Consider the following 72,089-nt stretch of genomic DNA (forward strand, 5'->3'; position numbering starts at 1 on the left):
TACTCCTTTAAAATCGGTAGCGTTCGGAAGGTTATCGAGCGATTTGTCAAGTTTTTATAAAAAGTCCAAGTTTCTGAAATAGTCTAGAAATATTCCTTCATCTGTATTAAAGTTGCCACATAATATTTGACACAAAACACATCTTGAGAGAATGCACACATAATTATATAAACGTTAAATCTATTGAAGAATATTTTCCTTATCCGTTAAGTCCTTTCACGAGATGTTGAACTCCGTGTGCTTCATAAAGCGTCCTCTGCAAAAACTTTCTTGTTAAAGTTAAAAATTACAAACAAAGAACCAGTGAGTCACGTGTCATAATTGACACACAATTTACCAATGAAATCAAACAAAATCGATAGATAATATCATTCCATGGACGAGATGTAGCCCTTTCTCCGATCAACGGGGTTTATCAGGAGTTAAGTGTGACAATTATCACCTTTTACAGAAAGGTCTGGTCCGAAAAGATCAATAGAAGACAACCGCTGGTATCAATATAATAAGGCACAAATAATTATCATTTCTTTATGATTTATAAATTGTCTTAAAACAATGCTCCCGTTGTCATTTGATTGTGTTGTTTTAAATACGCAAAACTTAAAACAAGTTATCGAACTATCAGTCATTCGATATCTCATTTACCGCCTATTTTATACTAAAATTTTACAGCGTTCAATTGTACTTTGACAGGAATCTTTTATTATACGCCCGTTTATGGGACGTATTATGGTATACCGTTGTCCGTATGTCCGTCCGTCCGTCGTCAGCATGTCGGACAATAACTCAAAAACGCTTGACCCAATTCGCATGAAACTTTGGTGAATTGTTAATATCTATTGACGTTAGCTCCTTTCGTTTTTTATAAATTTTAGATTTTAAGTTTCTAAAGTTTAGATATATTTAATTGTTATACTTGAACATTTATGTAAAATTTGTATTAAAAAGGAAACTTATTTTAATTATTGTTCTGTTAATGTAAAGTTTACCGAGAGCTGTCTCATTGACACTCATACCAAATCTTCTTGCATTTATAACGTACATGTATTTGCAGAATTTTTATTTTTTTATTTATCGACTGAATGAGATAATTTGAATCGTTAAAATTTAGAATTATACATGAAAACAGATGCCTGCGACCCCTGTTGTTTCGATTAGCATGTTTTCTAAAGATATCCGCGTGAAGTTCACAAATTTCATCGTGTATTTGATCACCCGTTGTGAATTTCAGATAACACTAGTACTGTCAAGTTCAGTCAAACTCGTGCTTAAAACTTTCCTTTACATATCAGTAATATTATTTTCCGGGCAGGGCACTCCCCCCTTTTTAGCTCACCTGGCCCGAAGGGCCAAGTGAGCTTTTCTCATCACTTGGCGTCCGTCGTCCGTCGTCGTCCGTCGTCCGTCGTCGTCGTCGTCCGTCGTCGTTAACTTTTACAAAAATCTTCTCCTCTGAAACTACTGGGCCAAATCAAACCAAACTTGGCCACAATCATCATTGGGGTATCTAGTTTAAAAAATGTGTGGCGTGACCCGGTCAACCAACCAAGATGGCCGCCACCGCTAAAAATAGAACATAGGGGTAAAATGCAGTTTTTGGCTTATAACTCAAAAACCAAAGCATTTAGAGCAAATCTGACATGGGGTAAAAATGTTTCTCAGGTCAAGATCTATCTGCCCTGAAATTTTCAGATGAATCGGTCAATCGGTTGTTGGGTTGCTGCCCCTGAATTGGTAATTTTGAGGAAATTTTGCTGTTTTTGGTTATTATCTTGAATATTATTATAGATAGAGATGAATTGTAAACAGCAATAATGTTCAGCAAAGTAAGATCTACAAATAAGTCAACATGACCAAAATGGTCAGTTGACCCGTTTAGGAGTTATTGCCCTTTATAGTCAATCTTTAACCATTTTTCATAAATCTAAGTAATCTTTTACAAAATCTCCACTGAAACTACTAGGTCACAATCATCTTTGGGGTCTCTAGTTTTAAAAATGTGTCCGATGACCTGGCCATTCAACCAAGATGGCCGCCACGGCTAAAAATAGAACATAGGGGTAAAATGCAGTTTTTGGCTTATAACTATGAATTCAAAGCATCTAGAGCAAATCTGACAAGAAGTTAAATTGTTAATCAAGTCAATATCTATCTGCCCTGAATTTTTCAGATGAATTGGGCAACTGGTTGTTGGGTTGCTGCCCTCCAATTGGTAATTTTTACAGAAATTTTGCCGTTTTTGGTTATCTTGAATACTATTATAGATAGCGATAAACTGTAAACAGCAATAATGTTCAGCAAAGTAAGATCTACAAATAAGTCAACATGACCTAAATGGTCAATTGACCCCTTAAGGAGTTATTGCCCTTTATAGTCAATTTTTAACAATTTTCATTAATTTGGTAAATATATGTAAATTTTTACCAAATATAGTTCTCTGTTACTAATGGGCAAAGTTCATTATAGATATAATTGTAAGAAGCAAAATCGTTCAGTAAAGTAAGAACTTCAAACACATCACCATCACCAAAATACAATTTTGTCATGAATCCATTTGTGTCCTTTGTTTAATATGCACATAGACCAAGGTGAGCGACACAGGCTCTTTAGAGCCTCTAGTTTATATCATACTCGGAACATTATTGTATACACTTTTTCTGTGGTACTTTCTTTATATTTTTAGGCGGCATGCAATGAAATTTTGGAAAATTTGCTGATTAGTTTGAAAATATCAGGGACATAAATTCATTAGTATGTGCTTCGATTGGCTTATATCTATAACAAAAACAAGTACTCTAAGACTATATCATTATTGTTAGTGAGAGACCTATCCTTCCATCAACGAACATGTAAAGCGTGTATAAAAATTGTTGAAACTGAGGAACATGTATTGATAGAGTGTCCATTGTAAGATGACTTGCAAACTGATCTTCTTTTAGAAAAACTTTGTCAGAACATCCTAACTTTAAAAAAACAATCTAATTTGAAAAATGGTCTATTGTTCTATAGGTAGCCAGTGAATGTGATAGAAGTGCCAAAATCTGCAAATTTATTTTACATATAGAAAACGCTGCTTTTCACGCCGTTAAACTGTTTGTCTTAACTGAAGACATTTTTTAATAAATTTGAAAATTTAGCTGTACATTCATACTTATTCATTATTAATACGACATTTCTGTTTTTTTTCACATAGCAAAATTAAACCTATTTTATAAAGGACAATATGTTTATGTACTGTAGCGTGTTTTCCATTGTAATTTATAAACAAACTGCATCGTCGTGGGCAAACGTACTATAGAAGCATTTAGCGTTGAAGGCCAATTTTGAAATGTCTCTCAGACATCATGGCTGAAAAGTTAGAGAAAATATAAATAAACATACAATTCTGGGAGGTAAAACAAGAGTAAAAGCAAAGACGTAATTTATTCTTTTAATAAAAAATCAAAGTGTTGCAATGCGTTTGTGTTTGTGTATGTGTATTCAAATTCTACGTTGTCTCATATTCGGGTTTACGTCGAAAGATATATATATATATAAAGTGCCTAGAAAATCAACCTACCGATGTTAGAGTAGATTTGATTCGTATCTTCCTCCCCGGCGCCGGGGCTTGAACCTGTACTTTTTTTCTAACTTCTACGACAACACCGCCTAGCATTGTATATATATTGTATATATTATATATGCTTGTTAACAGTCATAGGATAAAAGAGGGTCTGGAAAAGGAGAGAGGTGGGTGTTCTTCAATTCTTAATATTATTTACGCCATTTTTTTCTCTCTATTCTATATAAATTTTGCCCATTATTCTCTTTTTTTATATTCAAGAAGCCCATTATTCTCTATTCTTAAATTTTTGGCCTATCCTTTTTTTTTCTATTCTTCATTTTTTTTATCCCATTATTCTCTATTCTGTAAAACTCCATCCACACCCTCAAAGAAGATGCCATTCTAGTTATCTACGTCTTTTTTTATTTCACTTAATTATTATGATTGTATCTCTTAATGTTATTTTTTTTTCTTTTTTAAAAGTAGTGTCTTTTTCTAATACCCCAGTCTCACTAGGCCACGGTCGCACTACGATCTGTGAAAAAAAATGCAAATTTTGATGATCGTAGTACGATCGTGTAGATCGCAGTAAGGTCGTATCACGGTCATGGTGAGGTCTTCAAGATCGTGATGAGCATGGCCAACTTTGAACATGTTCAAAACAATCGTGGTGCGGTCGTGGCGAAATCAGATCGTAGAAGTAGCGTAGTGAGAGCGCACTAAGATCGTAGTAAGATCGCAAAGGTCGCTGTACCATCGTAGCGAGAGCGTGGTTCTATTCGGAGAAACTGCGCTACGATCTCATTGCAACGTTATTACGACCTCACTACGACCATCCCGTTCTCATCGCGACAAAATTACTCTCCACTACGACTATACCATTCTATTCACGACCATAGTACGATTCTAGCACGCCCTTGCCGTCGTCATCACGCTCTTCTTACGACCTGACTACGTTCATAAAGACGTTACGCACGGTATTGGTGCCACTCAGCGTTACACGACGTTCCTAATAAAACGACGATTTTGACGTTGTTCCACGGAAAGTTTCAAACGTTGACCTTATATTCTACTCATTTGAAAATGCCGCTTAAAGTAAAGAGATGTCCGAAGTTGCTTCTTTGTATGGTTCATTTTTTCAAGCCGGTGCAAATGCAAAATTCCATTGAATTAAAACAAAATTTGAGATACATGAACATTTTTTTATTTTTGCGAAGAATTGTCTGCAGCAATAGCACAAAATGACAATTTGATGTCTTGTAAAATGATTTAAATATATAAAAAGAAGATGTGATATGATTGCCAATGAGACAACTCTCCCCAAGAGATCAAAATGACACAGAAATTAACAACGACCTTCAACAATCAGTTTCTTCTATTTCTTAAAATTAAGCAATGCTCTCTCTGCCAGAAGACGTCTCCTATCTTTGCTAGTGAAATTGTAAATATTTCGTTTCTTGTTTCTGTCTCTTTTCCCAAATTACACGTTTGCATATGTTAGTTTTAATTTGGTAATTTCGCTCCCTCAATAAATTATATTCAAATGATCCTTGATTTGCCTTTGATTATGTGAAAGATGTAGGTAGTATATCGCAAGCTATTTTTCTTTTCATAATCTTATTTTATCAACCCTTTAATCCTGAGACTATCATACTAACGTATAAATAAAATTCCAAGAATTTGGTTTTATTTAATTTTTCTTAAACAGTGACTTATAATTACATTACAATTCATATTATTTATTTTTACGTATAAGTAAGTCCACAATCTTAACATCAATCCCGATTTTATGGAAAATGTTTACCATATCATTATTTCAAAAATCTCTAACAAAAAAACTTTACAAAATGTGCATCATGTTTGAAAAAGAAATACGTGCTCTTATGTTGCCGTTGCCAACTTTCAATGATTTAAAGTTGGTCGGGATCTAGTCTAGATTATTTTTTTTTTTAAAAGAAAACGTTTTCATTGATTAATTTTTTTAAATCAGGATTGTTTTTTGGTCTTACACGGCCGCATCTTCTACCTAATTGTGAAAATGAGAACCGTGATTCTGTATTGTTTTTTTTTGCTTTCGGAAACATATTTAGCAAGCTATCCTTTCATCTGATATTTTTTCACAAACTCAAGCTTCAAAAAAGTACGATCATCATTCTTATTGTCATTTTCACATTAAATATATTAAATATCTTAAGGTTTTGTTTTTCTGTATGTAATTGGGACTTCTTGTTCATTTTGTCCTACGGCTCAGCCATGCTTCTCGTTTTCATATAGATTAAACCGTTGATTTTTCCGTTTTTATGGTTTTACACTAGTAATTTTGGAGACCCTTTATAGGCTGCTGTTCGGTGTGAGCCAAGGCTCCGTTTTGAAGGCCGTTCCTTGGCCTATAATGGTTTACTTTTAAAAATAGTTACTTGGCGATGGAGAGTTGTCTCATTGACTCATACCACATCTTCCTATATCTATTGACACATCTGTGTCATCTCTGCTATCGTTCACTAAAATATCGTAAATTCAGCTTTATAGACCAGCAATAGGTTTTAATTTACGTCGGATTGGTCGGTCCGACATAACTACTTGATCAAGATTCGTTACTATCAGAGCTCCCTCTGCCTCTACATCAAACCCTACCACCACTTCCACGTGTTCTAGTAGATTTTGGTGGCATGACTATTGTTTTCGAGAAAACGTATTAATCAGAAATAGAAGGAATGGAACTGTATTCATATGGAACACGATGTTGACGTTATTGCTGAGAGCGTAGAATAGATCGCGGTAAAATAGTGGTAAGAACATGCTATAATCGCAGAAGAAGCGTGGTAAGATCGTGTTGCAATCGGATGACTCGTGCATGGTACGGTCGTAGTGAGAACGTGGTGAGCGTAGACAGATCTTGATAAGCGTAGTGAGGTCGCAGAATAAGCGCTGTGAGAACGTGATATAATCGTAGCGGGATCGTTATAGAAGCGTAATGAGGACGTAGTAGCATCGTGAAAGCAACGAAAATTTACATTTTCATGCCGCTCATACCGCGACCTCACCACGATCTTCATTTATTTCAGATCGTGGTGAGCGTGGTGCGATCATGGTCTAGTGGGACTGGGCATAGATTTAAATGTTTAATTTTGCTCCAGATTTTTTTTTCATTTTCAATGCAGTTTCGTGTTCCCCTCTAAGTGGGCAATTTTTCTTCATAATCCAAAACTGTGTACTTATATTTCAAGATAACACGACACCGAATGGCATATCTCACGATTTCTAAAATTTTTGGCACACTTGTACTTTGAATCGAGTTACATCGGAATATGTAATAAAAAAAAAAGCGGTCACCATTTTTGTTTTTTCGTAAACTTTGATTAGAAAACGTCAATTTTGACGACAAATTAACACAGGGAAAATGCCTTGTTTTAACTTTTCTTTTTTTAAAGATTTTTCAATAGATGGCTTTGTTCTTATATACGGAGAAAACTAAAAACTAACATAATATCCCGGACTGATGCATGCTTTTTGTAATAGTTGTTATTAGCTTTCAACTAGCTGTCAGTAACTGCGAGTACTCTGTACTTAAAGTCTTTTGGTTGTTGGGATGTATAAGTACCCTTCTACGTCCACTCTGTTTTTGTTAGATGTATTATACTTGTATCCATCTGATGAGTTAAGCCTTTTTTTTACTGATTTCTACAATTTATTCTCATGTTGTACTGTTACACCACTGTCCCAAGTTAAACTGGTCCGTCATTCCATCTTAAGCTTCGCACTGTTAGTGTAGCGATAAGGGAACACAACAGGGGTCCAGTTTATGTCCCATGTTAGGGGAAGGGAGGGTTGACGCCTTTAAACGAATTTAACCTGACCACATTCTGTATGTTCCTGTCCCGAGTCAAGTAGTCTGTAATTTAGTTTGTTGCTATGTAACATATTTGTTTTTCGTTCATTATTTTGTACATAAATTAGGTCGTTTGTTTTCTCGTTTGAATTGTTTTACATATGTCATTTTGGGGCCTTTTATAGCTGACTATGCGGTATGGCTTTGCTCATTGTTGAAGGCAGTACAGTGACCTATAGATGTACATTTCAGTGTCATTTGGTCTCTTGTGGAGAGTTGTAACATTGACAATCATACCACATCCTCTATATTTTATATATATAGAAACACATATGTAATCATCCTTGTGTTTTATATACATTGCTTCAAAGTTGACCGATACGCTAAGAATTTGACAGAAAACGTGTGACGTTCACAATGACCAATTGTTATACATTCTACCAAAGATAAAAAAAAAAAAATAAAGCAGTTTGTTTACTTTAATGTGTAAACAAGTTTTCGGACACATAACATGCAGAAAATAACCCGCCCTGTCATTCTACTAAATTCCAACAAAGTTAATTCAGGATTGAAAAATTTAAACAAGCATTTTCGAGTTGACTAGTTTAAAGCTAACCCCTTAACCTGCGAATAAAGTAATTTGGTAAACAGTGATATTGAGGTACAATTTGAATTGATTGATTGATGGTTGCTCAACGTCCGGTGGCAAATATTTCATGCATTTACAGGACGATACAGTGCAATTCGAATTGTTGTGTTTGAAAAACACATTTGGTGCAGCAGTCAAGAAAGGTTAAACATTCTGTTATTTGTGAAAATTGAAAAGAAAATCAACATCCTGATACAATACACAATCTTAATATAGCATACTTTGTATGATGTAAACGTGTGGGTTGTGTGCGTAGTTAGTCGGACCATGGAAGTGGAAGCATTATATACTTCCATGGTCGGACAAACCTTGCAAACTGTATGCAAAATTTCACTAAAATACACCAAGTTCAACATTCTGTCGTTCGTGAAAAATTATTAAAGAAAAAATGATCCTGAGAATATATATGCACCCTCAAAATAGGTAAAAAAAAATATATCGGCGCAATATATTTAAAAATGCCAAATTTTGCAACCTGTCACAAAAAAAAAAAGAAAAAATTGACAAGATGCGAATCGTTAGTGTATGTACTAACACCAGGTGCATCATTTAAAAGTTTAAGCTTAAAAACTGTACATAATCCTACGAAATCAGCCGTATAGTCCTATACTAGCTAGTATACCAAGTGCGGGACTGTCGAAAGGACACTGGTAAAACAATATGATCCCAGTATTTAGCCAAGGGCACACAATTTATATTAGCATATATAATGATGTTCTATTTTATAAATTATTATAAATCATTTGGTGAAAAATATCTTTTTGTATAAGCAGTTCATAGTGGGATGGTACTTGGGAGATATCAAATATAGCAAGCTAACATGTACGTCATTTTGACTTTGATGGAAAGTTGTTTAATTGGCAATCATATCACATCTCCTTATGTCATAATGGTTTGAGTTTTTTCAAGACTAACAAATACGTACTAGGAGAATAAACTATGTTGCTGTTATAGCTGAAATCTTACTATTGTTGTGAACATGTGATTTTATAATTTGATAGATTTAATACTTACTATACTAAATATACTTATTTCGGGGCATTTTATAGATGACTATGCGGTATGGGCTTTGCTCATTGTTGAAGGCCGTACGGTGACCTATAGTTGTTAATTTCTGTGTCATTTTGGTCTCTTGTGGAGAGTTGTCTCATTGGCAATCATACCACATCTTCTTTTTTTATAATTATTAACTTTCATTTCAAGAAACCAAAAAATCTTTACTAAAACTACCGTAACAGATTAGCAGTAAAAAAAAATACTTTTCCATTCTGCATTAGTCACGTGTTATCTATATGTCTTTGTTTTGATTGTCGTTAATTGGCCGGTTGCTGTGCATATCCCACATTTCCATTTTTGCAAATAAAGAAATAGAAACCCTTTTAATTTACATAACACTTGTATACTTGTTAGAAAAACTCCTTATAAGACTGTGAATGCTCTCGGTATTTTCCCGACACCCATGTGACCTATATGCCCCCCCACAAAAAGGCACCTTTGCTAATCGCATGTGAGTCGTTTTGTCTCCCCACTTTGTGAAAAGGTGCGTTTTTTACCAGCTGTACCAGGCCTGTGTATCATATCTAACTCAAAACACAAAAAACACACCCATCTCCGAAGACCAAAGTGCAAATTAATATGAATCTATATTCAAAATGATTTTAAGATTTGTCCCCCGCTCGACGCGTTGAATGGAACATTGAAATATCGGGCGTCCGTCCTTCCGTCCGATCTTGTTAGGTCTCTAACGGGTAAAATTCTTGCCAGATTTAAAAAAAATTTATATATCAGGTATATATCAGCATTGTTGCTGACAAGTTTCAAAAATCAGTGCCGACAAACTGCTTATTGCATTGAGTAAAAACAAAAAGCGACTCAAAGACAAACACCAGTTTACAAGTATACGACATAAACATGAGGATGTCAGAATGTGACAGTAAACCGGATTTATTTTACATTTATTAATGACTAAAAAAAGACTTGCTATTTTTATTACCGGATTTCCAGTCCCGTTATTGATTTATTGTTGTACTGCGGACGAGCAGGCGGACTGCTCCAGTCGTTTCCGTGCGCTGACTTATGAACCTTTCATCTCAAGGTTTTCAAATTTTAATATGTTGTAACTGGTGGGAAAATGGAGGTAGAGTTCGATATTGACGATTAACTTTACATCATTTTGATTTGAAATGAAATGCTATTGCTAAGAAATGTTTAAAAATTTTGAGCCTTCGATTATAACAAATACATGTACTGGGATTTTTCCATATCATTATACCTTTAAATAGGTTAAAGTCAAGATCGGGAAACCAAAGGGCACCAAGATATTTTATTAAAATTTTGAATTGATTGAATGCTACCATATATATCTTTAGAATAAAACTGATACAGGAGCAGGAAGGTTATTGAAATTGATGTAGTTTTTTTTCCATTAGTGTTGGTCATTTTTATTCTTGTTAAAACACGAAATACAGAGATTATACCTGATTCAAAAATTAAATTACTTGCTTTGCATCGAATCTATTATATCTGCTACATGTATGAGAAGCGGGGAAACTAGAATGTTTTTTTTTTATATACAAAAGATAATTGTTTAAAAACAGTTTTACTGTATATAATTTCAACATATTTTTAGATACAATGTTACAGTAACTGTCCTTATTTCTCTTTTAATTTTCTAGCATATAAACTTTTAAATTATCTGCGTTTTTCAAAGTATTAACACGTTTTCACGAATACAAACTGCTTGTTTAATGATGTCTTTATCTGGCAACTCTTGGCCTGCGTAATTGGTATAATCTGTTTACAACATCTGGATGTTATTATACACAATTAGTGTTACATTGTATTTGATCAATTTTGGTAATTAACACATACGGTTTTCCTTTTAAAGTACCCTGTAGTGTTAAAAGATGAACCATTTCACAGTCAGAAAAATCCCTTCATTTACATACAAGTGACACATTTACCACCTATTAAGGGATCGTTAATTCATGCTCTTTCTTCGCAGTATAGCCAGTCGAGGTTGTTAAAAACTCCCATCATCATCATCTCTTTCTTCATTGTATTATTAGACATTTTCAATTGTAAACATAAACATTCTGACAACATTCTGATAAAATACATGTATGTGCATACTCGTGTATTTTCAAATCATAGGATCATGCAAAACCCACGCCTTGGCTGAAGTTATATTGAAATGATTATTTTGTATTCTCTTGTTTAAAATGAAAAAAGATCACACATAAGCAGAAACGAAACTAACTGTTTTCCAAGTCCACATCAAGGTTGGTAGACTTACGCTTGATGTGGACAAAACATACCGTGTTTATCGATTTGATCTTATTTATTCTAGTTTAGAGTTCATTCTTAATGACATCGTTGTTTTCATATTTTGAAGTACAAAAGGAAAAGCTGCTTACAATTTAGTACAGTGTTATTATAATAGTGCATTTCTCCCTACACCTGAGATTCATGTAGTATTTGCAACTGGACGTTTACACAAATCAATCCATCTACCCATTTATTATGTGGCTATAAGATGTAAAAAAAATATCAGCTTACTGTTACAATTCTTAGTTAAAGTTTCCGTTATGATTCAAGCATATCGAATTGTAAAATCTGCTGTAAGGAAAGTTATGAACATTTTAAAGCCGTGTTTTGTTATGCAAGCAAGATCTTAAAAAAAAATTCCATGGTTCTGGAGTAAAGCTGTGGATATTTCCTTATTTATTCAAATAGAAAAAAAATATCATCGGTCCGACATATAAAAAGCACCTTGCCATTTTTTAATATCATTAATTATATCTTCAAGCAGTTCTGTTTTGAATTGGGAAGAACAATATCTACTTCAATTCAAATATTCGCTCGGTGCATGTGACTCTCTGAAACAATCAATACGTGAACTTTGCTGCAAAACGTACTATACAATATATGGATTTATTTTGTCCGTAAATGTGAATTAATCGACACATCTTACAGCATTTACTAGGGTCTGAATGGGGTTTTTCATATGATCTGTATTCTATGATAATTTAGATCATATTCCCCTATTTCTTTTATATTTTATGCCTATTGTCATGATTATTTTCTATTCTGTATATATTAGACCCTTTTTAACTATTTTTTTGGGAGTAAATTATTTTCTTTTTTTCTTCTTTTAGCTCTAATTACGACCCTCATTTAGGTTTGTTGTGCATGCGATATATAAACTGCAGTCTCGCAAAGCTATACATGTGTGAAGACAACTTCACAGTATCAATGTTTCATATACTAACTACGAAGTAAATAAAATGCATTTCTTTACGTACATAAATACATCCGACAAATGTTTGCAAAAATAAGAAAATATTTGTCAGCATTTACTTTGGTTGTAAATGTTTTATAAACCGCGGTCTCTCAAAACTTTGCATACGTCTATAAAGATATGTTGCAAATATTAATATTTATCAAAATAACTATGATAGTGGAAAGTATTAGTAAATAAAATACATGTCTTTACATACATAAACTATATCGACAAATGTTTGCAAATATAACACCAACATTTGACAGCATTTACTTTGGCTGTAAATGTTTTATAAACCGCGGTCTCTCAAAACTTTGCATACGTCTGTAAAGATATGTTGCAAATATCGATATTTATCAAAATATTTATGATAATGGAAAGTATAAGTAAATAAAATGCACTCCTGTACATACATAAACGATATCGACAAACGTTTTCAAATATAACACAAACAGTTGACAGCATTTACATTGGTTGTAAATGTTTTATAAACCGCGGTCTCTCAAAACTTTGCATACGTCTGTAAAGATATGTTGCAAATATCGATATTTATCAAAATAACTATAATACTGGAAAGTATTAGTAAATAAAATACATTTCTTTACATGCATGAACGATATCGAAAAACGTTTGCAAATATAACATAAACATTTGACAGCATTTACATTGGTTGTAAATGTTTTATAAACCGCGGTCTCTCAAAACTTTGCATACGTCTGTAAAGATATGTTGCAAATATCGATATTTATCAAAATAACTATAATACTGGAAAGTATAAGTAAATAAAATACATTTTTTTACATGCATGAACGATATCGAAAAACGTTTGCAAATATAACATAAACATTTGACAGCATTTACATTGGTTGTAAATGTTTTATAAACCGCGGTCTCTCAAAACTTTGCATACGTCTTTAAAGATATGTTGCAAACATCGTATTATCAAAATAACTATAATACTGGAAAGTATTAGTAAATAAAATACATTTCTTTACATGCATGAACGATATCGAAAAACGTTTGCAAATATAACATAAACATTTGACAGCATTTACATTGGTTGTAAATGTTTTATAAACCGCGGTCTCTCAAAACTTTGCATACGTCTTTAAAGATATGTTGCAAACATCGATATTTATCAAAATAACTATAATACTGGAAAGTATAAGTAAATAAAATACATTTCTTTACATGCATGAACGATATCGAAAAACGTTTGCAAATATAACATAAACATTTGACAGCATTTACATTGGTTGTAAATGTTTTATAAACCGCGGTCTCTCAAAACTTTGCATACGTCTGTAAAGATATGTTGCAAATATCGATATTTATCAAAATAACTATAATACTGGAAAGTATAAGTAAATAAAATACATTTCTTTACATGCATGAACGATATCGAAAAACGTTTGCAAATATAACATAAACATTTGACAGCATTTACATTGGTTGTAAATGTTTTATAAACCGCGGTCTCTCAAAACTTTGCATACGTCTTTAAAGATATGTTGCAAACATCGATATTTATCAAAATAACTATAATACTGGAAAGTATTAGTAAATAAAATACATTTCTTTACATGCATGAACGATATCGAAAAACGTTTGCAAATATAACATAAACATTTGACAGCATTTACATTGGTTGTAAATGTTTTATAAACCGCGGTCTCTCAAAACTGCCCACACCTATGTAAAACAAATATGTAAATTTTAAACTTTGCATACATCTCCTATCCTGGAAAGTGCATGCAAATCTAAGGCCTATCTGTACATATCTTTAGAATATGAATAAAGATATGGAAATTTAATAATAATCTTTCGCATATCTTTGAAACGTCCTAAATAATGCCAAAGGAATAATGAATTTACATATACATTAGTAGGTCCGCAAATATATCTGGCAGAAAAGTAGTTACATTTGTCAAACATTTACATGATTGCCCAAATTGTTGTAAATCTGCCTTTTCGTGTAGTGAGCTTTATGTTAAAAAAACTAAATTTCCCTAAAACATCTGAATTGAATATACAGAAACACGTATTATGCGGAAAACAATCATGTCATTATCTTCTACAACTAAGTCGGTATTGCTGCTGGTACAATCGACAGTTCTCGGTGGTGCTGCTGGTACAATCGACAGTTCTCGGTGGTGCTGCTGGTACAATCGACAGTTCTCGGTGGTGCTGCTGGTACAATCGACAGTTCTCGGTAGTGCTGCTGGTACAATCGACAGTTCTCGGTAGTGCTGCTGGTACAATCGACAGTTCTCGGTACTGCTGCTGGTACAATCGACAGTTCTCGGTAGTGCTGCTGGTACAATCGACAGTTCTCGGTGGTGCTGCTGGTACAATCGACAGTTCTCGGTAGTGCTGCTGGTACAATCGACAGTTCTCGGTGGTGCTGCTGGTACAATCGACAGTTCTCGGTGGTGCTGCTGGTACAATTGCCAGTTCTCGGTGGTACCAAGAAGCAAGTTCTTCGGCATTGGCATGATTTAAATCAAATATTATAAAGGCAATGTCTAAATGCAAAAGTAGTTTATCGATGTTCAAAAATGTAACTTGATCAAGAAGAGACAAATCAAGGTGACTAACTGTGACAATCAGTTAAACCAGTTTTGCGTACGCACAAATCAACTTAGCATATCCAGACCAAATGTATGATAGTAAAACACACAAGAAAAAACCGGCACAATCAAGCTATCAACAAAACGCCCACAAACTACAAATGGGAAGTAAAGGACTGCACACTATTCGACCATTCGGAAATAAGCGTCAAAATGTGTTCGCTACCTTAATAAGGTAGTTCAGATAGTCATAGTTTGCGATTAAATATTGTCTCAAACATAAAAACAAGACTCCTATCATATTGTATAATGTCTTATTTACTTATAGTTAATTTAGTACGGCGGCTTTGTGAGAAATTGTGCACATCCTGCTACAAGCATGAAATTTGCCATAGACCTTTCTCAACTATTTCTCTTTTATTTCAAATAGGGAGGCATTTGCAAAAAAATAACTCACTTCCGATAAAATCCAAAATGGCGGACATTTTACTTAAATTAGCCCAATATCGAAGGCTAGTATGTGAAACGTACATGCTTCTATAATAATATTTGGTACAAACCTTTATTTTGTACTAGTTTTGGATAATTGATATAGATTAAATGTCTTCAAAAACCCTACTTCCGGTAAAAACCAACATGGAGGACATTGTACTAAAATAAGCTTACTTTTAGGAAGGGTAATTGAAATGTGTTTAAAAGTAATGCTACTATCATTATATTGTGCAGGAACCTTTCTTTGGTGCTTTTCATGATACAATGTATAAAACATGTGTCTTTAAAACCCTTACTTCCGGTGATATTCAATATGGCGGACATAGAAATATTGATAATTTTTCATTTTAATGTTCAACTTTTTTCTAAATGTAAAGAAAATGTTGGTTTTTTTTAGCTGGTCATTAAACTTTTGGCTTTAAGTCATCCTCAAAACTACTAATTCTATTCAGCTTTGTATGTTTAAACACAAAGTTAACACTTCCTGTAAAAAAAACCCACCAATATGGCGTAAATTACAAAGATGAGTTCTCAATCCATATCTTCGATGTAGAGTTTTTGAATAGATTGATTAAAACAAAATAGAATCACAAAAGTTCTTAAACATCTTAAGAATGACTAAATTCTGGCCCCAAATACATGTTTATTCATAATCGGAGAGCTTATTTTCCAAATTTACAAAGATTGTGGTAACTAGTATTGTACATCTATGATGTACAAACTCCTGATAAGATGAAGAAGCCTTGCAAAGAGTTGTCCAAAAGGGTTCCCATGGATCATATTTTTCCCTTCGCCATTCATAAGCGTCTGGACTAGTTAGCATAGGAACCAATACCAAGCTTGTTACTCATTCGCACCGCCATGGTATATTGCACGTTTGACTTGCTGAAAAAGACTAAACCGAGTCGTGGGAATAGCCTCAATAAGTATTTCCTCTTATAAAAAACACATATTTTCTGGCTTCGTTAACCCCATCTGATAAGTTTGTTCGATCTTACAACAAAACCACGTATCGTTCTATCAAGGAAATTGTCAAATCCATATCTGGTGATGTTGGCTGATCAATCATTATTCTGAATGATAGAGTCACATCTTCATACACCATCCATGTCACCAACGCAGTTCCTTTTCCAGCAAACGTGTAATCTCTCAATGCCTAGTGTATTTGAAAGGTCATGGATAAATATATATCTGAAGCTTTTTCCACTTCCAAATTCAAACCAAAGATTGTCTGCCACTATGTCACTGAATAGCGAAACAGCAATGACAGCAACATCAGTATCGAGTGTTCGAGTCATGGCTCAGTTAATTTTGTGTTTCACTGCATCAGACACATGCATCTTGATTCAAGTGTCAGCCTCTTCATGTGAACATGGTGCTAAGCTTGAAAAATCATCATGTGGTGGATAACACAGAACATCCTGAGCAACTGTTACTACACCTACCCTTTCCTCAAAATCTATTGAGCAAGCTGTTGCGAATGAAAACTTAAAAGTTCTTTCTTATTGTCGTCATATCTCAGAAAACTTTGCCAATTTTGAGGATTTTGTTTTGACTCTGGATTTGTCTGTGTATTCCCTTTTTCCTAAATGTAGCTCTTGCTTCTTATAACACGTGCTCAGGATATTCTATCTTATCAACCTCGTGATGTATTTCACTATGTTCACATTAAAAGGCTGACAATAGAATCATGGTGCATGTGTCTGATGCAATGAAACACGAACTTGCACGCGTCATGATTCGAATAGTCGTTACTGATGATGCTGTCATAACTGTTTCGCTATTCCGTGACAGGGGTAGACGAACTATGTATGGATTGTGTTTGGAAGGGCAAGAAGCTTTGGCAATGAGTGATTACACACTTATTGTGATCCATGTCTTTACCGGTTGTGATATGGTTCTCTGATTGCCTGAAAAGGAAAAAAAGACTGCGTTGGAAACATTGATGGCAATTGAAGATGTGACTTTAACATAAAGAATGTTGATTGATCAGCCCAAATCACTGAGGTTTAACTGTAAGATCACACAAACGTATCAGATGGGGTTAACATGGTTAACGAATCAAGAAAATAAGTATTTGCGCAAACTTGGTCTAGTCTTTTCCAGCATGTAAAACGTGCAATATACTTAGGCAAGTGTTTAGGGGGACGAGTTTGGAATTGGCTCTTATGCTACCCAGTTCAGGCGCTAATGGATGGCAAAGGGACAAAGAGGATCACTTTTAAATAACTCATTTTAAGGCCAGTGTTCTCCCCAGAAACTTGGATAGTATGTGACATAATTTTTAATGCCTTTTCACCATCGTATGTGACGTCATTTTCATAATTTACTGCGTTGAGGCCTGGACTGAGTCGGGTATGTCTATTCTGTGTTGGTCATTCATTATGTATTCGTGCTTCTTTTATGTAACGAGTTAATACTTCAGTTTCATTATGTATATCTGTTATATTCATTTGATAAAATTTAGTTTGCAATAGCATTAATTGTTCTAAATAATAAGGATGATCTTATCCCAAGCATAAAAACTAAACCGTATTTGACACAACCTTTTCAACTATTGATCTTCAGTTCTGTACAACTTTGTACTTTTTTTCGCTTTCGATCTTTTATATCTGGGCGTCACTGATGAGTCTTGTGTGGACGAGGCGCGTTTTTGGCGTATTGAATTTTAAACCTGATGCTTTTTGTTATTCATTAATCATGTGTTTCTTTGTCTAATACGTTTTCCTATTTATTTGTATTGTAGTCCTGTTATATTATGTTGTCATTTCTATGTTATATTTAACATTGCCATTAAAGTGCGAGGTTTGGCATGCCACAAAACCAGGTTCAACCCACCATTTTTTCCTTTAAAAATGTCCTGTACCAAGTCAGGAATATGGCCATTGTTATATTATAGTTCGTTTCTGTGTGTGTTACAATTTAACGTTGCGTCATTTGTTTTCTCTTATTTTTGAGTGTAAATTGACATTGCGATAAGACGTGTCACGGTACTTGTCATTCCCAAATTCATGTATTTGGTTTTGATGTTATATTTGTCATTCTCGTTGGATTTTGTCTGATGCTTGGTCCGTTTCTGTGTGTGTTAGTTACATTGTAGTGTTGTATCGTTGTTCTCCTCTTATATTTATGCGTTTCCTTCAGTTTTAGTTTGTTACCCCGATTTTGTTTTTTGTCCATGGATTTATGAGTTTGAACAGCGGTATACTACTGTTGCCTTTATATAACATCACATTTGACGTAAAAAATAAATTGTATTTTTTTAATGTAATTTGTCGTGTTGTGGTATTAAATGCTCTACTTCCTTTATGTTATATACGTTATTGTTTATTACAAAATGTATTACAATTAACGGTGATATATTTTTTTATGATCATAAGCGGTAATTAGATGAAAGTTCACAATTTAGGACATAGCTTTGCCATAAATAACATCCTGAAAATGATTATAGCGTCGCGGAAATTATTATAGCGTCACGGGAAGACAATATAGCGTCAGGGTACTGCGACGCTCAAACGGCCTTGGGGAGAACATTGTAAGGCCTCATCATTTTGTCAGAAGCTTGTACATTATGGATGTACTGGGGAATGCGGTTCAATGCCAAAAAAATGCTACATCCTAAGCATCAGAAACAAAAGCCATAAAATCGACAGTTTTAATGGACACATACTACAACAAGTAAAGCATAACCCGTACCTAGACCTACAAATTTCGGAAGACCTCAAATGGACCATCCACATATTAAACGTGGCAAAGAAAGCAAATTCAACACTAGGCTTTCAAAGAAGAAACTTGAAATACTGCCCACAAGATTGCAAAAAACAGCTTACATCTAGCCCGTCAGATCAACGATGGAATATGGAGCCATAGTACGGGACTCCTAAACGGTAACAAACATAAACAAGCTACAAAGGATACACCGTCAAGGGGCAAGATTTATCACCATAGATTACAAGTCAAAAGAGGACGGGTGTGTCTCCAATATGCTTGCCAAACTGGAACTGCAAGACCTCGAGATAATTGCAAGACGAACAAGCTAGAAGTTGATATTTATGTACAAAGTGGTTTAGGGGCTAATTCCCGCTATTGAACCAGACGAATTTTTCAAAAAAAAGCACGTCCTAAGAAAAAAATAACTGCCAAGAAGTTCGAATGATAGAGAGGGTCAAATATGATCCTTCGCCTCGTCAATAAATCGGCGGCGCTCTCTCAAACCGTCATATTAAAGCCAGAATTGTATTCGACAAAGTATTCATACAGATACAGATACAGAGGATGTCGCGGTCGTTGTAAATGTGGAAAATCGGGTCTCCCGTGCACTGCTTTGTATGCACGTGGTGGTGACTTGAATAAACATGTATTTTAATCCAAATAGTAGTAATTTAAAAAATGTTTAAGTACTTAAGTAATTTTGTTTTGTTTTAATCCATCTATATAAAACTCTTAATCAAAGATATGGATTGAGGACTCATTTTTGAAATTTACGCCATATTGGTTTTTTTTTACCGGAAGTGTTATTTAAAAATTTACTACAGAATAAAATTAGTGGTTTTGAGGATAACTAGAAGCCAAAAGTTTAATGACAAGCAAAAAAAAAAACAACAACAAGAAACATTTTTTTTTACATTTTGAAAAAAAGTTGAATATTACAATAGAAAATTGATATTTCTATGTCCGCCATTTTGGATATTACCGGAAGTAAAGTTTTTAAAGAGATATATCTTATATATTGTATCCATGAGAAACACAAAAGAAAGGTTCCTGCACAATGTAATGATAGTAGCAACTGGAGTAATTGTTAACAGCGAGCAATACTGTTGTTGAATAAAAAAAAATGATAGTAGCAATACATTAAAACACATTTCAACTACCCTCCCTAAAAATAAGTTTATTCTAGTACTATGTCCGCCATGTTGGATATTACCGGAAGGAGGTTTTTGAAGACATCTTATCTATATCATATATCGAAAAGTAGTATTTAACAAAGATTGGTACCAAATATTATGGTACCAAATATTATGTTAGTAGCATGATAATAACACCTTTTCACATACTAACATTCGATATTGGGCTGATTTAAGTATGATGTCCGCCATTTTGGATTTTACCGGAAGTGAGTTATTTTTTTCAAATGCCTTCCTATCTGAAACAAAAGAGTAATAGTTGAGAAAGGTATATGCCAAATTTCATGCTTGTAGCAGGATGTGCACAATTCGTCTGTAATATGCTTGTAGACGCCGGACTAATTCGGATTGATAATTATGTGAGAAACCTGCACGTATCCAAATCACCAGGCCATAAAATGTTTAAGTTAAATACTTAGAATACCGTTTTCCTATGTTTTAGTTATAATTTCCTGTACCAAGCCAGGAATATGACAGTTGTTATCTAATAGTTCGTTTCTATGTATGTGGCATTGTCGTTTATTTTGTTTTTTTGTTGCACTTCAGTGTATTTGTTGTTTCGGTGTTTTCCTCTTATAGTTGATGTGTTTCCCTCAGTTTTAGATTTTAACCCGGATTTTTTTTTAAATCGATTTATGACTTTTGAACTGCTGTCGTCTTTATTATTCAAATTACTTCAAATGTTTACCATATATGACTGTTTGGTTTTGGGTCTGATTTGGTCATACATGTTTTCATGTATTCAAGTCTTTGTATATGCATGGCTTTCTCTGTTTTGAGTTTGAGAGTTCATTATGTAGGACGCATGAAATTAATAAAGGGTTATTCTAATTTTGCATTTTAGAGAGTTTGATGTGAAATATTATGTATACATGTATAATTATATTTTTCTCATGAGAAACAAAATATCCACAGACATGATGCTGATAACGTCTATGAAAAAAATAATAATTTTCTTTTATTTATCTTTATGACAATCCATTTTCTGGTTAGTCTGTTTTTGTGATATTTATTTGATGTGACTCTGTACTTATACATCCCGTCATTGTGTAATTGTTCTATGATTATTTTTTGTATTTTTGTCTTTCGTTTTTGCTATGTGTTTTGTCTATATGCCTTTTTGTGTTTATTTGATACATATGGAGTGGTTCTTTACTTAAACATCCAGTTATTGGTATATTGCTCTATGATAATTGTTGTATTCTTGTCTTTCATTTTAGCTAATGTGATTTGTCTTTTTGCCTTTTTGTGTTTCTTTGATACATTTGACGTGGCTATGCACTTAAACATTCTGTCATTGTATTATTGATCTATGATAATTGTTGTATTCTTGTCATTCATTTTAGCTGATGTGTTTTGTCTTTTTGCCTTTTTTGTGTTTCTTTGATACATTTGACGTGGCTACGTGTACTTACCAAACCAGTCATTGGGTTATTGTTCTATGATAATTGTTGTATTCTTGTCTTTCATTTTAATATGCTTATGAGTTTTGTTTATTTGTCTTTTTGTGTTTATTTGATACATATGACATGTGTTTTGTCTTTTTGCCTTTTTGTGTTTCTTTGATACATTTGACGTGGCTATGTACTTACCCATCCAGTCATTGTGTTATTGTTCTATGATAATTGTTGTATTCTTGTCTTTCATTTAAATTTGCTTATGAGTTTTGTTTACTTGACTTTTTGTGTTTATTTGATACATATGACATGTGTTTTGTCTTTTTGCCTTTTTGAGTTTCTTTGATATATTTGACGTGGCTATGTACTTACCCATTCAGTCATTGGGTTATTGTTCTATGATAATTGTTGTATTCTTGTCTTTCATTTAAATTTGCTTATGAGTTTTGTTTATTTGTGTTTTTGTGTTTATTTGATACATATGACATGGCTCTGTACAAAACATCCAGTCATTGTGTAATTGTGCTATTACAAAGTTTTGTATTCTTGTCTTTCATATTTGCTAATGTGCTTTGTCTATAGGCTTTTTTTTGTACTTCTTTGTTAATAACGTGTTATAATATTATTTGTGAATAACGTGTTATAGTATTCTTTGCGAATAACATGCATTCTTTATTTGTCTTTATTAATATTACTTTTACTGTTAAGTCTGGGTTTTTTTTGTGAAATCCATTTGACGTGACTCTGAACCTATGTATCCAGTCATACTTTGAACGACACAATTATCTTATATATACCTGTGTGACGTCAAATTTAATGTAACCATGTGTCTGTCAGGGGTAAGGATTCGGTCCAATTCCTTAAAATATTTCAATCCTTTATCTGTGGATTTTACAGAGATAAATTAAATCGTATTAAAGCAAGATGAGGTTGTTAAATTTGACGTAGGCCTTTTTGTGCTTCTTTGTTACATTTGTTTGTTTTTATAGTGATTAAGATGATTAAACAATGTTGACTGCTGTACCCCTGTTGTTTTTTTTCATTTTTACCTGTTGTTTCTGACTGTTTTGTTAATGTATTATTGTCAATATAATTGAATTTGATGCGACTTGCATACTGTAAGAGGTTAATCTAGCTATAAATCCTGGTTTAATCCACAATTTTCTACATAGGAAAATGCCTGTACCAAGTCAGGAATATGACAGTTGTTATCCATTCGTTTGGTGTGTTTGAGTTTTTGATTTTGCCATATGGTTAGGCACTTTCCGTTGTGAAATTTCCCTGGTGTTCAGTATTTTTGTTATTTTTCTTTTTAGAGTACATACAATATAAGACTCATCTTGCAATACCATTAACAATTTGACTTTCTACACTTACCTTTGTATTCAAATTCACATTTCAAATTAAAAGACAAATTAAAATTTGTTTAAAAAAAGAATGGCTTACAAGTGTTCTTTTCTTTGAGAGGGGTAAATACTATTTTATGTAAAACACGAACTAACATTATCAAGATACTTGATTTCTTGATTGACAACATATTTGTTGCGTTTGGAGGACGCGTTTTGAAAAAGAAGCGATCGGCATTACCATGGGAACCAACTATGCTCCTCCTCTTATCGATTTTTTCCTTTATTTATATGTCTAGTTTCATACAGAGAAAAGAAGTCAGCAGTATCCTTGAATTTACTTTCCGCTATATCGATGATGTTCTCTCACTATATAATTCAAATTTTGGTGACTATTGTGGGGACGATATCATATAATATAACTCTGATAAAATACACAACAGCTTTGTAGTTTGACGTTTACTAGTTACTACAGTTGGAAAGCAAGTCCTTCGATACGGCCGTTGTCGTCAAGCTCTATCAGCAACAATAGCAGGGGGAATTAATTAGGTGGCGCTACAGTCGTCCGTAACGTCAAAAAGTCCGCCAAATCAATCGGCTAAAAGATTGACGTTTAAAGTATTTTTTGCAACTTGTCATGCTTTTATTATAATTAAATTTAAAAATTTGTAGGTTTTGTGACCAATATAATTTCTTTACGACATACAAACATTACAAAAATAGCTTGTTATTGCTATTCCTTTATCCTGTCCGTTCTGAAAAAAATAACCATCTTTTTTGTTCGCCAAAAAAAATCGATTTTTCCTAATTTGACGTTTGCGTATCCAAATACAGAAAAGAACGGTTATAATCTTAAATGAAACCGGGAAACCTATTTCAAATTTATACACTGTTTTGAAGCCATCATTTTTTACTTTTATACATCAATTTTAGTGACCACCAGCCATGTCAATTTTTATCTGGTTTTAGCTACGTTTCTACTTCAAAACAGTAAAGTTTAGCTTCTTTTCATTGTACCTGTTTCAAAGTGCTCTAAAATACTGATTTTATTAAAGACATGAATGAAATTTTGATTAAAAGTTGTGGATTTTCACAATTCCATACGATACTTGTATTTTAAAGTAACTAAAACCCCTTTTGATCCCCTACACAAATTGACGGTGACATTGTTTTCTTTTTTCAACATACGTCATGTAACGTTTATAACAAAATATGTGTCAGGGTCATGTGCATAGTAAAAATTTACACATTGGAAAAGTGAAACAACAAACAAAGATCTTCTTTATTGCGTTTAAAGCTAAACGTCTTGGAAAATTCTGACAGATCTGACAAATTATTGATAGCCTAGATTTACTGTATGGATGGACAAAAGCACAAAAATAGCAATAGAAAATGCATTGCAAAGAAAATTCTGTAGGAAAAAAACATATGAAAAAAGAAAATGAAGGTCAGTTAATAAAATCTTGCTTATATTATTATCTCTTTACTTAGTAAGCTATATTTCCATTCTCAATTTTATGGTAATAAGAGCAAAAACTAGCTTATCAAGCCAAGTCAGCCAAACAAGAAGTTTATTCATAGAGATGTGTTCTTACAAAATTGAATTTATTCAAATGGCAAATTCTTGTCAAATTTAAGCATCTTTGATCATTATTGAAGTAAAATGCAAAAAGTTTGTCCCACCAGTTTCATTTCATTTCCTATTACTAGTATTCAGGTAAAGTATATACACAAAACTTTGTTTTCGAAGCCCCATTTTTTCCAAAAAGTTTACTTTCATAATCTATAAAATACCCTGAGAAATAAGACAAAGGGCTATACTGTGCAAGCTAATCTAATAGTTTAATTTTACAATAATAATGATTCTAAAATTCAAAATTGTGTCACTTTCACTTATAATTTAAAGCATATTTTTTTACAGAATTTCTGTCAATATTTTTGGTATAAAACTTCATAAATCCCTTTTTTGTATTTTACTGTTCAACTAAGAAACATAGGCTTGAGTTTAAAGGCTCTCTTGATTTGAAGAAATTTGTTGTGACTCTTGGTCACACTTTAAAATATAAAATATATATGATCAGTACTATTTATTTAATAATTATATCAATTTTCAGAAAGATTATTGAAATTGTATAAACTATGTTTTATTGCATTAAATATAATCAGAAGTGTTTATAAAAAAATTCTTCTAGGAATGATCCCACATATAAAAATTACATGTAGTATATTTCATCCGCCAGATCTAATTTCTTTCAATATAGCTAGGGTTTTTAATTTTACATGTATATGTGTCATTATCCACATTTCTGAATTGTTTTTTTTTTTATTGCAGTAATATTTTGTCTTTTAATATTTAAATTTAGTCCTTCTCTGAAAAATAGGGGGAAGTATCTCTTCTTTATATTATCATAACATAGTTATAAATCGAGTTTCGTTTATTTTCTTTCTAATTTTTGTAAAGTAAACTCCTTTTTTAATTTTTATGCATTTTGCTGGGTTTTTATTTTTGACTGGTGATATTAAGGGGAGATAACCACTTGTACAAATCGGCATAAAAACCACCGCTTCGGTTTGAAATCAATTTGACGTTTGCGTATCCAACATTCTATTGCCGAGATATTCATATCGAGTGTTTGTCTTAATGAGATGCTTTATTAAATTTAAATTCAGCCCATCATTTTTAGTTTCCTCGTAAATATTTAGATTTTTCGTTCAGGAGACTTGACAATTTTCACCCGAACTCCAAGTTTGCAGATAAAATAAAGAATAAAGGACTTTGATTTGATGTGTGAGCTTTGACGAGAATAAACTATGGATACTCAAGATTAGTTAGGTCAATAAGTTTTTATTACGACAATAGTATTCAGTGAGTTAAAATGAGGTTTGTCTCATCCGTTTTTTTACTGAATTTTCACGGTCACGTGACTCTATTGTTGCTGATAAACTTGGGGTCAAACCGTGACCTGCTTTCCAACTGACTAAGCAAAGATAAGGAGACGTCGCCGTTGTGACGTCGACCTTGGTTACAATGTTTCTTCCGAGACGTTGCCGGTCCCGCGGTCTTCTCGACATTCTCGGGGCCTCAAAAAATTACTTTACGTACAAAATAAAATTAAAATACAATATATAAATAACTTTAAATTAAGATTAAAGTCTTTCAAAATAAAAAATTCACAGTTCTTTCACAGTTGAACTAACGTAGTTCATAAAACAAAATCGCATAACATTAACAGTTCATAATCATGACGCAACGTATTTTTAAACAAATATGCTAGATCACTTTACTTCGAAAGTCCATAAAATGTTTTAATGTTCTCTTTCGCACGTTTAGATGCTTCTCTGGTGGATAATTGTCGTTCTGTAACATCGTCTTTCTTCGTCGGATGTGTTGTTTTTTGTTCCGTGTCCTTGTTTTCACTCTCTATATGGATTTCGAGCGGATATAACTTTACAATTGGTCTATTTGTAATTCCGTTCTTAGTTCTCACAACTGCTGAACGAACATGTCCGTCATTTCCTTTAACTAAATCCTCAACAATTGCGGTTTTCCATCCAATTCTAGGTTTTTCATCGTGAATTTGTACTAAGTCTCCAATTTCAATCCTTCTTTTATTATTCCCGGTTTTTTGGTGAAATTCTCTGAGGGAAGTCAGGTACTCTGATTTCCATCGATTCCAAAATTGTTGAATTATTAACGATTGTCTCTTTGCACGTTTATCTAAATTCGTAATGTTCGTGTCATAGTTTTCAATATCAATATCTTCTCCACGAGGATATGGCAGTGTATTAATGCGTCGTCCGTATAAAAGATGAGCTGGAGTAAGAGGTTCCGAATCCACTAAATCTGAAGAAATGTAAGTTAAGGGTCTATCATTGAGAATAGATTCAATCTCCGTTGTTACTGTTTGAAGTGTTTCTAAATCAATTAGCGATTTTCCAAGTACCTTTCGTATGCTAGTTTTTGTTAAACCAATGAGGCGTTCCCACCAGCCTCCAAACCATGGTGCGCGTTTCGGTATAAATCGCCAATCAATTCCTTGTAATGAAAATGCTTCCTGTAATTTCTCAGATGTACATAGTCGTGTTATTTCATCTGAAGCAGAAACAAAAGTAGATGCATTGTCTGATAGAATCAATCGTGGTAAAGATTTTCTGCTAACAAAACGCCTAAACGCTTGTAAAAACGTGTCCACTGTTAAGTTTGTTACTACTTCCAAATGTATTGCTCTAGTTGAAGCGCACGTAAATAAGCAAATGTATGCTTTAACTAACGACTTGTCTATTTGTCTTACATGGAGTGCTCCTGTAAAATCTATTCCTGTAGCCGTAAACGGTGGCGCTTCTTGTAGTCTTATTTTCGGCAAAGGAGGAGGGTCGGGTGCTGAATATGGCTTTCCTATTATTTTACGGCATGTAACACATCTTCTCAGCATTTTTCTAACAACTTGTCGAATTGCAGGTATCCAAAATGTCTGTCTTATGTGAGTTATTGTCATATTACAGCCTGAATGTAAAACTTGCCTATGCGCGTCCATTATGATGAGTTCAGCGATGCGTGATTTGAAGGTAGTATATACGGGAATTTTGCGAATTCCGATATTGGTGCGTTGTGTATTCGTCCTTGACATCTCATAAGATTGTTGTCGTCTAAAAAGAAACGTAGTTGTCTTATTCTAGGCAAATTTGTTGTAGTTTTCGATTTCAGCGCCTTATATTCTTCTGAAAAACTCGTCTCCTGACAGTGCTTTATCCATAATTCCGCAGATTTTTGTATTTCTGGTGGTTTCAATAGTCCTGTTTGTCTTGAATTGTGTTGTTTACGACACCTACTAACGAAACGTTGCACATAAGCAGTTATACGTAACAGTCTCTTATACGATCCATATCGGTTTAAATCCATAATAACGTGAAGTCCCGGTTGATTTTCATTTTTATCAGTTGAAATGTCTCTTGTCGCTTGACTGTTTTCCTGTTCATTGATCAAAACAGATAATGATGCGTCGCTTACAATTGTCGTATTTGGAAATTTAGAAGTGTCCGTAAGCCAATTGGGTCCTTTTTTCCATAATGTACTTTCTTTATACTTCTCGCTTGTTATACCACGGGTTAACAAATCGGCTGGATTACAGTCAGTTGGGCAATATTTCCATATATGAGAATACGTCAAATCATTTATCTCGTTCACTCGATTTGTAATAAAACGTTTTAACGTTTTTGTTGATTTTAACCAATGTAGGACTATCTGGCTGTCGGACCATAGAGTTATGCTTGAACATTCTAATGTGGATTTAAGGTGATTTACTAAACGTGCCCCTATAACGGCGGCCATTAATTCAAGTTGCGGTAACGTAAGTTCTTTAAGCGGGGCTACTCTTGTCTTTGCCATCACGAGTGTGCTATCACTTCCGTTACACAAGTATGCTACTGCACCATACGCCTTTGTACTAGCATCAACAAATACATGTAAATTATTTCCTGTTGAGTTACAACTAGTTTTAGAAAATAAGTATCTATTAAATACCTCATGTGTTACTTGTTCAACGTCTTTGGCAAGATCCATCCATGAAATACGTATGTCTTCATCAACTTTTTGGTCCCAATCAAATCCTCTTTTCCATATGTCTTGTAAAAGTATTTTATTTCTAATTGTAACTGGACTTAATAGTCCGAGAGGGTCATAAATTCGTGACGAATGTTTCAAAATTTCACGCTTAGTTACTATTTCTGAAGAATTGAGAATTTCTCGCTTTGGGTAAAACAGTTCATCGGTTACGCTGTTCCATCGCATTCCTAAAATCTTTGTTTCTTCATCTGTATCGAGTACGTTTTCTGTTGCTGCTAATGTACGAACCTTTTCACTGTTTGAAGTCCAAGATCTCAGATTAAAACCGGCTTTGTTCATTAATTTACGAGCTTCTTTGAAATAAACAATGGCGTCATCTTCTGTATTTAAGCTAGACAATATGTTGTCAACATACAGGTCCCTTTCTAATAATTTTCTTGTTGTATTGTTGGTTTGCTGTAAATGTTTTAATAACGTGGCATTTAGAATGAAAGGTGAACAAGTTGCTCCAAATAGTACAGCTTTAAATCTGTATTCAATCAAATGGCTATCAGGATCTGATGGATTGCTTAACCATAGAAAACGTGTGACATCCCTGTCGTCTTCGTGTAGTCCAACGTGTAGAAAGGCTTTTTCAATGTCCGTTGTTATGGCATAACGGTTGAGTCGAAATCGAATTAAAATCTTCGTTAAATCATTCAGTATCGGCGGAGTGTTCATGAGACAGTCATTCAAACTTGGATGGTTTGGTGAAATCCGACAACTACAATCGTAAACTATTCTAATTGGCGTCGTGCTTGAGTCCTTTTTTACTGGATGATGTGGAATGTAGTGAATTTTGTTCGGAATCGGTTCAGTTTCATATACTCTTTCAATAAATCCGCGGTTTTCTTGATCCGTAATGATATCGCTATACTTCTTTAACATATTTGGTTCTTGGCGCAGTCTCCTGATTACGCTTTCTGTTCTTTTCTTTGTTACAGCATAGTTTAATGGTAACTCATCGTGGTCGGTTTTCCAGGGTAACTTTGCGTAATATTTGTGGTCTCGAAACTCAATTGAAGATACTTGGTAATTTCGTATGTAATCATTCTCTTTTTCGTGTACTTCCGGAGATTCAATTCCTATAGCTTCGAGCTTCCAAAACGCTTCTAAGTCGTGTTCCTCAGTTTTACGTGAAATAAGCACATTGAAAATACTAGACGTTGTTGAGTGCTTTGATTTTTCTGAGTGTAACGGTCCAGAAAGTAAGTATCCTAGTTTCGATTTGACTGCGATAGGTCCGTTTCCGCGTACAACTTTATCTTCAATTATTTCCCAATAAAAATCGGCTCCAATCAATAACGAAATTTCAAAGGTATCTTGTTGCGTAACAGGATGTGCGAGCTTTAGTCCTTTCAAATAGTTATTGTTCCTGTCAATGTAACGAATGTGGTTCTGTAACGGCGTAGCTATCATGGGAACGATTAAAACCTGTATTGGGATTTTATGTCCAGTTTCAGTTTCAACATAAACTGTGGCTTTATCAAGTCGCCTAGCATTTGCGTTGGTTTCTCCGAATGATGAGAGTTGAATATTGTCGGCTCCTTCTCTCTGTAGATTCAATTTACGCGCAAGACTCTCCGTTACAAAAGATCTTTGAGCGCCTTCATCAAACAAAATATTCGTATCAGTACAATGACGATCTGACCAAACGGGGGCCACGGCAGTTTTCAACAATACATTTGAGTGAAATTGTGCTGATGAGTGTAAAATCGTGGAATCTTCTTGTATCTCGGTGTCCTTCACAAGATTTACTATAGTTGATGTAGATGGCGTAGTTTCGTTCTTATTACAACTGTTTAAAGGATTGTTCGTGTCAGAGTTACTTCTCTTGTCAGGGTCTGCGGTGTGTTTAACTTCGCTACATAAACTAGTGTGGTGTCTTTTACTGCAGTTACGACATGAGCCTTTTGATTTGCATTCCTTTATGTGATGTTTACCGAGGCAGTTGAAACATAAATGGTTTTGTTTAACGATAGCGAGGCGTTTATCTAAATCGCGTATTTTCGGGCAATTGGCAGGCGAATGAATATCTTTGCAGAAAATGCACGGCTTAGCTGATAAATGGTGATTTGCATTTCTAGTACTTGCGTTGTGTTTTCTTTGTGATTTAGCACCGGCGAAAAAGGTTGAAGTCGAAATATCACTTTCCGTCTGTGAAACTTGTCCGGCTTCCATAATTTGTATTTCCTTAAGTATACTTTTTCTAAGATCTCGTAATAGCCAATTTGTCGTACCATGCTCCCGCGCGAGATGCTTTCTGATTTCTCCGGGCAGTTTGTTGATTATAATCGGGACTAATAAATTACCGTATGAGTCCTGTGTCTGTCCAAGCGATTCAAGTCCTCTAACTAAACTCTCCATTTTGTCATAAAACATTCTCAGGCTTATGAGGTCATTCCGGGGTGGCGTAATATCAAGCAGTGCTTGTAGGTGTGCTTGTGTTATTTTATGAGTCTGTCCAAATCTCTCTATCAGAACATTTACGGCTTCGGCATAGTTAGCGTTAGTTAGAGAAAATCCGGCAATTGTCTGAGCGGCTTCGTTTTCTAATTGGGCCTTCAAATAATTAAACTTTTGAACATCTGTCAATGTTGGGTTGTAATGAACTGCCGATTCGTAAGAATCCCAAAAGCTCGGCCATTCTAATATATTGCCATTAAATGTAGGTAAAGTTAATTTTGGCAAACGGTGATTGCTGGATATAGCGGACGGGACAGTATAGCTTGACGTGGGAATTGATGTGGCAATTTGGCTTGTCTCTGTTAAAATTCGAGCGGCATCATTTGACTGTGGCAATGACGGGGCGGCATAACTTGTCTGTGCAATTTCGGGTGAACTAGTAGGGATGAACGGTGGACTGTCTACATTTAAAACTTGATAAGACGAATGTGATGGTTGATTGGAAATAGGTTGTGATGTTTTATCTATGAATATCTTAAAATGTCTCAGTTTAGTAACAAAATTTGTAGTATACTCATCTGTGTCTACGATTTTCGTCTCTTTATCCTCTGTTTCCGATGCGTTCTCAATTTGTTCATTCAGTGTGTCGAGTAACTTCTTCTTCTGTTGTAGATTTTCGTATGTGGCTAACAGCTCCTCTCTGTCGAATTCAGAACTTTCTTTTGCGTCGGCAAATTTTCGTAAAAGTCTGGTAACGGCACTACGATTGCCCGTTCTTCTTGATTTAAGCTTTTGTAGTTCCATTAGTCACGGCACCATAAATGTGGGGACGATATCATATAATATAACTCTGATAAAATACACAACAGCTTTGTAGTTTGACGTTTACTAGTTACTAAGCAAAGATAAGGAGACGTCGCCGTTGTGACGTCGACCTTGGTTACAATGTTTCTTCCGAGACGTTGCCGGTCCCGCGGTCTTCTCGACAACTTTATTGGACAAATCTATCACATTGAACACGGGTTAAAAGAAACAAGAAATACACAGTTAAATATGCATCATATCTTGATTTAATACTCGAAATTCACAATGAGGCAGTGTTGAAAACAAAACTTTCTGCGAAGCGATGATTTCAGCTTCCCAATTGTGAACTTTCGATTTCTATGTAGTAATATTCCAGCTGCGTCTGCATACGGAGTATATATCTCCCAGTTAATACGATGTTTTGATTGTATTTCATATCATGGTTACCTTGATGGAGGCTTGAAGCTATGAAGCCAAGAGTTCCAAGTTGTGATTTTGAAATATTCCTTTTGTAAATTTTACGGATGCCAGCACTAGTTTGTTGACCGCTTTCAATATGTGTTTCACAGATGACGACGGATTTGTTCCAATTGTTGTTATTACAATCTCGTAATCTCGTAATCTCGTAATCTCATTCCCCAAATGTGAGTTACCAAATTAGACTTATCACCAGGTGTGTACTTACACGAGGTAGCACTCCACAGTTAGAAAATAAAATTAAAATTCAACCACAATATGTTCAATCATTTTCTATTCCTATCTTTCTAATACATTATGCCAACTGTTTGTGTCATACATGTGCATATGTATTTAGTCAGTAACTTCCATAGATTTGATTTTTAAAAGTTGAAATGGTAATATATAATTTCTTTTTTTTGCGTATCAATTGCAAAATTCGGCTTCTATTTACCATAAATTATTACAACAATGAGGTTGAAAATGTCACATATTCCCCAAAAATTTTGTTCAAACTAGAATTTTTCAGTGAAACCGTTTCTAAAACTGTTGACACTTATCTAATAAATGATCAAATACAAAAATGGTGTCACCTCATTTGTTCGTAAAATCAAATTTAAAGTACGTGCGACAAAAAACATTACAATAATTCCGGACCAATGTTTGGTATGGATATGAAATATGGACTGTCATACAGAAAACAGCCCATAATACATATATTACACAATCTTGATGTTACTATAAACCCAATATGAAGGCTAATTCAATTTTCAGCTATCCAAAAATGAATTATATTGCACACTATAGCTGTTGTATATGAAAAATCCAAAGGGGCCAAAATGCAAAACTACACACGCAACTGTGGTGTACAACACGACGGTGTCACATTTGGGCAGGATCTGTTTACCCCTTCCGGAGCAGCTGAGATCATCCCCAGTTTTTGGTGGGGTTCGCGTTGCTGAGTCTTTATTTTTCTAAGTTGTGTTTTTGTTACTATTGTTTATGTTTTTCCATTGCATTGTCAGTTTATTTTTGATTTATGAGTTTTAATGTCCCTCTGGTAACCTACGCCCTTCTTTTTTAAACAAGATATGCTTACCATTTGTTCGTGTTGGCCAGTCTTTGGTTTTGTATGTTGTTTTTTCTGTACTCTTGTTTGTTATTGTGTCTTCTTTTTTTTTTTGCAATGGCGTTGTCAGTTTATTTTCGACTAATGAATTATAATGTTTCTTTGGTATCATTAGCCTCTCTTTTACTATGATGTCCATTTGACTTTATATCATGTGCAAAATATACACATGGAAAAAAGTATTGCAACACCAAATTGAAATTGAAATTAAAAGAACACTTTTTATTTTTTTGTGATATAATTTGGTAAAATAGAACTAATTAAACATTATTTAAGTATCATCTGAGTTTAATCAATAAATATCGACTCGATAAGTTTTTATCTGCACATGCATCTACTGTACCCGTAAACAGCAAAACAGATGTTTTCATCCTCATTGTTTTCAACACTTTAAATAACCAAGTTTTTAAAGTTATGTGATTGACACCTTGTAATGGGTCCTCGACAACTCTAAACTGCTGCAAGATGGCAGATTATCAGCATGAGAGAAGCAGGGATGTCGCTGAAACAACTGCACGTATTTTTGGTCATCACCATTCCACTATAAGTCGTTTTGAGAATAAAAATAAGGCACTAAACGATGTTAAAGACCTTCCGAGATAAAGAAGACCCCCTATACCATTTGCTAGGGAAAATCAAGCATAATAAAGGTTGGTCAGAAGGAAACCCATTGCATACAATACAATCCTAAAAAGAGAGTGGAGGGCGTACAGGAGCCTTTTAACAAGAACTTTTCGAGATCGACTCATCGCTACTGGTCATCGTGCGATAAGACCATTTCGGAGACCTTTGCTTACGAACAGACACACAGTTTTCCGTATCCAATGTAGTGCAGGGCTCGCTAAAGTTGAAAATTAGCATCGTGGAGGAAGATCCATTGTTTCAATGGAATTCGGTTCATCTTCCTTGGGCGAATCGTAGCCCGGATTTGAACCATATCGAGCATATATGGGACACTATTGGGCGGAACGTGCGCGAAAGAACACCCCAGTTCAAACACATCATGAAATAAACAATGCCCTTCATCAGAAATGGTTGCTGCTACCTTAGAAACAAATTAGTCGATTTTTGGCAGGAATCAGAAGACGTTTAGATGCGGATATCCGTTTGAATGGAGGCTGCGCACAAAGTACTAATTCTTTGGCGTATAACGATCAACCATGATGTGAACAGACATCTGAAGATTAATTTTGAAATGTCTGACATTGTAAAGTTCGACTACAGTAAAAGTTGTAAAATGCATTTTTTTGTACAAAAAACACTTCATTTTGTTATTAAAATTGTGGTTTTATAAATCATTTTTTTTCAAACATTTTTTGTTTGTTTCAATACTAATGTTATCATAAACTATGTTTCAATAATATTATACAAATATTTTATTATATTTCATCCAAAAAAAGAGGCTGATTTTTCAAATTTTAAAAAATCAAGGTGTTGCAATACTTTTTTCCATGTGTATATATAATAACAAAAATACTAAATAAAAAGGAGATATACGTTAAACCGGACAAATTGCAACGCTTGACCATAGCAACCAACGGATCATCTGGAAAAGTTATGTTCCTGTATTGGTATAGCCTTTTCCGAAGAAAATTGTGAGTTGAATCTGATTTTATAGTTATAAAATCCTACCAAGGATATATTGAAAAAATTGTGTGAACAACTCAAACAGATATAAGAAGATGTTGTGTGATTGCCAACTAGAGAACTCTCCACAAGAGACCAAACTACACAGAATCAACAGCTTTTCAAAACATACTATAATATTATTAATTTGAATTATTTGAGTACATGTTTACATTATTTTATTCAGGAGAACTAGATATTCCTGTCGGTCCTATATCTAATCTTGTACCACAACAGTACCATGTACATATTTCCCGTGGTATCCTCAAAAGTGTCGTGTGTGAAACAGAAGAAAGCACCAGCAAGATGAGAAAGAGAATAGGACATTCCTGTCATAACCAACAAATTCTCAGAGACGGTGTATGACCACATACTGAAGAATTTTACTGCTATTGGGAAGGATGTAATAGAAGAAGTTCACGCATCGATATTAAATATCTTGGTTGATGTTGCTAACCTGGACAAACTTATATGTTCATGTACCATAGGTAGGTTTAATCATCAGGTAACACATGTCAGGTGGAGCGGAGAAGGGGTGTCACTTCATCAGTTTGGTACAGGGGTCCTACTTAAATTATAACATTTTAACATATTGACCTTGAATAAACTTATAGATATAAGATGTGGTATAAGTGCCAATGAGACAACTCTCCATTCAATTTGTAAAAGTAAACCATTATAGGTCAAAGTACGGTCTACAACACGGAGCTTGGCTTACACCGAACAGCAATCTATAAAGGGCCCCAAAATGACTAGTGTAAAACCATTCAAACGTGAAAACAAAAAAGTAAAATCACAAAAATACTGAACTTTGAGGAAAATTCAAAACGGAAAGTCCCTTATCAAATGGCAAATGAAATGATAAAACATATCAAACGAATGGACAACAACTGTCGTATTCCTGACTTGGTACAGGCATTTTCAAATGTAGATAAATGTAATCTATATTAAAAACGAGAAACGAGAAACACTTATGAACCACATCAACAAACGACAACTACTGAACATCATGCAGGTTACTGACCTGGGACAGGTGAGAACAAATGCAGCGGGTTTAAACATGTTAATAGGTTCCAACCTTCATCATTTGAAACAAAAGTGTAACATCGCAACATAGAAAGACACACTATAAAATATTAATTGAAATGGCTTAACTCAATCAAAACATATTAACACAAGTGAGAATACACTGAACGAAAAAATAATTATCAATGACACAATGTTGATAAAAAGTCAATAAAATAAGGGGTTAGATGTTAAACAATTTCAGAAAGAAAACCATATCATTGAACAAAATACAGTCATTTAGAATAATGTGCACTGGTAAATGAAAATAATTTTGTTGTAAGGTATACAGTATAAATGGAGAACGGAAATACTTTTTACAAGTTATATAATTTTGTTGTTCATAGCACGAGAACAGACGTGAAAACTAATAGTCATACTAAACAGTGGTATATATTAAAAATAGAGAGACGAGATATAACACTAAGTAAGTAAATATCAAATAAATAAAAATGTGATTTGTCAACTTGAAAATATTTGGTATCCAGCAATTAAAATTCTGAAAAAATACATCATAGATTAAACACCTTAATTTAATCATCCACACAAACATGCAATTTAATCTAACAAAAATGCCAACAAAAAGAAGTTGTTTGATGGTTGATATTAGATATGATGAAGTAACAATATAACATGTACTCGATTAAAGATACAGTACAGATTAAGTAAAAAATATAAATATGAGTGTATACAACATGAAAATAACACTATGAAAATTACATGCGTCCGAAGTGACCTATCGACCTACCCGCATCAGGAACACTTAAGCCAAACGGAACTCGAAAATCAGATGCACAAATACCGGTCGACGACAAGAGTCATACGACCAAACGAGAAATGATAATTTGAGACGAATAGGCATAAAGGAATAAGAACAAGAATGTGACCAAAGTACACGGATGCCCTATCCGCACTTTCATTTTTTATGTTCAGTGGACCGTGAAAATGGGGTAAAATCCCTAATTTGGCATAAAAACTAGATAGATCATATCTTAAGGAACATGTTTACTAAGATTCAAGTTGATTGGACTTCAACTTCATCAAAAACTACCTCGAATAAAAACTTAAACCTGAAGCGGGACAGACGAACGAACGGACGGTCGAACGAATGAACGGACGGACGGACGCACAGATCAGAAAACATAATGCCCATAAATGGGGCATAAATATAGCATGATGCACAACGTCAGCACCTATAATCAATAGCTATTTGGTATAATTTGTACAATGACACTGAATCTCATTCTGGCTACCTGCCCATGATTTTTTTTAGGAAAAGCAATTTATATAATGAGTTTTGTCCTTCTGTATATTATATGCACCATGTTTTATATTATGCCCATACTGGCTTATTTGGTGTGCGTTTCAGTTTGTAATTAATATTTGTTTTCTCTCAATCGATTAATGACTTTTGAATACCGGTAAACTACTGTTGCCTTTATCTACCGTACAAAAGGGGTAATCATTTTTGTATGATGTAATTTTGTAATTATATTATTTGTTTGTACCATTAAATGACGTGTTTCGTTTTACTTCATTATATGATGTGTTCTCGTCGTTACTATGGTCAACAAACATACATCGATTACATCGATTGCACTTCTACGTCATAGCCGATTACAATTCGCTTCTCCATAAATCAGTTTTTAAAACTTTATATTGACAGAAGGCATGTATACATGTGTAAGGATATGTTTTTTATACGGGAGATGTGTGTCAATATTGTTTACATTCAAGTAATATGTTCAATGTAATTAAATGAACAATTTTGAAGTAGGTGTAAGTGTAGTTTTTGCTAGGAGTGAAGGTGTTTTTGAAAGAATTAAACTATGTTTTTAAATCACTGAATGATGGGTCGATTATGCAATTTTACCTTGTATCGTTTATTTAATTCAGGACGGGTTCCTTTGATCATGCTATTTTGATATTTTCATTAAATATGAATGACTATTTTTCAAAATTAAAATGCGAGTGTAATTTAGTTCACATATGCATGAAATATTTTTATATTGTTCATATTTGTAACAAACAGTTACATACTGTAACATTTCGTTAATGAAAATAAAGTATTCATTCATTCACCTTTAGTTTTCGCCAGGAAACAGTTTTGTTTTGTTTTAGATATAAAATACACAATAATTGAAAATTATTGGGTGAAAATAGATATGTGTTTAGTGTTGACATGTCATAATTTATACCATGAGTAACTTAATACATTTAAGAAAAAAATCACAAGAAAGCACGTGAATTTTAATAACTGCAGATTTTGTATTTACCTAAATAATGTGTTACGCCTAACACAATGTTTAACATACTAGTATCTAGTATTCAATGCTGGTATAGGATTTTTTGTGACCAATGTTTGCCTGTCTTCAGCACGAAAGTCTCTTTGTTACATTCTAATTATTGTTTATTTCCACTGCAATAGGTTTCATGCATGTTAAGGATGAAATACCAGGATAAAAAGCCACGTCATAAATATATAACTTTCTATCTGCATTTTTTTTTTAAATGGTATCATTATCTGAATGTTTATAAAACCAACTGAATTTCGAATAGAAATAATCTTATAAAATATACTAAAACAATTGTCCACACGTTTCCATTGTGTTTTTTCCTTCAAATCAGACGTTATTCGGGGATACATAGCCTTATTTCAAACACATGTGGAGCAGGATCGTGTTCATCATTCCGGAGCACCTGAGATCATGCCTTGTTTTTTAAAGGGATTTGTTTTGCTCTTGATATAGGTTTTATCTGTTGTTCCTTGTGTTTTTAAATTAATTTTCAATGTCGGTTATGTTTAAACGGGAAACAGCTTTGTCTATCCTTTGTCACACAAAACGAGTTTTAATTTCAATATTTTACGCTCGAATCAAAAAATGTTTAAAAGTCCAAATAAAGTACGAAGTTGCAGAGCATCATGAAATCATGAAATCACTGCGAAGATCTTACAGAATATAGACTAGAACGTCGCCCAGTATAACATGGTCTGAAACAAACGTGATCATGGACATGGTGTTCTCTGAAATGGCAGGTGTTCCTTAATCAACAGATATGACCGATACCCAGATAACAACATATTCGGGCCATCTTCCTTGTAAAACAAGTAATAATCTACGTACCGACCGGTGTAAAATTCTACAACAACACATTTTTGACATTATTGATCAATACTATGCCATTTCTTAATTTTAAACCAAAATCTTCAAAACCTGTAAATTTCTTGTAACAGCTGTTCGATTTACCAGCAACTTTACTATAGCTGAGCTACGATTATCTGGATTGTATATCAACAAATAACGTTTATGGATTACAGTGTATCCTTTGCTAATTAGTAAAAGAGGGACGAAAGATACCAAAGGGACAGTCAAACTCATAAATCTAAAACAAACTGACAACGCCATGGCTAAAAATAAAAAAGACAAACAGAAAAACAATAGTACACACCACACAACATAGAAAACTAAAGAATAAACAACACGAACCCCACCAAAAACTAGGGGTGATCTCAGGTGCTCCGGAAGGGTAAGCAGATCCTGCTCCACATGTGGCACATCAAGAAAATCATGATAGGAAATGCAAGCACGGGAATATCGTATCAATTGGGAGATATATACCCCGTATGCAGGTGCTGCTGGAATGTTGCTACTTAGAAATGGAAAGTTCACAATTGGAAAGCTGAAATCATCTCTTTTGTCGTAAAGTTTTGTTTTCAACCGACCCTCATTGTCAATTTCTAGATGTAAGTCAAGATATGAAGCCGACTTAACTGTATCTGTAGTATCCTTTATCTCTAGTTCGATTGGATAGATGCGTTCCACATAGTCACCAAATTTTGAATTGTTTAGTGAAAGAACATCATCTATATAGCGGAAAGTAGAGTTAAAGGATATTGCTAACTTCTTATCTTTCTTCCTAAGAAGTTCCTGCATGAAGTCAGCCTCATAATAATAAAGAAACAAGTCGGCGAGTAGAGGGGCACAGTTTGTTCCCATTGGAATGCCGACAGTCTGTTGAAAAACACGTCCTCCGAACGTAACAAATATGTTGTCAATCAAGAAATCAAGCATCTTGATAATATCAGTTTCAGAGAATTTTTTGTTTCTTAGTAATGTTTGTGAAACTAAAGGAAGGCTTAATAAACGCGTTGTCATATACCAGAAATTAACAATAATGTAATTGACATTGTTTTCCAGTATTTTAACCAGGCTGATCATTCCATGCGTTTTATGTGAGTTCACACCATCGAAAGTGTGTATTGGTAAACTCTTGTAGTCAGTACTTTGGTACTAACATAATTTATAACAAACCTTTCTGAAATTGTCAACTTAAAAATTTTGAAATCATAAAGTCCCTCAGACAAAGTTGACCTTAGTTATCTTTGACTATTTGTATGTTCTTTTTAATCATATGTTTCGGTTTTTATTTTCATCTTTGGCTTATAAAGATTCGGCTTAGAGCGCTCATGATAAAATCTGTCCAGAAAAGCGCGTCGAACGTATAAAATTAATAACGTGTTGTTTAATGTTTAAAAGCCCTGGATCGATATTTTTGTTGGCTTGCTATCAGTCCTCGATGATATCATCAAACCAGTAGCCGGTACTGACATGATTAATATCAAACCTTCTGTCTGATACAAATGTTTCAACTCCCTCAGGCAATGTTGACCTTACCTGGATTCGGATATTTTTAAAGGTCCTTTTTGATCATATAAGAAACGATTCGGTTCCTATACGTCATTGGCTTTCAAATATTCGACTTTGAGTGTTCCTAATGAAGGTGGTCCAGAAAAGTGCTCTGACACATGATATGTATATCGTGTTGTTTTTATTTCTGTTATATTTTAGTTTTAAGTTTTTAAGGTGTTGACAATTTTGACTTTTTTTAGCATTTCATACGTCGAAGTCCTTGTTGATTAATTCGTTTAAGCTTGTTTGACAACTCGGACTGATCACCAGTGAGAAAATATCAACGTATCTGCTATTGCTGTTAAAAAAATCAATATATTTGTCAGAATTTCTTCCCTATTTGAAGTTTCACACAATATCCATTATAATTAAAATGAAAAGATCGGCCATAAGAGATGATCAGTTTTTACAAATAGGAATTCCTATAAAGATAGATAATCTAAAATGTTTTGTTAAGAACCTTATTCTTGTCTATGCATGCCCAGGAACAATGATTTTATGACGAAAATATACAACGAACAGTTGGTGTAACAACATTTAAATTCAAGGCCTGAATGATCGAATACGATCAATTAGTTTTGGTTTTTTGTTTGCAAACTTTCAAACGTTTATACATAAAACTTTGGCTTCCGCAATTTTGGGCATAACGTACCTGGGGAGATTGTTCAAGAAACGTGTGATACGAAAAAATAACATCTGTAACTACCACTCGCCTTGCATGCTGCTGATGAAATATCAGTCCTGCGCGGGTACATGCCATATAGTAGCCAGGTTTGTTTTGTTTTTTGCATAATTTAAATAATACTATAGTATCAATGAATGGATGTTTTTATAATGGCCCTGTTATATGTCCAATGTCTGTAATACATGTAATGGTCGAGGAAATCTTTAATGGCCCGAGGCAACGCCGAGGGCCATTACAGACATCCGAGGCCATTATTACTGACCGAGAATATATAACAGGGCCATTATAAAAACACCTATTGCTTAATACATTTATTAACCAACTTATAGTCTATTCCAGAAATATTGATTTTACGAAAACCATTGCATTACCGTATTTTACAGAATAAAATTATAATGACTTTTTTTTTTCGAGGCGATCCGTTTTGAAAATCTGCGGCCATGTTAAATTTATTAAATTTGATGTTTACACAGGTTTTTCTGTAATGGCCCTGTATTAATGCCCAGTTTGTCTGTATTAAGCCCAGTTAGGGTTTTTAATAAACAGTCATTTTTGGCAATAATGTACTAAGTTGGTTAATACATTTTGTTTCTGAATGTTTTTGCAAATAATTAAGTGTAAATTTTCTTTGGGTTAACGTGCCTTTTTACAGATATGGTAACATACAATAGTTTCTATAAACAGAGAATATTTCAGTAAAAGCTATAAAAAGTATTCCATGGATGCAACTAATGCGGTTAAGTGTCGGGTATCAAACTAATAATTTTAATTGATAATTTGGAAATTGATAAAAATGAGGGAAGTTTTATTGGCAAAGTATATAAACTTTTACTATCAAAGTGTTAGAACATGTGCTTGTGCCATTGTACAGAAATTCTCATAATCAAATATTTTTTACAGAGTGAAACATCATTGAAAGTGTATTGCAGATTTGAGTCTTCCGAACAATTTTATAACAATAAATCTTTTGAACAATCTTTTTTGTCTCCATAGTCTCCTTTTTCTGTGATCATACATTGCATTTATGAGTGTTTGTTTTTGTATTAACAAAACAGAAAAATCTTATTTTAAGATTTTTTGGCAATAGTTTTATTCGTGAAAATATTCTATTTAAAACATACCGACAAAATTGAAACAATGAAAAACAAATCTCTCTGTTTCCCACTTGTTTTCGGTGTCATTGATTTCTAATAAATGTCTATAAATATATATAGAAAGGGAACTGTGGAAAAAACCTATAGTAAAAATCAACAAGGTAAAAACCTGATATATGTTTCGTGTACTAAAACTAATGAGGAATCTATTAGTCGTAACAACTGTGAAAAAGACAATCAAGACAGTGGTAAATAGATTACAAAATATATATATATCAACTTTTAAAAATATAATTTACTAATGTTATCTATAATGCAATACTGTCCGTGACTTAATTATGGGTTTGGCACTATTATATTATATTTTATTATATGTGTTGCATTTTGTAACTTCGTTTGAAATGTATAACTAGGAGCGTGAATTTGAAACTAAACCAAAAAAAACCCAGGTATTGTACACTTCCTGTTAAGAGCAGAGGGAAAACGGAAATAATGCTGGTAGATTGAAACATGAAATTTTAACATTCTAATGTATCACTTATATGACTTTTAAACACAAAGAGAATGTATTTTATATGTGTATCTTAGATATTCTTAAGTAAGCATTAAAAATAATTTATCTGTTATCTTAGATTGGTGAAAAACAAATACAAAAACAGATAGAAAAACGGACTTTTGTTTCTACACTCAACATTGTTTCTTAATGTGATGAAGTCTGATTACATTTTAGAAAAAGAGACGTTTAATATACAGGATACAAAACAATATAATTATTTATAGTTTTTAACTTGTAAATTAATGTTTTCGTATACTATATATTTACTATCTACTAGGAGAATCCGGATTATAATCTTCTAAAACTGTATAAAATTCCATTACTTCTACAAATATCCATGTTTTATCTATTGGGCTACAGAAACAGATATTCTAATAAGACAAGTTCTAAAACATGTGTGCACGCAAAATGTATTGTCCCACAAAAAATAATTAAAATCAAGTACAAAATTGAAGTGAACATTAACGGGAAACACTTATACCATAGTAACAACTCATTGACTAACAATAAACGTATTAATTCATCAATCGTACACTCAATCGCTCATGTAACATATGCTCGGCTCATTCAATCCCTCAAATGAACTATCTATATATAAAACATCGTTTCTAAATAAGTATCAAACTTTGAGTGAAAATTAGTGACGAGGAGTATTTTTCAAGCGTTTCAACCATAAATGTGATCAATAAAAAAACATCCTTTCTGATCACACATTTACAACAAATAAGTATTAAACTATCAGTGAAAGTACGTGACAAGGAGTACTTTTCAGGTGTTTCAAATGTGATAAACTATTTTTAAAATAAAATAGTATTAATGTATAAAAGTGATAATCGGTTTTAACTATGTAGTATTTTCAGTCACACAACATCTAATTTTTTGGTTTGTTTCATATACATGCTCTATGTAACCAAACCATGACATTGTCAAATATAAAAATCACATATCGAAATAACGACTTCTAATTTTTCATTAATTAAATTAAACAAAATACCGTATAACGGCAATTCATTTATTCAATATGTTGAAGAGTGGTGAAGTTAAATTTGTTTACAAGTCTTTATACAATCCAGAATCAAACAAAAGTATTGGTTCATTTAAGAGATATTCATGGTATGCTGTAAATGTATACAAATAGCACTGAACATATTATAGCACTTGCTCAGGATAAAAGGAAGTTTTTGATTATCTGTATTTTGAAGTTTTCTATATGTGGACTAGAACAGTACTACTAATGCAGCAACGATATAATGCAATCACATTTCCTTAAAGATTCGGAACAATGCCCGATCAAAACACGACTAAGACATCCGAAAACAAAAGTTAAAATGAATACTCAAAGATATGAGCATTGGAATACATAAAACTTCATTAAATTTAAAATGTAAAATAACTTGATTTATGGTAGGCATCCGGCACCCATCTTATAACTGTATGGATTAAGTCGAAGATTTGTATATAAAATGTATGCATTAGATATCATATCATATTGAAAATACATATTTTAAAAGCACATAGAACTATTTAAATCATATAACTATCTATCGAAGAATTGATAGTAATGTAAGATTTAAATTGTAAATGATTGTTATTAAACTTTTCTGGTGGATAGATGCTTCGAGATATGTATTCGTTTTTATAAACAGTGCTTGTTTTTCTACAAGATGTAAACATATAGTACTGGAACATGATTCTAGTGGTCCTATGTTTGAAAAACAAAGTAATCAGCAATATAAAATGATAATTGAATTTAATTTTTAGAAGTCTAAATCAGGGATTCATTTCATCTCTCATGTTTCATTCACTTGGATAAAATGTATGAGTTCGGAACCGAAATCAACAACTATAATAACAATATCACATTGTACAACAATATAACATAGGTGAAATAAAGTTTATATTCCAGAAATATATTCATAACTTTGTAATGATGACAAAAGAACATAAAAGAACCATAGGCAGATGAGAAATAGTCCACATGCCATCTTTGGACCTGTTGGACCACCAAGTTCCGCATTTCCAAAGATACCAGTAAAACGTCGCACAATTAAAAGCCCTAATGTTACTACAGCACAAATAGAATATATTATTACACTGAATACCAAACTACCAGCTTGTACTTCAAAGTTTTTGCCCTGAAAATAAAGAGATATCTTAATATGAAACATGTCGAGAGAATGTTATATTGATAAACATTTGTTGCTTCAAGTAAAACCTACTATTATAGGAACATTTTCATTTCATAGTCAAAGTTCAACCAATTAAGAGATAAAATCACTTGATATACACAAAGAACATAGAACTATCTACAGATAGATAGATATATGGGTGCATCCAAAATATTGCGATTGTTTTACTGTAAAACAAGGCTAAATTAAAAACTATGCAATTTTAAACTTATTACATTTTTCATTCACTTATTTTAAATTCAAAAATTATCACTTAGACAAATATGACAATAAAGTAATACCTGTGCCGCCCAATAAATTGCAGCAATCGTCCAAGAAACACCAAGACCCATGAAAACATTGACTGCATTACTGCCAGTCACATTTCCTACTGCATTGTCAGCTGATCGTTCTAATGTTGCAGCTGCTCTACTGGCAAATAAATCAGGTAAACTGGTTCCCAAAGCAACGAACGTGATTGCTGTGACTTCCGGTTTCAAACCAATTAGGCAACCAAATATGTTAGCTAAATCTCCTATTATTGCAGTTAATATTCCAACTGCTATTAAAGCGCAAATAAAGCATAACCATCCTCCTAGGATACTTGCTGGTGGAACTAAAGAGAAGATAACCTGAAAAATAGTACGAGCATCTTAGTTTGTTTTTGTTGCACTTCGGTGTTCCTGTTGTTTCTTTGTTTTCCTGTTATAGTTGATGTGTTCCCTGGGTTTTGGTTTGTAACCAGGATTTGCTAGTAAACATATGGCTTATACAAAAATCGTTATGTTTGGTTAGAATAAATACAAAATACCACGGCAGTAATTCCAAAATTGAGATGATGAAACCAGAGCAGCGCTTCTTTTATAATTTCATCTCCCTTATCGAGTATCTTTAAAATTGCTAAGATATGTGCTTTTGCATTTTGACTACAAAATCTATAAATTGGAAATTGGGAGAGAAAAACATATATTAAAGGGGCATAACGTAGTCAATCTAAAGTCAGAGAACGCGAACCAATTTCGGGACGTACGGTGACGGCGGGGGCATAAAAACTTTATTTTCTAATTTGTGTCCTGGTTTTTATCGAAATTATGTTTTAATGTTTTAAAATCATTTAATATAAGTCATATATATAGTTCATATTTGTAAATCACAATTCAGAAATGTCAGTAAATCAAATTTTGAGGATGTAGTTATAATTTTATAAGTAACATAAAATGATCTACCTTCCAACCAAATGTAAAGAAATGCAAGATATAATCTATAAATGTTGCATTTTCAACGTCTCCACCATTGACATTCATTGCATCCTGGAATTGTTTGCCCCATGACGTATATGACATTCTGAGTGAGTCCAAGTTAGCATTTGTTAGATCAGTTACCCTTGCAACGAACCCTTTAAATTCTGTAATGAATTATTTAAAACAAAAATCAAATTAAATACAATTTCATAAACCATCAATTTATCAGAAATAATACCCTAAATATCTTAACCTATCTGGATAATGAAAGTTAATAATATCAATCATGATCGATGCAAAAATTAGCGCATCTGTTTGGAATACTGGTAATGATATGGTAAGGTAGAGTATATTACTGATTCAGTGTACAGTATGTTGTTCTCGATTTAAGCTTAAGAGAAAAAAATATATATGATTTATATCAAAGGTTAACTTTTCGATATTAGATATGTATCGTGATGACTAGGGCTGCATTCATGCTGGCATGCATTGGTTATTGCACTGATTTTATCAAGATGGATTTAAATTTGCTGCATTTGTTTGCACCTGTTCTAAGTAAGGAGTCTGATGTTCAGTGGTTGTCGTTTGTTGATGTAGTTCATAAACGTTTGTCGTTTCTCGTTTTTTATATAGATTATACCTTTGGTTTTAACCGCTTGAATGGTTTTACACTAGTCATTTTTGGTGCCCTTTATAGCTTGCTGTACGGTGTGAGCCAAGGCTCCATGTTAAAGACCGTACTTTGACCTATAATGGCTTACTTTTACAAATTATGACTTGGATTGAGAGTTGTCTCGTTGTACTCATACCACATCTTCTCATATCTATACAGAAACTGTTATTATATCTTTTTCAATGATTTACCAAAATGACCAGATGGAGAAATCGATTTTTTTTTCGAACAAAACATCTTTCTGGATACTCACCATCATCATTCACAATAGTAACAACACATCTCGTTTTTCGTTTGTCCATTTCACAATTGCCTTCTACTCCAGTCAATCTAACTTCAAAATTTTCATCCTTTTCAAATTCCTAAAAACAAAAATATTTATGGAATATTTAGTTCTGTTGTCGTTTTTTTTAATTTAATTTCATTTTGTTTCATGGCATATTAAAGTTTACCTTTTTTTCTCTTACATGACATCTTTAAATCCTACATTTACCATGAAAATTATTTTTTTAATTTAAATCTTTGACGTACCATATCATCATGGATACAGATCTCAATCATTTTGGAAACTTCTCCCTTTTCAAACACAATTTCCTGTTTTGGATCAATGCTGTAATCACGACCCTTGACGGCTACTAAATCTTTGGTTTCATACTTCACGGTGACCTTGCCCTTGCAACCTCCTTCTCGTTCTACTGGGACTAAAGCTGTACCAACACTCTCTTTGAATACAAAGGCTGGCTTCGGGAATCTTATAGTGTCCCTAACTGTAAAAATAATATAGTTACATCGTTACAAATGATCATGCATTAGTTTCAACATGAATATAATAGCTAGCCAAAACATATATAAGTGGAAAAGGGGAACACTAATATTAAGTTTTCTGTTTGTTATGTTGATCATAACTTAAAAATTTTCATTCAATAAAACAATTGTCAATTCCTGAGACAAAATGATGAATAAAAACCCGCGTCAGACCAGAATTTTTCTTAATTTACGATAGCTTATAAAGAATGCGTGGTAACCTAACAAACACATAAACTTAAATTATAATCACGACTTATAAATTCAAATTGTTTAGTTGTAATTATTCATAGTTTGTTTTCTCCGTGCTAATTAAATGTCATTAACCAAGATAACATTCTAACTAAAAAAGCAGGTCAACTATTTCTCCTTTATCACAACTATATTTTTAATTGAAATTTCGTTTGAATGATAGCACACTTTTTAACACATATGTGTGTGGTATGCAGAAGGTCTTAATGAAGGATAATCACGCTTTATTCCGTATCATGAAAATTATAAAAATGACTTTTATACTTACTGTCATCATTCAATACTATTATCTGAGTTATGGCCCTTCTTCCAATAACTCCTGGTTCAGATGGATCTATTGAAATCTTGGCAAAAAAAACTTCATCTTCTTCCCAAATATCATCATCCACTATATCGATCTCAATATAATTCATTGTTTCTCCTGGTTCGAAAACCAAAGACTGTTTGAACTCAATGTAATCTTCTGTGGCAACGGCTGTTCCATCGAAAGTTTCAACCCTTGAAAAAAAAATTGTTTATTTGCAATAGTCAATTTTTGCTACGGACTATAAACAAGATGTAATACTTATTTGTGTCTTTTGTTAATCTATAAGATTTGATGAGGACGATTATTTTTATTCATCTACATGCGTATGTGCCTGCAGCAAATCAGGGACATTAAGAGTTGTTATCTCTTTCGATATCTTAAAGATTTTGTTATGAAGTGAATTTGAGGTTGACGGCAAATCTTTGATTGTATGTGATGACTTTATTTGCAAATTGTTTAGACTCCAAGCTTACATAAATATACAAATGAATACTGCAGTGGAACTAATGGTATTCCCAATACGTTTCTCAGTTCTTTGTTCCTTATGGTAACTGTCTCATTGATACAGAACATGCAGAAATTGGTAAATGCACAAAGGAGGAAAAGCGGGTGGGATTGAGGCTATGAGATAGACATACCCGTGGACATCTGAAACACTAATATTCCATATCAACCAAATGATGTTGGGGTCTATAAAATTTGACATGTGAAATATTAAAAACAAAAGCAAACAAATGAGGGGAAAATAAAGACTTGAAAAACTGGCATAGCTTCTTAACTCTGTTTACACTTCTTTCATAGCAAGAATGAAAACTAAATATATTCTAAATACTATGTCATAAGAACAGTACCTGTATCTAACTCTTCTGTTAATATTGCCATGTCGAGCAATACCAATCTTTACACGTTTGTCACATTCCAGGATAGAGGTTGAAGGAGCAGTAAATTCTATGATAGCCTTTTCTCCACCTTGACTTAGTTCTGTCAAAGAGACTTGGGAACCCATCTCATCACAAGCTACCAAGGTTCTTAGAAGCTGAGAAGTATATTTATAGACATTTATATTGTGCTATGAGTGAGATTTTTTAATATATATATTTTCTGCTGTAGGTTTGTTGTTGTTGTTAATAGTATTTTTATCATAGCGCAAAGTACGAACAGACAAACACGAACCAAACCATAAGTCTGTCCAGTTGATGTCTACCGTTGCTCTAAGACACTGCTGTTTTTAAGCAATTGGCGTTAACCACGAGTCATTGGTTTAATTTTCGAATTGTTTCAGGTTTTGTTATCGTGAAGCCTTCAATAGATTATGGATTGTAGTTGTTTACATCCTTTTCTTTTGGTTTCAGTCGATATATGTCTTATTGACAATCACACCACAATTCTTTATTGTAATACAAGTCGAAATGTTTCAATATGATTGATAAGGAAAGACTTAAATGTTGGCATGGTTTCTTTGCTAATTCATGCATTGTTTATCAATTTTTTAGAAATGAAAAACATATGATAACTGTGTGTGGTTATCATCTTAGCATATCATGCTAAGATGCATCATAGCAATGAATATACATACCTCTTTTGTTCTATCGTTCATTTGAGGAGTAAGTTTGGCACCCCCGGTAAGAGATCTAATGGCATTGATTCGGTACCATCCCCTGCTGTGTTCTTTGTTTTCTTCCATCAGTTTTGCCGTGAGCAAAGCGATATCTTTGTCTTTCACATCGCTCTTGTTGTGCAATCTCTAAAAAATGTCAAGACAAAATGATTGAATAAATCATTTGGATTACTACCTATTTCAACAATGACACTGATAACAAAGAGACATAGAAGAACTGGGGAAATGTCTCCCTTTGAAAGAACTGGAACAATATCTCACATATTGATGACACTGTTTAGTATTATTAACTTGTTATTGTCAAAGGCCATGCGTATAACCGTAGATATTAATCATGTATATATGTTCCAGACCATACGAGTATTTGGACCGTACGCGTACGGTCCGGACCGTATACGTATACTCATACGGTCCGACCATACGCGTACGGTCGGACCGTATGAGTATACGCGTACGGTCCAGCTGAACATACATGTTTTGGGATCATATGGGTTAAATGTTAACAAACATTCGTCAAAATCTTTATTTTTAGGTATACAAATTGTTATTATTACAATAAGATGGATAAAGTGAATAAGCGAACAATTAAAATCAAATATTAAATTTTGTTTAATTTTATATTCGTGAATCATATTTTGTTACTCTGGCCCAAGATGACACTTGCTTCCACAAGGAACGTCATATATTTTTAAAATTAACATGTTTTGTTCATGCATGTTCCTTTGCATATGCATTTTTTGTAAAGTTCCTAAATATTCTTAAACAATTGTCCTCCCACATTATGTTTACTTCCTATAACTTCAATTTCAATGAGCATAATGAATTTCTGACATGCTAAGTACAGGAGATTAACAGATTAAATAAGCCCGATCTTTTACAAATAGTTAAAATATTACGTTTTTATTTCAATAACTATTCAACTTTTTATGTTAATTTGATATGTTGATCTGTTATATACATTTGTATCTAGTAAACTTGACCAAATTCCTAATATTAGTCAGACTGTACGCGTACGGTCCGACCGTATGCGTATATTGAAAAAGTACGCATACGGTCCAGACCGTACGCGTACGGTCCAAATACTCATACGGTCTGGAACATATATATGTTGCTGTCTCATTCGAGTATACACTTCATCACCTTTAAGTCATACATAACTTTATATTTGCTGGTGAATTTAATCCATTATTTTACAGCGGCATTCAAAATTTAAATTGTCCATACTTAATTCCGATCGATCCCCTATTGCAGAACCTACCTATTGTAATATTTTGGAGATATTTTTTTATGTTTGAAATAAACATATATGAAATGTTTGCCACTAACATGAAGAAAACAACAACCAAAAACCCAGACTGCATACCATATAAGACCCATTTTAAAAGCTCTATTAGCCTCTTTTATACCGATTTTTTAAGACTGTAGGTGTTGCAAACTTTGGAATTGCCTAGTTTGAATTTTTATTATCTCTACAGTTGAATGAACTGACCGATACAAGATCGAGGGATTTGAAGAGACTAACAGACATGCAACACGATTTTTTCAGATCTTGGCAAGCCAAACAGCGAAATAGAAATATTCATGTTAAATGCAGTTCTGTGAGGTACTACTTTTTCTTAAACCCAACTTTACATGTATTGATGCCCGAATGAACATCTTTACAAACAAGTGTTTCTTCGGAGGAGGAGCGTTATACCTTTTGGCACCATAGAGAACTTTTAGTACGGTTGATTTCAACATTAGAACTTTGAAGATTAAAAGTGGTAAATTCCGTGATAAAGATTCACGGACAACTGGAATTGGACATTAAAGTACATTTCGTTACCTATTCTGACATCGGACTCGGACTTCCTTTTTAAAACGGAGTTTTACTGTACGTATTTCTGTATGTCCTTCTACATTGACTCGAGGTATAGGGGAGGGTTGTCTCAGAGCTCTCGCAAAACATGGTTTACCCCCGCCACAATTTTGCCAAGTCAGCAGCCTCTAGCCTTTGTTAGTTTTGTATGATTCTTATTTTTAGTTTATTTATGTTTTGGAGTATAGTATTTTTTTGTTAAGGGGCCAGCTGAAAGCACGCCTCCTGGTTCGGGATTTTCCCGCTGTGTTGGAAACCCATTGTTAGTTTTCAACTGTTTTCTGCTCTTTGATCGGTTTGTTGTTTCTTCGAGATATTCCCTTATTTCCATTCTCTATTTTATTGGAATTCAAAGTTTATCATTCTGTCACTCGCTCAACAGAAGAACGTTCAAACCGACAGTTCACAAGAACATGTAACAAAGCAAAGCAATTCACGACAGTTGTCGCAAATCCATGACTCTCTTGGAGTTCTTGGACAAAGGACTGTTAGACCCAGAATTAATGAAATAGACAATTATTGCTGGAATCACTTGTTACCACTGACGCAACAGGTTCAAAATTAGAGTGATATAAGAGAGGACATTCGCAATGTAACTACAAAGTGCAAACCCAATTTTCACGTTATTATTTCCGAGGACAATACCAGAACACCTTTTAAATAATATCGTGACATAAATATATACGTACTCTAAGCACTTCCTGTATAATTTGTCTGTCAGCTTTCTGTTTCTCCAATAAATTCTGTTCTTCTCCTAAAAATGATTGAAAGGAACAGTGTTAGTTCAAGTTCAAAAAGTCAAATATTTGCATATTACATTTGATGTATCACCACATGCAGCACAAATCTCTTTTAAACAGCACCAAACTTTTGATATTTTTGTTATTTTGTTTTCAATATCAACACATAAAAATGAGAAACATTCAGTTGGATTATGATGATGAGATTTATTGTAACATTTAAGATTTAATTTCCAATTAAAATAATATTAATATAAAACCTCAATTTTATGAGAAGATGGCAAGTATGATTAAATCAAATATTTCAACACGGTTTCATACTTAAAATCTTCTTATTATAATTTGTTGAACTTAATGGTCAATTCTGAATGTAATCAAAACTGCACTTCGTAAATGTTTTTTTTTAAAAGGTCTGAGGTATTTTAAAGGGGGAGGAATAATAACAGAAACGATTCTGGTAGCCATTGTTGGGACTCCAATATGCACCTCTGCGAAATATTGTCTTGTGTTGATATCAGTAGTGCATGACAGTTAACTAAAACTGCTGTTCAAATTTGTTATTTCGGCATCGTATGAAACTACTTGAAGGGTTTTGAGAGTTGTTTTGCACTTCTTATTTCATTAAAACACTCAACAATGCTGACGTATAATTTTAAATCGAACTTTAAAATGTTGTTTGTCTAGCTGCATAACGTGCATATTTTATTTTTAAGGTAGCCCAATATACAATAAATATGTATCTATTCTAAAATGCAATTGTCTGATGTGTGTTAAAGTTATGAAACCTTTTCATCGAACTTAATTAATTAACAGGAGTAAAGAGTTATTCTTAACTTTAAAAAAATACTTCACTTTAACTCAAAGGAATAAAAATTGAAAATATAATATTTTTCAATAGCTAACATTGTTTAGATATAAAGAGGGTCCTCCAAGGGATAAAAATACCACTATGTTCTTGTGCTGAAATTGGCATTGATCATTTAACTTTTGGCTAATATGGATTTAAAACCTGGCGCTAAAATGGGTTATATTTGGCGCTAAAACGTCCGACTTTTTTCGCTAAAATGTCCTGTAAACCTCGTGACAACCTTCACTAGGAGGGGAACTATTTAAATGTTTAAATTGACGAACTGATTGAACCATGAATTCCGAAGTGGGTATTTTGCAATTCGATAATTGTATTACTATTGAAATTAAAGGTAACATGAATTCATAATTCTAAAAGTCGGACCATACAACAGATTACACTAACATGTTTTTAAAGCTGTGACGTCATTAGTAATGTGTTATATATGTTTTCGTCATGGTGAGATTAACTTCTTTACAACGGGCTATATAAAGATCGACCTATATATATATATTACAAAGAACAATACTGGTTTAATAATAATGTTTAAGAATATTTATGATTGACTTGATTTCAAATTAGTTTAGGGTCTTTATACGGTACTGTAATCGACTATTATGCCAGTACTTCGGTACTGGCATGAAAATACGAATTTTTTGTGTTATCAAAATTTGCTGTTACAAAATATTAGAAATTATTTTAAATTAAGTAATGTATCTCCCTCATGCAAAGCTCTGATTCCTTTCACGGATTTGGCTATACTTTTTGGACCTTTTGGATTATAGCTCTTCATCTTTTATATAAGCTTTGGATTTCAAATATTTTGGCCACGAGCATCACTGAAGAGACATGTATTGTCGAAATGCGCATCTGGTGCAAGAAAATTGGTACCGTTAATTTTATTAGATTAATCGTATTTTAAATGGACATAAATAGAGAGGAGAAAAAGGCGCAAAGAATTAATAAGTCTTTGAAAAGACTATCCTGTTTTTGCTCATGGACAATTTTCTAAAACGATGTATCTAACACAATCAATTTTATCCATAAACGTTTGCTTATGGTTTCTACTGGACCAGAATATCAACTACCGAAACAGTTATTATATTCCACTATTTTTATGGCCTTTTTTTTTCGATGAAAACTTTATTGACTTTTTTTTTACATATAATACCATTTTATAATTTGTCAACTACTACACATGTAATTTTGATAGAAGAGGTATTCGACTTAATTTAATATGCTCAATTCCAATTCTGCTTGTTATTAACTTAATTTGAATAGAAAGTGAAAAGAATTTTGTTTCCATTCACGGAAAATTCGAAGGGAAATATAAATACGACTTCGAGTTTAAAATATAATTACACCTTATGTAAGAATCCTGGGTTTTGATTGGTTGAAAGCCAGTGTATTTTTCACCAATTCACTGTTATCAAATGAATATCGTTCACTTTTTAACGCCGCCGGGGTATTTGCCAAAGGGATAAGCCTTTTTTACCCTCTCTGCCGTGGTATTTGCCAAAAAATACTCTATCCGACTGGACGCTTGTAACGTCACGATCATCAATGCGTTTTTGAACATTAACATTCGGTGTAATTAAACAGATATATCATGTTCTTGAGGGGTATTTGCGAAAAATACCAGTCTTGAGAATGAATTTCCCTCGCCTTACGGCTCGTGAAATTTAACATTCTCTCGACTGGTATTTTTCGCAAATACCCCTCCTTAACATGATATATCTGTTTACAATTCCTTGTTCCGATGAGTTCCCGAAAAAAAAGTTTTTTGAATGAAGTCTAATTCAAATTGTTTGCCCCCACCCCCTTTTCCAAAAAAGAAAGTGGTATGGTATGTGTCTCAGTTTTCGTCGACCCTCACGTGACTTCCTATATCTTTTGTTCCGTGTAATGTTAACAAACACAACAATAAAAAACAATTTAAAATGTAACAGAGTATATAGACTCTACTGCTATCCAGTTCTGAATAGAATTTTTTTTTTAATCTGACTTCAAAAGATCTATTAAGACCGTATTATGTAGAAATTGCATATTGAATAATGTGTTTCCTCTCATAAATAAATTCAGCGGCTTACTATACAAAACAATTTACGATAAGAACTGTTCTAAGATTATACTGAAATGTTCATGACTTTCGAATTTTCTCTGAAGATTTTTGCGAAAAAAAATCCGGTTTCTGTTTGAGATTTTACATATGACATTTGCTAAAGATGTAATCAAAAGGTAATATATTTTCAAATTACATGTACAATTAAGTCTGTGCTTTATTTCACAAAACTTTACTCGCCACTTTCAAAAAATGCGCGAAATACCAAATCCATTATTTTGACTGGTTGATTTCTAAATCTGAGTAAGATATATGTTGATGTCCAAAAATTGCAGAAATCATTTAAATTAACATTTACAACGTTGATTGGCAATAACACTGAACATTTCCTGAAATTACTACAGATAACAAGTATAGACAGAAAAAACAGGACAAAACAACACATTCACTAGTAAAGTATAAACACTACAACGATTAGGAAAACAACTCTTAACTTACTAAACCTTCAGTTTGCCATATATATTGTTTGTTTATCTTGGTATGATTTACGTTTCAAAAGTATAGATAATAATTCATTCAATTATCAGATTTAGTTTCTATATTGATTCACTTGTAATATACCACCAGAACTTTTAAACTGAAATTATGAAAAGTGGGTGATGTTTAAAGCAATTAACATGCTCACTGTTATTTTGAAGGAGAAACTTCTTTTAAAAAACAATAACTAAATGAATCATGAAAGTATTATTTTTAATTTTTTCACAATAGTTCAAAGAGACGTCGTTCTAACAATTCAATTCAATTCTTTAACTACTTCAGAATAATATTGCAAAGCCCCTCGCTCTAATTTTCATAGTATATACCTTTCTATACAATAACCGAGACTTATTTGCAAATTATTTAATTTCCCTTGACTATAATTGATATATGTTCACATTTGAACTAAATATTCATAATTCGTATTCAAATTTTATGTCCCAAGTATCTTTTGAAAGAGCTTGTTTATTTCACCAATATGCTTTAAATAAAATCTGTTTATACAATTATATGTAGATGCTATTCAAATAGAGAAACTTTCTACTTTTGTGTCCATATGCTATTTGTCGGAAAAAATGTTCCTTTAAACACTTATAAAGCTCCTTTATTTGTTGTTACCTTTTCACGTTACGGTTTAAATTTTCAGTTACAATGTTTAGAAAAGCTTGGTCCTAAGAGTATGACTATTTCAAAGTATAAGAGAAAGTAGTGTACCACAACATTCATATTAGAAGAAATTTTAAAACGAAATCTCTATACCACTAAGATACATTAACTTTGTAGACAAATTTGTGCATACATAATGAGTGAGATGTAGTAAAACTAAACATAAAACACAAAATGAAAATAAAAACATAAAGTGACACGTGTAGAATTCGAACCTTTTACTCGGTTATCGCCGTCCAGTGCTAAAATAATAAGATTCTGTGTGAATGGATTCCCATCATAAACTGTTTATTTAACAAGTGGTTATTGTTTTATTTTAAAATCTTTGTCTTTGTAGATATTTTGATTTTTACTCATGCTTTATAGATCTTAATACAAGAAAAGTCAGACAATTGTATTTTGTTTGGAAAGAAAGGACAATTCAAACCAATGTAAAGAAGTTAACATTCAAAATTTTCGACCGCAAATTATACGTAGATTTTCGATATTCATCTCAATTCATTAGTGAAACATCTTATATAAGCTTTAATCATAACTTACCCATTTCAAGACCAGAATCCTGCACACTTCCTTTCCCAAAGAATTCTTTATCAACCATGTATGCAACCAATACCATCAACGGAAAAAACAAAAACGTTACAACTGCCTCCCATACATCAATATAATCGGGTGTGATGGCAACTAATATGATCAAAAGCCATAAATAGGCAACAAGCGAGAATACCCCTGTCACTAGAAAAACTTTGAACTTTTTAATTCTTTTTGTTTCTCCTGCAGAAATTGACAAAATGCACACGCCAGTGATGCACATTAAATTAAAAGCTGCTGAACCAACAATTGTTCCTGGTCCTAGTGCACCGGCTTTAAAATCATTAAACACAACTTCTATAATTGACAATAAAATTTCTGGTGCACTTGATCCCAGTGCCATGAGGGACAAATTCGCAACAGTACCGTTCCATACTTTAATATCAACTACCGTATAGCCAGTTTCTGATTCAGGATCGGGGACTTTAACTGCTTGGGTTTTGCCAGTGATTGCCTCGATTCCTTGCATGAAAATGTCTGCTATAATTGATACGCCCATAAAGCTCCATAATAAACCCAAAAAGTAGATTGTCGCCCTTGCCTCTTTTGGCCATGTATACTCGTTTACAAAGGGCATTAACAACCCTTTGTCTGAGCAGAGGTACTCTGTACATGCTGTACAGTTCGCCATACTGGTAACCTAAAAAAAAGATATAAGCGTACAATAGATGTATTAAATACTTTTAAATATCATAACAATGGTTCACGGTTGTGATCAGAAATGTTAATAATGTTAATAATTGTTTGTATATTCAGAATAGAAATTAAATACATTGTCATTTTGGGAATTGTATGTGCCTGATGAAGGATGTTACAAACACTTGTTTTCAGTTCAGCACATTAAATATTTGATGTGTATTAATATATGATTTTGAGAGGATTCTCATAGAACGTCTGCAACTTTTGATTGTTATTTTAGTGGTAACTGCTTTGTCTTTGTATGACGAAACAATAAGACCTCGGATGGATCTCAGGCGAAATACCTTCTGCAAACGGATAGGTTTATAAATATCTTCGATAAAAAAAAAACATTGTTTATCACGCCACATTCTGTATGTCTGTGCCTGTCCCAAGTTAGGAGCCACTGCAAAACAGATGTTGTCGTTTGTTTATGTGTTACATATTTGTTTTTTTCGTTCATATTTTGTACATAAATTAGGCCGTTGGATTTCTCGTTTGAATGGTTTTACATTGTCATTTCGGGGCCTTTTATAACTGACTGTACGGTATGGGCTTTGTTCATTGTTGAAGGCCGTACGGTGACCTATAGTTGTTAATTTCTGTGTCGTTTGGTCTCTTGTGGAGAGTTGTCTCATTGACAATCATACCACATCTTCTTTTTTATATAAAGGTGTCGAATGGATTCTTTCTTTTTACATAAAGAAATGATAAGATGGAATTGGTGAACCCAAATATACTACAGCCTTTATTAGTGACCAATTTTGCTTATACATACAGTGTACATATTTAAGTGAATGCTTGACCGAGTAGTCGGCGGTTGTCACAACGTGGGTGTTATAAAATAAATAAACTTGTCCTGTTTTTAAAATTTGAATAATAGATTTGTAAAACTTTTGAAATGGATATTCTACTTTATCTCTCTCTTAAATCAAACTTGTTATTATGTAGTCATTCCCTGTATAGTTTAATACTTGTTAGCAATAACATTACTTTTATTACGATTCGTATTATAGGCAGCGAAACGTTTTACCAAAACTTCCGACAAACTATACTGAAACTAATGAACCGCTCAGCACAGTTTGCGATTTCATTTAATCGGCAACCACCCCCACCCCCTGAAATGTTAATGACTTACGAGTAATTTCAATCGTAAGACATCTCTTAATAATGTGTACAGGAATAATACCACCTCGTGTTTCTTCTATTATAATAAATATTGACATAGGTATTTAAACATAAGGAGTTTTAAAGTTTTCAAAAAAGACGTTATATATTAAGAACCCAAACGAGCAGAACAATCAATATATATGCTAATAATAAAGGATTACACGTGTGTATAAATAATGAATATGGTATGTAATTACCAATATTAAAGTGTGGAATACAATTTCCCTATAGGTGTTTCTTTTGTACTGTTGATTGGTGAATTTTGACATGTTTGTTTTGAAAATCATTTTTTTTTAAATTAACAATTAACTTGATTTTTGTATTTTTAAATAATCCAGAGGTTAATTGTTTTTATTGGTATATTATTTTCATGTATAATAAATCAATATGTGAACATGATTTTACGCATACATATATCAGAACTCTCCTTCAGATCGAAAAAAATAAACTTATGGATCATTTAAAATTATCAATAAATGCAAAGTAACCATCTTCAGTGAAGGATGACATTTTATATTAATCAACGGACTACACACTATACAAAATGATTCTTTTATTCGTTTTCATACACGTTAATTTCATCTGTCATTATCAATTAAGAATTAAGCTCAAGCCGTTAGCGGATAGTTCTTTTCATAGATTAATTTCAAATAATAATGCAGAAAAAGATGGAAAAAAGTACATATCATTCGTTGGTCAGTTAATTATTTTACTTCATCTTTAAATATAGATCATGCATCTCTAAGCGTAACTAATGACCGAATTTTAAACACGTGAAATGATGGAAAAAATATTTTCAAGTTTTAATTTTCTAAAACTATAGATTTTTACTTTTTAAGGTTTTCCATGCTATTTCTGTTGTATTTAACAAAGAATTTTGATATAAAATTAAATAATGCGTGTATTTTTTACTTTTTCTTACCTTTTGATTTTAAACCTGATATCGTATGAGATGGACTCGGTGTTTATGTAGCCATACCAGCTGTCTGTTTACCTGTCGTCAAAACACAATCCAATGACGTTGTGAACAGGTAAGAAAGATAACTCTATTCTTTTATTTCAAAATGATGAAATATCGGCATATAGATTTAAAGTGTAGAAACTGTATTTTATCAAAAGTGACACGATATACCAAATAAATTTACCATTGATAACCATTTTGCTTTCCGATCAATAAAAAGGAGACGTGGGCCGCAATGAGGCAGCAACCGAACCATTAACTGAAAACTAAAACAAAACAAAAACAAGAAAGGTTTTTCAACGATAGACAGGGATCTATATCATATGTCGAGTTCTGAACTACTAGAAGAGTAAACAAGTTTTGATTGAGACATTGATCATTAGAAATCTGCATCCCATATTAAAACATTTTGGAGATAAAATCTACCAACCTTGTTAGACAGTTCAGACTTGGGGTACTTGTAATTGTAATCGTTAATCAGCTGTAATTGATTACAAATTTTCAAGTAATCATTGTAATCATTAATCACCCAAAAATCTGATTACATGTAATTTAATTTAATCAATTACTTTTCAAAATGCCCTGTAATCTTGATTACATTTTGATTACATTCTGATTACAATGGAAAAAACTTGAACTGTTTATGGTCAATAAATGAACCTTTTTGATATTCTTATTTAATAGATATTTAATAAGTTAAGATAGTTTGGTTTACTTTATCCAGCATGTTAATTGATTTGTATACTTCAGTAAAAAATAAACTGTTACAATATTTAAAAGTCACCATTAGCCTAAGAAGGCCTTAGTAAAATATATTGTACATAATCTTTATCTGGTAACTTTTTATCATCATGATCATCCATATTTTAACTTAAAAAAACTGCACCTTGAAATACATATAAAGTCTGGAAGAGGTCAGAAGACAAACAGCAAACTCTTTATACAGCCATATTCAATTGAAGTCAAAATAATTCAGAGATCAATGATGATAAAGTGTTATCGGTGACACAATGTCCATGTAGGTCTGTAGTGAACTTTTGTGGTTTATTAAAAAGATGAAGTTTGAAGTTATCATTTTAAAATATATATAAAACAAAATCCTTTCTAAAAAGAACTATAGTTTTATTAAACGTTAATTCATTCACATCATTCAAAATGCTTTTTTTTAATTCATTGTAATCAGATGTAATCATGATTACTTTGCCAATGTAATCATTAATTTAATCAGACACTTTCAGAAATGGTGTAATCATTAATTTAATCTAATCGTACAAATGACAAAGTAATTGTAATTTAATCAATTACATTGAAAGTAATCAGACCCATCTCTGGTTAGACTTGATTTATTCATATTGAACTCCATTACAATATGCAGTAATCTATTGCAGATCAAAATTGAACAGTGTTTTACTGTATTTATTTAAAGTTAAGTTCTACAAAACAAAAGCAAAAAATAAAACAGTTAAGTTCCGAGGAATAATTTTACAACTAGCAAGTACATCTAGTATTATTACACAACACACAGAGAATAAATGTAAAGATTTAATGGAATGATGAACAGCTGCCTGGTTTTTTTTGAATACCAATAAATTTTAAGATTTACATTTCTACAGCGAGTCAGTCAAATCCATGCTTAACCCCACATTTTCATTAATGTATATAAATTAAACAAAAGACATAATTGTTAATAGAGGAAAGTAAGAAAGAAAGAAAACCCAATAGACTCATAAGAATAGAGCTTTAGTTGAACTTTTTATTTCCTTTAAGGTAATGGACCTCTATAATCCTATACAATACTGAGTATATATATGATCCAACATTGTCTAAAAGGGAAGGTGAGAGACACAGATATATCATTCTGATTCAGGAAATAGCGACTGTCTTAAATCTGAGAAAAGTACAAAAGAACGAATCACTAGGTCTATACATGTTGATTGGGGGACGGACAATACATTTTTGTAACGAAAACAAAATGGCTATAAAAATTACTTTTATCTCATACTATATAATAGATAATGGAAAAAAGGATTGTGCCAAAACGACAATAACTTGACCAAAGAGCTTAGAACATTTAAAGGCCACCATATGTTTTCAACGCAGCGAAAAAATCCCGTACCCGATGTTGGATTCAGCTGGCCTTTAAACAACAATGCGCATCATACACATTTTTGTATTCACGGACTAATAAACTGTTGTTCAATGGTAGACTGTAATCAACGTTGAAGGCTCTAATCTTTGTTTACCCTGTTCGCCGAAAACTGAGGCTTTGGAAAATCTGCCATGTTCAACCACCTTGTGTTGTAATTGTCTTTAACAATTTGTGTTTCAATTCCGACATGTCTATGAAAATCGTCTCTGAATACATGTTATCTTCTCATTGGATTTAAACATCTGCACTTACACACAAAGTGAACAATGACGAGCTTGCATGCCCAATCTATGTCCTTTTCTCTCTCAAAAAAATTATATATTTGCTTTCCAATTTTTTCATCTCGAGCTAACCTGATGAAAATATCAGAAAAACATATGGTAGGCAAGTTAAATACAGCAAGTGAGAAGAGATGAAATAAGTCGTTCGATTAAAGAAATATCAATGACATCAATTTAAAATTGCTGTATAAATCTCCGAAGAATTACAAAAGTTCATATTTTTTTCAAATATAATTCGATGTATAGAATGTTAAGATCAACATTTCACTGGTCAATGTTTTGCATATGCACCCGAGGCTGCTTGAAATGATTCAAGTTTTTGAAGAGTAATTATTGTGTTTATTTTTTTTTTCTAATCATATTATCAATTAAATGAAAAATACTTCTGACCAATTGGCTTTTAATGCTTCGTTACTTATTTGTCGAACATTTACAAAACGCGTAAAATCAAAAAACTAGTTAAATGAGATATTTTTTAAGTTCTGTTTCCTTTCATCGGCCATCTACATTAGTAATACAGGCGGGCCAGTGGGGGTTGTGTGTACTTATATTTTAGTGTTGATTACCGATAGTTTTCCTCTGGATACTCTGCTCTTAAATGTAATTGGTTGACTTCAACATATAATCATAAATTATTAGTTACATAGCGTGCTAGTGACCTAATACGGTATATATGGGGTCAGTAAATTCCATATGGGGTGAGAGCGACGCTCTCACCCCATATGGAATTTACTAACCCCATATATACCGTATTACGTCACTAGCACACTATGTAACGAATTTATCTTACCGACTATCTTAACGTGTGAAATTTAGACTAGTGACTTATCAAAATGAGCAAGTTTTCAATACTGTTAGCATTAAGAAACTACTTCCATTGTTTCTACAAAAACAGATGCCAACAATAACAACTTGTTAGGTTTAAATATGTTTTATAAATTTATTTCAATCTTAATCATCAATTTCTTCGTCTGTTGAAACCTTTACGATTCTTTCTCTGTACCGTTTTGTTTTTATACAGGGACGTAAAACCACTACTAGGTTGGTCCCCTCCGTAAAACATTCAGTATGCCTTCGGAATATACAAATGTCAAGAATTTCAATAACGGCCGGGAAACAGACTACACCACTACTAACTGTGTATGAAATAAGCCCCGTCTCCCTACTAACCTAATATGAAATATACACGGTCTCCATGCGGACGCTTTTAACCAATCATAATCCTAGAAATGTATAAGAGGTAAGATAAATCGTATTATGTCGCTAGTAAACTGAATTTTACAAACGATTTATTTTTTCTGACCATTTTCCATCGTGTACCACTGGTGTTCCATATTATTTTACCTCGAAGACTACACACAATAGGGGAAAACGTGTAGAAGTTCCTGCTACTAGAAATGCCAGCATTCAACTTGCCGCATTACAACCAAAAATATATATACGGTCATGCGGCAAAAAAGACTTTAAATGCAGTTGAAAAAGATCGTCTATTTTTTCCGCTTAATGAAAAAGGCATATTTCCAATGGCTCCGACGTGCAGTAATGGAAGATATTTTCAAAACTTTGTAAAATGTAAATATGATTTTCTGCATTTATTAAACCTAATTGGATAAGCTTTCGATTAAAAGTAATTCCGATCCTGTATCATCCAATCAGAAGCCGTACAGGATTCTATTCTGAGCACCATCTGGTGGGGGGGAGGGGCTCTTGTAACCTTCACTTTCCTTCAATTATGAAGATATGTAACACCACAACTAACCGTGTATTGAAATAAGCACCGCCTACTAACTGCATATGAAATATACACGGTCTCCACTTTGTTTCTTTTAACTGATCACATTCCTAGATGCTGAAATGTATAGAGAGGTAAGATAATAATAAACGCATATTTTATCTAGCTAGATAGATATGTTGACTGAAGTTTTTATTAATACGCTCTGTTCAACTTGGAAGCTAGGTGCGACATGCCGAAATGCAAGTGCGACGCTGTGTTTATAATTGCCGGGTTGGGATACATGAGCGACTCACATAACTGAAATCTACCATAACTTAGAAAAGCTAAAGAAACTCTGACTCATTCATAAACATGCGTAAGTTTGACCATATTTTCCAAAAAAAAAAAACCAGTGACATATTGATTAAAACAATAGAATTCCATACTCGTGGCCTAGTCTCATAAATTTGAATATCACGGCATCATTTAAAACAGAAAAAGTTCCTTAGCGTAACAACCGGTTTATCATATTTTTCAGGATCTTACTCATACCCTGTCCAACAGAATCAAATGGATGGCGAGCTATTACAAAAGTATTTCAGAGAAGACAAAACGTGCCACACGTCTATTGTGCACGATTGAAAATATGTTGCTATTAGAAGCCCGTCTGGGTCCTTGTTTTTTTGGTATTTTTAGTGCTCCTTTTTTCGGTGGATGCAATATATTTATAACGAGTTAAAATTAAAGGATTGTTTGAAAGGTAAGATTATTGGATTTTCAGAGTCAGACCCCTTACCTAATGATGACCTGAATATGCTAAACTTCATCTTGGGTGACGACGTATTTGAGTGAGAACTTATTTCATGATGCATTTGGTTCGATCGTAGTCGACTCGTATTGAGATCGTAATGCAATCGGAAAGGATTTGAAGAAGCGTACAGAGGTCTGTATGTCGTAATAAGGTCTTATTACAGTTTTCCCGATTCGCTACTGTATCAACCGTAGAATGCAGTGGGAGTCATCATTGACAATAATTGATGCATACACATTGTGTATAATTCGGAGTTTAGTATGACGTCCATTATCACTGTACTATTATGCATTTTTTAGGGGCCAGCTGAAGGACACCTACGGGTGCGGGAATTCTCGCTACATTGAAGACCCATTGGTTGCCTTCGGCTGTTGTTTGCTCTATGGTCGGGTGGTTGTCGCTTTGACATATTCACCATTTCCTTTCTCAATTTTATTTTTTACAGAGTTTGTCTTTAGTGCCGTGTGGAGACAGTAGAGTGCCTCCCCGTGCTTAAGGTTTATGCTCTTATATTATACTAGATTATAGAGTGTGTGTCCGAGCGAGAACTTCTCTATGTTCATTACTTTAGGAATATCTATCAAAAAGTAGTATTTTAATATTCAGCCCCATTCATCTATTTAGTCAGACGTCAGTCGCTACCTTGATATACCCTTTCTTTTTTTAAATTTGTCGGGTAACTTATGACAATAAGCATTTGACGTCTTGAGCCGAACAGTTTTATCATTTTTACACAATTTAATCTACTGTGTGATGGTTCATATTCTGGACGCCAGTCTTTGCTCCTTTGTAATAAATCTACATACCAAAAAACAAATATGAAGCTTAGAAATGGAAAAATATTAAATACTAAACTCGTTCAAAGGGTATCTACACGTCTCAATCTTCAGAATCGCTTATCTAAAAATACTACTATAGCTAACGTTTTTAACAATACAAATCGTGGTTACCCTTCTATCGATAAGTGTCATGCCAAAAAATGACTTACGTGTCCCCGTCTTTCCACCAACAATACAGTAAGGTCCACATTTAATGGTCGCACATTTTCTCTAAATTTTGAAACTGATATTACTTGAAAAACAAACAGTATTATTTATTTACTCACATGAAACAAACCGGGATGCGGTATTCAGTACGTAGGTGAAACTGGGCGATATTTATCTAAACGCACGCAAGAACACCTGTATCGTTTTAAAAGACCCAATAAATTCAAAAGTATCATTTATCAACATCTTAAGAAGCACAGTCATCCTATTAAATATTTAACAGTTCAACCTTTAGAAGTAGTAAATAAGCAGCCTGGTGAATCTCATTCCAAGTTTGTACGATCACGAAAAATAAATGAATTAAATTGGATTAAAAAATTACAGACAGTCTACCCTCTCGGTCGCGACCGAGAGTTAAAATCATTCCTCAGTAAAGGACCTAAATATCGTCCCCCGTCAACTATTAACTGGAATGAGTGTCGTAATATCATCAACGACTCACTTCGCGCCTACTGTTTGAAATGGGTAAAACGGGAAAAAGCTGACAAAACATCTTTGGACTCTTTTATTAATTCAGTAATGAAGATAGTTGATATTCGAATACAACATTTTAAAGAACATTTTACCCTCAACAAAAACTATAAAAACCCTATTTCGCGTATCAAAAATAAACTAACAGAACTAGCCAAGGAATTTGTTTTTGTCCCGGCTGATAAAGCTGCTAATAATATCATTATTGTTTGACGTAAATTTTATATAGAGGTTCTGCAAAAGGAAATCACGAATTCACCAACATTCCAACTGACTTCATTTTCAGAAAACGACATCTGTAACAAACATAAACTTTTAGCTACTTCTTTACAAGCAGAACCAAACACAATGAAAGTCCCAACTATGTACTGGCTTCCGAAGCTGCACAAAAAACCTTACAAATATAGATTTATTTCATCTTCCAGCCATTGTTCTACTACTAAATTGTCTGTTTTACTTACTAGTACACTTGGTACAATAAAAAACCTGATAATAAATTGTTCAAATAAGGCCTTTGAAAATAGTGGAATTAATTACTTTTGGAGTGTCAAAAACTCGTTGGAAGTACTTGATAAATTGCATGCATATATTGGTGATTTTGAATCTGTTCAAAGTTTTGATTTTTCTACCCTATATACCACTTTGCCTCATATTCTTATTAAGAAAAAATTCACATCCCTAATTAACTGGGCATTTAAAAAGTCGGAATGCGAGTACATATGTTCAAACTCTTTTAGATCATTTTTTAGTAGCAATAAACAAAAGAACTATGTCAATTGGACATGCTTTGATACTATTTATGCACTTGAATTTTTACTTGATAACATTTTTGTTCGCTTTGGAGATTCCGTATATCGTCAAGTTATTGGAATTCCAATGGGGACTAACTGTGCACCACTTATTGCGGACCTGTTTTTGTATTGTTATGAGTTACAATTTATGACTAAAATTAGCAAAGACCCATCAAAACAACATTTGATACAAAAATTTAACAATACTTTTAGATATTTGGATGATATATTGGCTCTAAATAATGACGACTTCAGTATGTATACTAAAGAAATTTATCCTGTAGAACTTACTTTAAATAAAGCTAATGATAACAATGACCACTGCCCTTTCCTCGATCTTGATATCTATATCATAAACGGGAAGCTTAATACAAAAATTTATGATAAAAGAGATGATTTTTCATTTCCTATTGTTAATTATCCATTTTTAGATGGTGACGTTCCCTTGTCACCATCTTATGGTGTTTATATATCTCAACTTGTACGATTCGCTCGTGTATGTAACAATGTATTAGATTTTAGCGAGAGAAATTTATGTATTACTGAAAAATTATTACACCAGGGTTTTCGATATCACAAACTGGTCAAAACATTTACTAAATTTTATCACCGGTATAAGGAAATAATTCGTAAATATAACTCAACATGCAGACATCTTATACGTTCAGGTATTTCACATCCAAAATTTTATGGAAATATTCTTTATAAAGCACAAAAATGTCAGTATTCTCCTCAGAAACTAACAAAACCTTTAAATAGACTTATTAAAAGGGGATATAGTTACGATACTGTTGTCAGGTCATTAAAGATTGCATATTTTGGCTTTAACATTGATTCACTGATAGGGTCTTTGCATCGGAACTAAACACATTTACTTCTAAAAAAACAGTTTTTGGCATGACACGGGTTATGTTCTTCTCATATATTTTATGATAGTATGATACTAAACCCCTAACGGGAGGGATTGTACCTGATATTCATATGATGAAGACATAATCTTTCAATCAGTTTAATTGAGGTCTGGAGCTGGCATGTCAGTTAACTGCCAGTAGTCTGTAGTTATTTATGTATTATTGTCATTTTATTTATTTTCTTTTGTTACATCTTTTGACATCAGACTCGGACTTCTCTTGAACTGAATTTTAATGTGCGTATTGTTATTCTTTTACTTTTCTACATTGGCTAGAGGTATAGGGGGAGGGTTGAGATCTCATAAACATGTTTAACCCCGCCGCAATTTTGCGCCTGTCCCAAGTCAGGAGCCTCTGGCCTTTGTTAGTCTTGTATGATTTTAAATTTTAGTTTCTTGTGTATAATTCGGAGTTTAGTATGACGTCCATTATCACTGTACTATTATGCATTTTTTAGGGGCCAGCTGAAGGACACCTACGGGTGCGGGAATTCTCGCTACATTGAAGACCCATTGGTTGCCTTCGGCTGTTGTTTGCTCTATGGTCGGGTGGTTGTCGCTTTGACATATTCACCATTTCCTTTCTCAATTTTACATAAATTAGGCCGTTAGTTTTCTCGATTGATTTGTTTTACATTTGTCATTTCGGGGCCTTTTATATCTGACTATGCGGTATTGGCTTTTCTCATTTTTGAAGGCCATATGGTGGCCTTAAGTTGTTAATTTCTTTGTCAATTGGTCTCTTGTGTAGTTACCTCATTGGCAATCATACCAAATCTATGTTCTTATATATTGTACATGATAGTCAAACATTAACAGACGTTAACGTATTTGCAAAATCAAATTCAGGGCATAGCCACATAATGTATTGCCTTATTACCACTCACAAGTGATAATTAATATCAAGCCATAGCAGTACTGAGAGAGAGGTCTGGTCAGAACCTCAAAATCACGAACGCATATTTTCAAAATCTAATTGTTTTGCCTGCGACGAGGTCAAACGAGGTAACTATCAAGAAACGTGATCATAAATAAAGAATTGAAGTGTTCAAGCTGAATCAAGTATATATCTATAATACTAAAATAACGAGGTCCAATTTGTCAGCCGTCATGGGGTAAACACGACAAATCAAAGAATTTAATTTTATATATAGCTAACACAGGACAATGGTGTTGATTAAAAATTACACCACTCGAGACCCTTTTGTTTTCCACATAACTAATATTGCCAATAATTAACAAGTTCCGGGTCGAATCCGATACCGATACCAATAGTATATTCACATGTTACCTATACATTATCTGTGCGTTCCGCATCTGACAGGCGCACCACCAAACGGTGTATTTAGGATTTTGCTATATACATGGGTCACAATCACAGGGTTGACACTAAATTCAATCATTGTCACATTTTTCCCTATTGTAGTATTTAAATTAAAGTATGACTTCCTAAGATGACAACACGAATACTAAAAATCTGGACTTAAAATAATGCGTATAGATACAGTTTTCAATTTGTTTGCCGGCATGACGTAAAACATCGAATCAAAGAATTCAACTTTATTTATAAATAATACAGGACAATGCTGTTGATTAAAAAATATTCCATTCCAGGCCCTTTTGTTTTCCAAATAATTAATATTACCAATAATTGATAAGTTCCAGGTCGATAACTTCAAACAGAAAGATTTTGAAAGAAGAGAAAACTGTACATCTTATAATCGGCATGACTTTATCAGATGACAATACCAATACTAAAATAAGGCTTACGCATATTTATATACTTTAATTCAGTCACAGACCCGCGATATCACGCGTGTGTTCTAGTATATTATATTTTACTGACTTCATGGAGGTTTCAATAAGTAGTTACGTAAATCTTAAGTTTACGCCGTTCTTCAGAAAGGGACACATAATGCTTTCCTTTAAGTAAATAGTTTGGTGTAAATGCTTCAAAAAGGTTTTCTTATATTACAAAATATAGGAAATAAGAAGGAAAGGTATAGTAAAGCTCCCCAAAAACACTATATATGTCTTACTCTGCCTACTTACACTCACGGTAGAGCCCTACTTCAGGATTTTTTTCTCAATCCACATCACAGCATATTAGATTTCTACAATAGTCCACCGAAATAGCATAAAATTTTAACAAATGAGAGTACACACAAGGTGAAAGGTGCATGTGCAGCTTCCCTAAACAGGAGTAATACCATCATTGATGTTTCCCTATTTTTGTTTGTTAAATCGGCACTTTTCCAAAAAATGTGCAGAATTTATCTGTGTTTCAAATAAAAAAATTTGGCATGAGTAAAGTTTTATCCTGTCTAGTATAACACACAAAATTTCACGTAATGTTTCATTGTATATAAATTAATGGAAGTTATAACCAATCAATTTTCGTCCCTTGTTTTCCTGTTAACAACCTTTTATATTAACCATGTTACCTCAAGTACTGACCGTGCAAGTACTGTATAGCCAGTCAAGGTCGTTAAAAACTTCCATTTGTACCTCAAGGTTTGAAAATATTTAATAGAATCACCAAATAGAAAAATGAATGTTGCTTTGAAACATCAAAGATAAATGTTTATGACTCAGAACTTTTTACTGCAATAAATTATAGGATTTTTAATTCAAACTCAAGGTATTATTATTTTTCGACTCCTTTTGTATAACACCGGATGTGACGTACTATGATTAGATATAGGAAGATGTGGTATGAGTGCCAATGAGACAACTCTCCATCCAAATAACAATTTTTGAAAGTAAACCATTTTAGGTTAATGTACGGCCTTCAACACGGAGCCTTGGCTCACACCGAACAACAAGCTATAAAGCGCCCCAAAATTACTAGTGTAAAACCATTCAAACGGGAAAACCAACGGTCTAATTTATTTAAAAAACGAGAAACGAGAAACACGTATAAATTACATTTAACAAACGACAACTACTGTACATTAGATTCCTGACTTAGGACAGGTGCAAACATTAGTTTTACGGTCAACACCACGAATTGGTTGCCTGATTCGATGTGTCGGCGTCTCAACTCACCGGAAACATGTTTTCTCGGTCTTAGATCTTTATATACCAATAAAGTTATGTGATCTTTATTTTATCAATTGTGGCATTTTAACTGAGTGCGAATTCGCATGGCGGATGATGGATTCATAGCAGGAGGCGTTTAACATGTTGCCACGCGGTCTCGCTTCTTTTGCAGTTAGTCCATGCTATACCCTCAGGTTTTTGTTTGTTCCTTCTAATTCGACTTACGACCTAGAACATCAGAATACTACTTTCGCCTTAATTTAATCTATAAAAGTTTTGTGTGTATTCAAGGTGTATTGGCTTTATCAAAACATGTTTTACCGAACTCTACAAGTTATGATAAGTACACGCCATGATAGGATGCAATAAGCCAAACATCCTGATCGCAAAAAAAAAGTTTGTCTTGGTAAGTTCAACATCGTCTTATAGATTTTAGTTCAATTTTCACATTTTGTATCCAAAATGTTGATTAATTCTGACGGTTTCCAGCGTTTAATAAACTGTTTTTGCGATAAATTCATAAAGGCATAGTTTTTTTTCTGTAAATTATTTATTTTTGACATAAAGACAGAATACA

At 33.2% G+C, this 72,089-nt stretch overlaps 4 protein-coding genes across 7 annotated transcripts in view; all 4 read right to left on the minus strand.

Annotated features, from left to right (window-relative positions):
- Positions 1-26,294: 26,294 nt before the first annotated feature.
- LOC139489887 (uncharacterized) lies at positions 26,295-27,509 on the minus strand. Its single transcript, XM_071276732.1, has one exon. It carries the CDS (start codon positions 27,507-27,509, stop codon positions 26,295-26,297), a length of 1,215 nt encoding a protein of 404 aa, XP_071132833.1.
- Positions 27,510-27,547: 38 nt separating this feature from the next.
- On the minus strand, positions 27,548-31,825 carry LOC139489888 (uncharacterized). Its single transcript, XM_071276733.1, has one exon. It carries the CDS (start codon positions 31,823-31,825, stop codon positions 27,548-27,550), a length of 4,278 nt encoding a protein of 1,425 aa, XP_071132834.1.
- Positions 31,826-42,261: 10,436 nt separating this feature from the next.
- On the minus strand, positions 42,262-60,377 carry LOC139487914 (sodium/calcium exchanger 2-like). 2 transcript variants are annotated; one of them, XM_071273143.1, is made up of 12 exons: positions 60,259-60,357; positions 57,441-58,128; positions 57,116-57,142; positions 52,738-52,802; positions 50,149-50,316; positions 49,424-49,608; positions 48,534-48,763; positions 47,741-47,976; positions 47,463-47,571; positions 46,522-46,700; positions 45,598-45,927; positions 42,262-45,262 (listed from the first exon to the last, which is right to left on the minus strand). In XM_071273143.1, the coding sequence occupies exons 2-12, from the start codon at positions 58,117-58,119 to the stop codon at positions 45,023-45,025; spliced, it is 2,448 nt and encodes an 815-aa protein (XP_071129244.1). In that variant the 5' UTR covers positions 58,120-58,128; positions 60,259-60,357; the 3' UTR covers positions 42,262-45,022. The 2 variants fall into 2 exon arrangements, with proteins under 2 accessions (XP_071129244.1, XP_071129245.1); XM_071273144.1 differs by lacking the exon at positions 57,116-57,142 and having other exon boundaries at positions 60,259-60,377.
- Positions 60,378-71,988: 11,611 nt separating this feature from the next.
- LOC139487915 (sodium/calcium exchanger 2-like) overlaps positions 71,989-72,089 on the minus strand; it is a 91,732-nt gene continuing 91,631 nt past the window's right edge. For 2 of the 3 annotated variants that reach the window (XM_071273145.1, XM_071273146.1), the window contains one exon: positions 72,044-72,089. This exon is cut by the window's right edge and continues 1,580 nt beyond it. The gene's annotated coding sequence lies outside the window, so the exon portion shown is untranslated. The other variant, XR_011655902.1, reaches the window with a different exon arrangement.

The sequence above is a fragment of the Mytilus edulis genome, chromosome 9, assembly GCF_963676685.1.
Source record: "Mytilus edulis chromosome 9, xbMytEdul2.2, whole genome shotgun sequence".
Lineage (NCBI taxonomy): Eukaryota > Metazoa > Mollusca > Bivalvia > Mytilida > Mytilidae > Mytilus > Mytilus edulis.

What these genes read in the sequence shown, in the direction of transcription:
- LOC139489888 (XM_071276733.1), bottom strand. Translation starts at nt 31,825, where the DNA reads ATGGAACTACAAAAGCTTAAATCAAGAAGAACGGGCAATCGTAGTGCC.
- LOC139489887 (XM_071276732.1), bottom strand. Translation starts at nt 27,509, where the DNA reads ATGACAATAACTCACATAAGACAGACATTTTGGATACCTGCAATTCGA.
- LOC139487914 (XM_071273143.1), bottom strand. Translation starts at nt 58,119, where the DNA reads ATGGCGAACTGTACAGCATGTACAGAGTACCTCTGCTCAGACAAAGGG. An exon ending in AACAGAAGAGTTAGATACAG is followed by an intron (nt 48,764 to 49,423) that starts GTACTGTTCTTA and finishes TTTTTTTTCAAG; the next exon opens with GGTTGAAACTTTCGATGGAA. An exon ending in TACTATTGTGAATGATGATG is followed by an intron (nt 46,701 to 47,462) that starts GTGAGTATCCAG and finishes AATTCATTACAG; the next exon opens with AATTTAAAGGGTTCGTTGCA.